Below are 72,089 nucleotides of genomic sequence, written 5' to 3'. Positions count from 1 at the left end.
ATTGGTCGCCTACAGGGACCTCCTCTGGCATCAACCAATTGGTTGATGCCAGAGAAAGACCCTGCAGGTGACCAATAGGCTCACTCGCACGGTCTTTGTAGCCCCTGACAGCGAACCTATGGATTTCCGCTCCCGTTAACCCCTTCGATGCTGCGTTATCTAACACAGCATCGAAGGGGTTAACGGGAGCGGAAATCCATAGGTTAAAGGGCCGTGCAAGCGACCAATAGGCTCACTTGCACGGCCCCTTAACCCTTTAAAAAAAAGTTAACCCCTAACTAATTCAACAGGGGGGGAGACCAGTGGCATCGGCAGTGCCGATGCCACTGGTCTCCCTCCCTGTTCAATTAGTTAAATGTCCGTACGAGCGACTTTATTGGTCGCTCGTACGGACATTTAACCCGGCACAGACTAACTAATTGAACAGGGAGGGAGACCAGTGGCATCGGTCTCCCTCCCTGTTTAATTAGTTAAAGACCAGTGGCATCGGCAGGGCAAGTTGCAGCATTGGGGTTTTAAAACCCCAATGCTGCAACTTACCCTGCCGATGCCACTGGTCTCCCTCCCTGTACAGATTTAAATGTCCGTACGAGCGACTTTATTGGTCGCTCGTACGGACATTTAACCCCGCACGGACTAATTGAACAGGGAGGGAGACCAGTGGCATCGGTCTCCCTCCCTGTTCAATTAGTTAAAGACCAGTGGCATCGGCAGGGCAAGTTGCAGCATTGGGGTTTTAAAACCCCAATGCTGCAACTTACCCTGCCGATGCCACTGGTCTCCCTCCCTGTACAGATTTAAATGTCCGTACGAGCGACTTTATTGGTCGCTCGTACGGACATTTAACCCCGCACGGACTAATTGAACAGGGAGGGAGACCAGTGGCATCGGTCTCCCTCCCTGTTCAATTAGTTAAAGACCAGTGGCATCGGCAGGGCAAGTTGCAGCATTGGGGTTTTAAAACCCCAATGCTGCAACTTACCCTGCCGATGCCACTGGTCTCCCTCCCTGTACAGATTTAAATGTCCGTACGAGCGACTTTATTGGTCGCTCGTACGGACATTTAACCCCGCACGGACTAACTAATTGAACAGGAAGGGAGACCAGTGGCATCGGTCTCCCTCCCTGTTCAATTAGTTAAAGACCAGTGGCATCGGCAGGGCAAGTTGCAGCATTGGGGTTTTAAAACCCTAATGCTGCAACTTACCCTGCCGATGCCACTGGTCTCCCTCCCTGTACAGATTTAAATGTCCGTACGAGCGACTTTATTGGTCGCTCGTACGGACATTTAACCCCGCACGGACTAACTAATTGAACAGGGAGGGAGACCAGTGGCATCGGTCTCCCTCCCTGTTCAATTAGTTAAAGACCAGTGGCATCGGCAGGGCAAGTTGCAGCATTGGGGTTTTAAAACCCCAATGCTGCAACTTACCCTGCCAATGCCACTGGTCTCCCTCCCTGTTCAGATAGTTAAATGTCCGTACGGGCGACTTTATTGTTCGCTCGTACGGACATTTAATTAATTGAACAGGGAGGGAGACCAGTGGGATGTGCCGGGTAAGTTGTAGCATTGGGGTTTTAAAAGTCTGCACGAGCGACCAACAGAGTCGCTCGTGCAGACTTTTAAAATCCCAATGCTGCAACTTACCCAGCAGATCCCGCTGGTCTCCCTGTTCTATCAGTTAATAAATGATAGAACAGGGAGACCAGCGGGATCTGCTGGACAATTACGGCACCAGGAGTATAACAGTCTGTACGAGCGACCCTATTGGTCACCAGCAGGGGGCTCGTCTGCCATCAACCAATGGCAGACGAGCCCCCTGCTGACGACCAATAGAGTTGCTCATACGGACATTTAAACTCCTTGCGCCAGAGCGGCTTTAACCCCGTTTTAACCCCTTAACCGGAGAAAACGAAGAAAACCCGAGCACGAAGAATGTCCGCGAATATTCGCCCGAAGAGAAGACAGGACCAGGCGAATATTCGCGGAATACGAAGTTTTTTTTTTGCCGAAGACGAGCACGAAGACGAACACGAAGAGCCCCCTGGTGCCCAAGTCTAGTTAAGATCATGTATAGAAGGTGAGTGGTGAAAACTTTGTAGAAGAGGGTTTTATCATCCAGGTAAGCAAAAAATATGGTCCAGTCAACAAGACCATTAGTTGACCCAAAATCCTATTTTTTATATCTGACCCTTGTAGGGTATGGTGCCAATGTGGGATGTATTTTGCCCTATAGGGTGTATGATGCAGTGAGTCTTTTATTTTTCTTGTAGAGGATAATAAATGTTAACATTTTTATCATGTAAGCAAGGGGAACAGCATCTTTAACTAGCGCTAAATCCTTATTTAAACAAATCAGTTTGCTTCATTAAATTGTGTTCTGTAACATGCAGATAGGTTTAATGTGTGTGTCTGTGCTGGCTATTCCTGTGTTGCGTTTAGGGAAAACATTAAGTTGAGTTTGTGTCCAACTTATTACAAAGTAAAGCAATTCATTACCCCACAATAGCTGGAATTAATTACCAGCAATTGGCTAGTTTGACTCTGCCGAATTATATTTGATCAAACCTTATTTTCTTAAGTATTTTCAATTTATGTAGCTGTTTCACACCCGGACAAATTACAAGATTTCAAAACCACACCAATCTTGTTGATTCTATGGGGCAATGCGCTGTTTTAAAATCCATATTGGCCCTTAAGCAGCTTTACCGTGTGATATTTGCTTTAGTGGAACCAGGAATCAGGACAGGCTGACTATAATGAAAACCATTATTAAATGGCTAATACAAACTATAATATTCGTATTGTTAAATATGATAAATGACAATGTTAGACGTGTGTATCTGAAATATGAGTAAAAACAAGACATGGTTGAATTGGATTTGTAGTTTGGTTAGCACATATCTTTGAAATTTCTGCAATTAATATTTGAGCTAAAGAAAAGTTTTGTAAAATAGTGGTTGTTTGCCATTTGGACATTTCGGTTGTCACAATAAAAATAAATGTACATAGAGTTTAATGCATACACAACAGTGGTGTTGTGAGTTATTTTTTTTTTAATAAATGTATTTAATTAAACGATTGCATTGCTCATCCCTGTTGTATAAATGCCTAGTTATTATTCCTGATGTTTTATAGTATTGCATAAAAGATGTTCTTGATTTGGTTTGCGTGTTAGTCCCTGTCTGGTAGGGTCCTATAAAGCAGTGGCTCTCTCTGAATGTGTGTTATTTGTATTGTGTACAAACAAAGCACGTTTGTCCCTTGCTGGAATACTTACCTAAACCACTAGTGAAAAAGAAAGTACCGTGCACCCAAAGTACTGAAAAACAAAGCATAAACGTATGGGTGCCCTTATGTTGTCATCCAAAGCAGTCTTGCTTATATTCAAAGTTGCTCAATACATAAACAAAATAAAACATAAGAAACAAAATGTAATATAGTATGTCTTACTATGCAGACTTGATCCAAAAATGTAAAGAATGACAAAATGAAGGGACATCAACTTGCCCATATGTAGATTAGTAATCGGACCCATGGCAAAATTCAAGGTATCCTCCCATATAAGTAGGTCTCCGCTTTCCAATGATGTCAAGGTGCACAACGTGTTTCGCTTTTCACGTTTACATCATTGGAATGAGGAGACGTTTACACAGAAGTTCACTAAGAGTACTGGACACGGAAGTTTGCAGCAGCGCGTCCATGTTCCAGGCAGTCGGTGATCATACCACATCTGCAAGACACTATGTAAGATTGGATATTTGTTTTGAATAGTAGAGAGTTGGATATGTTTACTTACCTTCCTTTTCTGCCTTCTGATTTCCAGTTGAGCAACTGAAGCTTCTACTTGTGTGTTATATTGGAGGATACCCTGAGTTTTGCAAGGGGTCCAATTACTGATCTAAATATGGGCAAGTTGATGCCCTTCGTATTGTAAGGGTCTCTCTTTACATTTTTTCGCTCATATCTGTGTATTAAGATATACTACACTACATTTTGTTTCTTATGTTTTATTTTGTTTATATATATGAACAACTGAATATCAGCAAGACTGCTTTGGATGACAACATAAGGGTACGCATATACATTTATTCTTTGTTTTTCACTACCTTGGGTGTATGATATGATACTTTCTTTTTGGGACTACTGTGGAGTTTGCCTTTTGTGTACCAGCAGCTAAACTAATATAGCGCTTCACCCAGTGGGTATTGGATTTATTTGTGAAAATTAAATAAATATAAAGAATTACTGGAGAAGTATAGGGTCTTGTTTTACAATACTTGAGCGTTTTAATATTCGGATAAGGCTATGTTAAAGAACTTTGGAGAGGAGATAATGTAAGCAGGATGGGTAAATTAACCCTTATTGTACTTTTTTTGCTTTAATAATCTGTAATTAAATTAAATCCATATGCTCACTAGAAAACATCTGAGGCATTATTAATTTTCCTTCATAAATCAGACTGTATGCTCCTCATGCTCTAGACATAGTAATTAAAGAGCCACTGGCATGATCTCCAGTACTATTGTCACAAACTTATTAATGATTATCTCTGTGTATTAGTGCGATTCAGCATTAAGTCTCTGGTGGTAATGTCCATCAAAGACATGCCCTCATCTAACTCTTGTTCCAAAATCAATTGAAAGTGACATTATGATAAAGTACCTTAATAAAAAGAGTATAGTAAGCACTAATTAGCATGACTTCAGAGCATATAGATCAGCATGTAAAAGAATCAGAATGCGGCTGCCAGCTTTTGAGATCATTTGGCAGAAGTAGCATTAACAGAGTAAGCTTTATAGTTTAATCTGTGAAATTGTGTCTGAACTAATTGTGTCTAGCATGCTTCTCTGCTATGTCGAAGTCAAAATATTGTCCAGAAACAAGCCTGGAGACCCAAGGAAGACTTTTAAAAATTGTTAGGTGCCATTCCAGAGATGAAGCGGTCAGTGTATGTATCCAGCATGAATACAGTCGTAGCTGACTTCAAAACAAGCAGCCCTGGTTTCATATAAAGTCTCTCAAACAAAAAGATTGGTCGTGTTGAAGAGGCTAAGAACTAAGGTTCTAGCTCCAAGGCTTAGATAACCTTGAAGTTTGCCCACCCATGGTGTTTTGGCAACAGTAAATCTATACATAGATTGGTACATCTATTCTTTTAGGAAAAGAAGCATGCAGATACAGTTTTGCATCTCACCTTGTAGCATACTAAAGGCAAACAGAGACTGTCTTGTCTAAATGTGCCATACACAAACCAGTTTAAGTACCGAAGTGTATTTCATGGTGTCTGGTCAAAGATAAACTCCAGGCTCTCTGGTTGCAAAGCCCCGAATACTTCTGAATCGCCACAAGAGACTTTGGCTTTCGATTATCCGATTTCTGGCATCCTGACCTTGGCTTTGGAATTAATTTATCAGATTTCACCTAACCTGACTTTTTGGTTTGAGGAGGCACTTGAGGTTCTTGGTGTATTATCAGTAAGTCCCACAGCTGTTCAAACCCAAGGGCTCAACCTGAGTGGGAATCACTTTGTTCAAAAACTCCACTTTGGTTCTAAGGGTGTCTCTTCTTTTTGGTAAACATCAGTCTCTGCTCAAGGGTTCTTTTTTGATATGCTGATTCTAAGCATGCTATTCAGTAGCAATGCTTACTAGAATCAATGATAATTGTGCTTCATATTGTCACATGGACATATTTATATTTATAAGTTACAGAAAAAAATGAAAGGGACAGAAAAGATTTTTTGCTTCTTTTATAGATTAATTTTAAGGTAGCTTGCACTTTTAAAGTTCAAGGATGCTTCAAGTCACGAAGCAAGGCAGTTTACAACCAGTTGGACAGAACGATGAATAGAACATAACATAAACCAAACCAGCCTGTAGATGCACCTCTGCACAATAGGATGGTTCCCCACAGGACTAGGAGTTAATCTTGAAGACCATGAGCCAGAAATGAAGGCCACATCTCACACCAGTTCTGGTTCATGTTACTTGCATAACACCAAGCCAGTGTGTCCAGCCCAAGTTTACACCAGACCATCAGACAACTACCATAACACTGCTGCTGAGAAACTTTGATGAAAAGGTTGTAAGGTAGTTGGAATGAAAAGAAGCATTTCACATTGTATAAGTGATGAGAGAATACCTTGGTGATCCTGGTCTTTGCTGATCTGCTGGAAGCATTTCTTGTATTGTATCTCCAGCTGAATTACAGTGGAAAGCAATATATCTAAGAAAAATTGCAATCTTTTAAAGAACTAGAAAGTTCAAAAACACTGTTAAAGGGACAGTTTTATACCTCGGGTACCTATTCTTAAGAGTAATTCAAATTTACCTACTTTGCTGCAGCAGGTACTTAGGTAACGCTGCCTTGAGGACTTTTATTTGCAGAGGCACAAATAATCCCTGCAAATAATCTGTCAAACTATATGGTGCGTGTTCACTGACCCAAAGGCTGAATTATAAAAAGAAAAGTTGTTTTAATGAATAGTTTAATTAATCAAAAACCAAACTGTGCAGAGCAATCCAATGCTCCTGGGTACATGCACAAGAACGAGCGTTCTCAGCCAAAATACATGTAAACCTGAAACTACTATATCAACATGGACTGTGAGAATGGCACAACGACAACCACCAATCACACAAAAGGAAAGATACAAAAACACATTGTTTACAGCATCTGGCTTATCTCCAAGAATTGTTATAGGAACTTTGCCAGCTTAAAAGTGACTTATAATCAGCCAGTTAAAGAGTTTGCTAAGTTCCCATACTTGTTCTGCCAATTGTCTTTCCTTTCGTTCTCACAGTACATGTTGCTAAACTGATTTTTGCTTGACTGCGCGTGTGCTGTGTTTTTTATGGTTTCTTGCACGGTGTCTACATTAAGTTTAGTCTGGTCAAGTGTTTTGCGTAGCGCTGTACAATGATTGGAAAGTAGCATTTCGTACCGTTAAATGTACCGTCCTTGTTTGTGGTTTAGTCAGGTAGTTGAATCGATAACTGCTGTGGTTTTATGACTATTATTAGAGATTTCACTTTAGTCAGGACATTGAATTTGCCGCTATTGACTACAAGGTAAACAATAACACATCAGTGCAGGATTCACAAACAGGGCATAATAATACACTGTTTCTGAACACACTTTTTATGAATCTACGTTGCCAAAACAACTTTTTCATACAATATGGTACAGAAAATCTGTAATTACCGTATTTGCTCGATTATAAGACGAGGTTTTTTCCAGAGCAAATGCTCTGAAAAATACCCCTCGTCTTATAATCGGGGTCGTCTTCTAATCAGACCCCAAAAAAATGGCTGGGGCCATGCTGCTTACCGGTCGCGAGCAGCGTCTCTTCCGTTAGAAGCAGGAGGACAGGAAGCTTGTAGCTTCCTCACAGAACTCTATCTCCCCCTCCCTCCTCTGGGGGCGGGGCCAGAGAAGTTGCTGGTACAGCCGTTCCCCTGCAGAAGTCTTCGAGTGAGAGATCTGCAGTTCAGGTAAGGGGGTGGGGGAGGGTTTTTGGGTAAGTATGTGTGATTAATGTGTGAAGTATGTGTGATTAATGGAATGAATGAGTATTTAAATGTTTGTGAATGTGTGTGTGTGATAGCATGGATGTGTAAGGGGGGTGGGGGTTGTAGCATGGCATAGGGAGGCTGTAATCCCACTACTATCATCCCCAGGTTCCAGCATGTACTGGCTGCCTTGGCTTGATAGGAGTGTGATTGCTCTTAGCAGCAATCACACTCCTATCAAGCCAAGGCAGCCAGTACATGCTGGGTTAAAAGGCATATCATGGGGCTGAGTGGCATATAGGGGGTTAAAATGCATTTCTGGACCTCCAGAAATGCATTTTAACCCCCTATATGCCACTCAGCCCCATGATATCCATATATACCTCCAGAAATGCATTTTAACCCCCTATATGCCACTCAGCCCCATGATATGCCTTTTAACCCCCTATATGCCAGAGTGGCATATAGGGGTATAAGGCATATCATGGGGCAGAGTGGCAAATAGGGGGGGTATAAAGCATTTCTGGGGGCAGAGTGGCATAACTGGGGGGGGCAGGTTGGCAAATAAAAGGAAATTTAAAAAATATATTTACATGAATTAATATTTACTGGTAAAACTTTTTTTCCTATAGGGTCGTCTTATATTCAGGCTTTTTGTTTTTTTCCTAAATTAATATTTTGATTTTGGGGGGTCGTCTTATAATCGGGGTCATCTTATAATCGAGCAAATACGGTAAGTTTTCCTTTACTGAGAAAACTATATGCAATATCAAACGCTTAAATGGAGGTGTGCATTAAACAGTATATCTGCAAAATAATGAATCATAGCTAATTGGTGATGTGCTAATTTGCTGCTGCTGCTGATGTGAACGATGAAGAGTCATCATGTGAATTAAGTCACTTAGTATAAGTTTAGTTTTATGCGACAAATTGTTCTAAACTAAATTACACTAAAAGATTTGAATCTACGTGTTATTTAAAAAAAGGCTTTTGAAAGCCGGACTGCAATGGCACAACAGTGTTAAATCCTGTAAAGTACTTATGCTTAACAAGGCTAACAAAGTAAAACAAACTCTGCCTTAAAGCGTGTGAATTAAAAGCAAACCTTACCAAATGTGTTTACAGAGTAGAGGAAATATCACTGCCAATTTTCTGTTGTTGTGTTTCCACGTACTCAGCACAATTTCTGCTTTATATCGTAGCGAGCTCCTGGCACAAACACCCTGCGCTCTCATAGTTTTCCTGTCCAACTGCATTTTTCTGTATGATCTTAACAACAACCTCTTAGCTAGATTCTGGGCAAGACGCAGCTTTTAAATTGGGGGTAGTTGGAATATTTAGGGTAACGATAACAGTACTATATAGCAAAAAAACTAAAATAAAACTTAAGGATTCCGTACTGTTCTAAGAGACAATATTTCCATAGGCAAGCTTTTTTCAGAAAGCAAATCTGAATCGTTAGCATCGTGCTCCTGTTTGGTTCCTAGTCTTGTAATCGTTGGACTGTAGGTTTTCCAATGATGCAGCGGACACCATTCCCACTCCCAATTGCCCCAGTGACCTCAGGCTCAATTCAGTGACCCATCTATAATCCAGACTTTAACTGAAAATGAAAACATTGTGCTGAAATCATAGCAAAGTAAAAGTAATGTAACGCCAAAGACACTATTTCTAAAAAGATCTGTTCAATTACAAACCAGCATAATCACAGCCCAGCATGCGCTCATTCCACGTCTAAAACCCGCTGTACCTCTGATTCCAGGAAAACTTTACTTTGCAGGTTGTTACCACAGCAGCTCATCACAACTAATGCAGTAAAGTAATCTGAGTAATTTTATGACGGTTTTCTGATACAGTATAAATTAGTGTAGGACTAGAGCTATGACTTTTGTTTACGATATCATCCAATGTTGTCATTACAAGGTATACTTTTATTTGTCCATCTGGGCATGTACACAGTATTGTTTTAGCTTTCAATGGTTCTAAACAACATTGTCATGGCCTCCAATGTGCGGTTAAACACGTATCCATTTAATGTGTAAATAGTATGCAGACATCCATGAATTATTTAGTAATTTCCTACTTCACTGTAGTCTTTTTTTTAGGATTCACAACTGAATTTGAGGGTTTAATCAGCTGATTGAAGCATAAATCATGCATTTTCAACCACTGTCAACACCAACTTAAGTTGAAATAAATTGATTCCCTCATGCTCTGTTGTACACTCAGGAATGTTTAGGAGCAGTATGTGAAAATATTGGGGGTATCTGTAAGACAAGCAAATTCATAAACTAAGAAAAAATAAAAAATGTGAACTTTTTATTTCAAATATATAATTAAAGTGATAGGCCATTAAAAAAAGAAATCTTTCACCTGGACATAGGTTTCTATTCACTGTTCGCTTAAGGGGTCATATCTTAGTAACTTAGTAACTTAGTAAGGGATGCTTCAAGTGGTCATAGGTCACCTACAGGCAAGCTACATTAGCAGGCTGTTTGCCTTATTGGTCAAGATCAAGTGTGAGAAATGGAAACACTGACCAGAGCGGTGAGGCATGAAAACACCCCTAGAAAGGTGCATAACTCATGATATTGAGAGTGGTGCCTTCTGGCTTAGGGTTGGCGATATTCAGTACTACCAGGCCCAGTTCATCATATGGGGCAATCATGTGTCCAGGAGCTGAAGACGTCGGTTGGAGAGATCATAGATCACCTTTGTAATTGGGCCGTTTGCTCTACGGAGGTCAGTGCCTAGCTGGCACCGCCTCTATAGCCCTTTTCCCATACGCAACATCCCACCCAGAACCGAGGACGCATGACTTGAGGTATGACCTGGGGGTTCCACGTAGGAGCCACTAGATCTGAATTTGGGACATTTAGTCCTGAAGGAAAAATGTTCCATAAAATGATCTAAATATTCAATTACTGTAAATTATTCTCCACACAGATTGTCTGCAGAATGAAGTGTTCCAAGTTTAGTGGGGCTTTGCAACATATGCTCAAGTACAATCTTTAAATGTCAGAGACTAATACCTTAAAGGCACCACTAAATCTGCGCAGTGTGGATTCAAAAGATATGTCAAATAAACATAAGGACATAGTTTATTGCATAAAAAGCTCTAAGCTTTACCATAATTAATGACCTGGTACCGCATGTGTGATACAAAGAGGTTAGTACTAATCATTAAGGGATTACGACCAGAACATTGCACTTTGTGTCACGGTAATAGCATGTTTCCTTCAAAATAAAATCTTACTAAAACTGCCTTCATAATGTCATTTGATAAAGCTGTAAAGATACAGGGAACATATTTTTCATGGTGTATCTAGATACGTGTATATTTAAAGGATTATTTCCCTACTACTTGCTCTAAAATTAAGCATTTAAAAAAAAAGCTTGAGCAAACATAGAAGAATAAGTATAGTGCAAATATAGAAACATAATACTATGTAATAATATACACCTGGACTTAAAAATATGTCCATATATGATATAGACTATTAAGGTACAACATAGCATTTATGTGTAAATGTTTGGACATCTCCCTATGTGGTAAGTGTGAAATATATTGACAGTTGTCACTTCGACCCATCAGAGTTCTGTCTAGGTTACCATTTTTTGTTGCTTTTTGGCTTTTTAATTGTTATTATCGGAGCTGTTACTAGGGGTTTTGCCAGTGGCAAGGTTGGAGATCCCGCCGTCACATCCACTTCTGGAAGCTCCTAGGCATTGCCTCTGGACATGCCCCTCACATTGGAACACCTGGGGCAGCTTCCCCTGCTCGCCTCATGGAAGTTACAGTCCTGATTATTAATATTATTATTACTATTACTGTTAGTAGTAGTAGTATCATGTATCTGATACCTGCCAAAGCAACCCCTTCATAAACATTTATTTATAATAAACGTATCACTATAAAAACCAACGGTCTTTGGACCACTACATTTTATCTATGGTGATAAGAAGGCTTGCACCAAAACACTTAAATCTAGATTCTACCACTGTAATGATTGTAAAGTTAGGCCTTACATTCAACATGGCTAAGTGCATTAAATAACATTTTTACCTTTCAATATAGCTGATCATTAGCGCTGAAGTTTTTTTTATATACTTGTGATGCCATGTGATGATGTAATTTGTCATACTGAGTGCTGTGTCAGTTGGCAAAGCATTAAGAACATAGTTATAAAAAAAAAAAAATAAGTATATATGTGTATGCACGTATAGGTTTGGAGATTAGTTCACGGTTTTGATCCCGAACATATCAAACATAAATCCTACTTTAAATCAGAGGAGACAATGATTTGGTTAATAAAATGGGTTACCAGTGGTCTCTACTTGCTTTTACTTGCTGTTGTGTCTTTTATATGCATGCCTGCGCTGAACAGCAGGAAAAAGTAATCCCCTTCCTTGTTCCCTTTACTATGAGCGCTGGAGATGTTACAATGGCTTTCCATTCCCTGGTTTAAATATACTGCGACTGTCTCTTGTGTGAACAAAAAAGTTCCAGAATTCTAGAAAGGAAATAAAGTAATCCTAGCGAGCAGCCAATGGCCTACCAATGTACTGTATTTATGTATGTATTCATGTATGTATGTATGTATGTGTGTATGTGTGTATGTATATGTACTGTATATACATGAAGATTGTGTAACTGTTTTGTTTAATGCCTTTTTTGGACACATTTTAAAAAGCAGTTTATGATTAATTCTTAACTAGTATTGGTGTTAACGTCATTGTGAATATATTTTATTTCACATTGGCTCTGTTACTTTAACATTTCTGCTGCACAATGAAATAAATTAGATTTTCCCATTTAAGCCCCCTGGTTTATTAAATTAATCTGAATTACACTTGAGAACCAATTTGATAACTCCCAGACTACCAGTGGATATGACCCTGTGGCTGAAAGATATATTAGTTTCTGTAGAAAAAAGGATCGGAAGACTCATTTCCTCAGTTGATAGAAATAGGATGCATTATACAGAGATCCTTCATTTGGCACAGGTCACATAGTAATTGTAATTGTGACAGACTCATCTCTGTTCTGGAAGGGTTATCTTTAAATCCAAATGTGCTATAGATATGCTTGATAACTGAAATTGTCAGACCCTACTACAGAGGGTACCTGCCACTCTTAACTGTGCAAACCATCTCATAATAGATATTTGTCATGAAGAAAGAGCTTCAACTTCATATGTATGGAGATCAACACTGTGATTTATTAAAACAAAATACACAGTTAAATTTAAGACATCACAATATGATATGTCGAAACATGCTCCATCGTCCTACTGTTTAGAACCCCAGACCATTTGCCTAAAAGCCTAAATATTGCCTTTTGTCTTAATGACAAGAGAGTTGAGTATAAAATGTGATTTTATAACAAAGTTTGAAAAGTAGTCACCTTCCCGTAGCTACTAATTCAATAATGCTGCTAATTAGACCATTCCACTGTTTGGTCATAAAACCTAGATACTGATTGTCAGCAGGGTCACAATAAAGTACCAACTGTTGCAGGTGGAAGGATGTTTGTCTTTCCCTGCAGCCCAGCTGGAGACTTGTGTACCTCACAGGATGAACAATAGAAATCACACTAAACACGCAAAGAAAAAATTGTCAAAATTAGAGGGGTGTGTGAGATGGCAAATATCACAAAATGTAAGTATGTACGCTGATATGCAAAAAAAATATAGCAAAAGAAAGCCAACATTCTTTTCAAACCTTTTACAAAAGGTAGTTCTTTTTGCATATGAGTATGCACAATAATATATTTTTCTTTTTTTGCATGTTTCACTGGAAACCAAACCTTGCACAACTTCAAGTGTAATACTTTGTAGTCAGCTAGTATACTGTATGTTAAACAATCACCCTGGCACTTACCAAACTTCATTTTTATACATCCATGGATGCTCTGTGTTTGAATACTATGCTTCATTGCAGGGGCATGATTAGAAACCACAGGGTCCCATGGCAATTGTCACCCCCAACTTCACCAGGTAACATGTGCCACAGTGCCATCTTTGCCCCCCCAAACACTCTGCCTGTGCCATATTTGTCCCCTAACAGCTGGCCTGTGTTATCATTGCCCTCAAGTAGCTTGTCTGTGCCATCATTGCCCACAAACAGCTTGTCTGTGCCTTCTTTGCCCCTTGGAACATACACTATGGCACACATACATAAATACACTTACACAAACTTACATATGCTAACACACATACACTTACTCATACTCTCTAATACATGTGCACACACTCATTCTAACACACACACACTCCCTCTCACACCACTTATATATATGCATTCATGCTCACATGCAAACACAACACATACACATCCACCCATTTGCTATCACAAACACAAACACTCATGCTAACACACACTCCATCTCACACCACTTACACATGCATTCACACAAACACTTACACATACACACTATGCTAACACACATGCATGCTTGTACATACAAAAACACTTTCACATACAGATTCATGTTAACACACACTTATACATAATGCTCGTATACACTTATACATAACTCTGTTGCGTTCCTATCTCCCATTGCTGTTTCAAAATTGCTTGGTCCAGGTTGGAAAAGCCCTTTCTGAACAATTTTGAATTGGCACGAGGAGACGGAATGCAGGGGCATATTTAGAGTATTTGGCACCTGGGGCAGATCCTGTATGGGGCACCCCCATACACACAAAATGAATGTTGTCAGGAATATTGGTTTCACAAATTTGTAAACCCTATGTCAACTGGAAAAACTAGAATTCTGAAAAAATAAATAATTAATTTATAAATAAATTGAATATGTTTAAATAACATTTACTGAACAGATATGGTACAGCATAACTTCTATCACTATACACACTGAGCCAGACACTGATGGTAGTGCAGCATAACCCCTATTACTATACACTATGCCAGACATTGATGTGGTAGGCCTCTGCCTCTAAAACAGCCTACCTGTGCCACCTCTGCTCCTGAAACACCCTGTCTGTGCCACCTCTGCCCCTTTAGCAGCCTGTCTGTGCCCCCTCTCCCCTTTAGAAACCTGCCTGTGTAATTTTTCCATTATTTTAATTTAAAAATCTTATTTCAAAAGAAGGCTACTAATACTCGTCCTGAAAAAATAAATTGTGGGGTGCACTAAATGAATAAAGACATAAAAGCAAAAATAAAAAAACTGATCCAGTCCTGTATCGTATACATCATAAAATACTCCCTACTCCGTCATGAGGGGGTTAAAGAACTATTGAAGAAGAAAAATGAGTATTGGGTCTAAAATAAAATTGCTTGAATGTCAATTCATTATACCAATCAACAGCTCTTAGGATATCATCCAGTCTACACCTATGACCATCAGGGCATGGCCTCTCTTACTGAATAGGCTTTAAATCAATCATTCTCCAATCAAGCTAGTCACATAATCCAAAAACCTGTCACTGCAGCCTCCGTGCCATGGACTCCTGGAGGGGCCTGAGGGCCACACTCCCTTCTACAGAATATGGGTCCTGGCCTTGGAAAGGGTTCTGTTTTTGGGGATGTGGGTACAGGGGGTCCATTGGGACAACTTCTAACCCCTGGTACAGAGTGCCACGTGCCAAGTACCAGAGACTCTAGAGATCGGATGCAGATTTGGGGCACCTCCATTTTGTGGGGGGTTTATGTGTGGTGTTACTCTCCATCAGGCGAGGATTTACAGGACATGGCTACTACTTGAACCAGGATCTGATATCCAGCAGGTTTCGGCCAGAAATGTTTACATCCTTCCCACAGACTACAATCGAGACCCCCTACTGGGATGAGGTGGGCCGAGTGCAAATACTGAGCCGTGTGCAAAGAAGGGCCTGATGTGGTTTGCTGTGTCTATTGTATGTAAATTACAGCCTTGTTCTGTTTAAATACTGGTGTGTTTTCAATAAAACTGAGTCCTGTTTACACCTCAACATTGGTGCTGTCTGATGCTGAGAGTGGGCTGCTGTAATAACTCACTCTCCTTTTCAGGACAGTACATGAGTTGAGTGGCACTGAAGGGGTTAAACTCTGGTGTCCTGGCAGGAGGTAGCGTAGTTTGGCTGGAGTACAGGGCGTCCCGTCACACAACCCACCTGCTAAGGGAGAAAGAAATTGATAATTGATAGCTAGAAGGAAATCTAAAAGTAGAAGTCCTATGTTTATATGATCAGAAACAGTTAACTACATACAACTAATGATTATCTGGGAAATTAGGACAAAAAACAGAATGAGTGAAAGCTTACACCATCTGGCCCAAAAGATTTTTTAATAACATCCAAAGTGCGTATGCCAGAAACACGTTTTCATGAAATGAAACCTAGTATGTGTTGCTGAAAATTGTTCAAAGGATCGAGAATCTTTAACAGGCTATTCAGAAAAGAATTGAAGAAGGTAGCGTCCATCGTCTGAAGATATTGGAGGTCGGCTTATGCAAATTTATTTCATAGTTTGTTGGGTTAAAACACGCTGAGCAACTGGTGCATCTTCAATGAAGGCATGATTAGCTGAATTTAACATTAAAAGTTCTATATGCTTTTGCTACATGCAAGGAATGTGAGAGGACATTTGAGTCTGCATGAATGGGATCCAGATTTTGTTCCATTCACCAAATAGTCCATAATCTCCACGTCAGTCTGTAATTAGTCTTTAGAGAACCTTATAGATTTCGATACAGACTGGTCCAAATAATATTCACTGGAGTCTGTTGATGAAAAAAATGTTTGTGACTTTTACGATTGGATCGCTGAAAAATTTCTTCCTCACTGTGTGAGGGTCTTTTGTGTGGCTGAGAAGTGCCTATATCATTTCTGCCCGCCTTTGGCAGTAGGCCACAATATTCTTGGTCATGGTTTAGTTGAAAATATTGTTCTCTGCCATATTAATAATGACCATCATGATGTTTCCTTTTACAGGAAGCTTTACCAGATTTAAATCCATCCTTTATACTGTCTCCCCAAATCAGAGGAATAGGTGCCTTAGGAGTACTTATGTGATCACACCTTTCCAAAAGCTTGGGATCATTAGCTAAAGCGATAGATAATGATTTTGAAATGTAATCTGACATAGCTGTTATGAGTGAATGGCCTGAATATGAATAAATATGTGTGAATGAGCATGTGTGAATAAGTGAATGCATGAGTATGTGTGAATGATTATGTATTAATTTATGTACCGTGTTTATGTATAAGTGTATGGTAGCATAGATGTGAATGTGTTTGGGGCAAAGATGGCACACGCAGGCTAGTGGGTGCAAAGATGGCACAGACATGCTGTTTGGGGCAAAAAGGGCACAGATAAGCTGGTTGGGTACAGAGATTGCACAGACATGCTGTTTGAGGACAAAGATGGAAAGTCATATGCATCCAACCTGGGTGCTGGGTAGGTCCTGTGGATGCAATCTTGTGGAAAGCCTTCATATTAATGTCTACTTATTTAGAATGGGATGTCATAAAAGTCATTATTGGTGTAATGGTCAGGTGCAGTGGGGGAACTACCGGGGTCGCAGGGGTCGCAACTGCGACCGGGCCCTGGAGTTCTGCCAGTCAGGGGGGCCCAAGGGGTGCCGAGCGGTTGCTGAAAACGACCGCTCGGCAACTTTTGGGCCCCCCTGACTGACAGAAATCCAGGATGCCTCCGCTCCCCGCCGCTGCTGCCGCCGTCACCGCCTGCCTCAGCGCTGCCCAGAGTGCAGTGTTGGGAGCGTGAGGTGTTTGTCTCGGGTGCCGACGCTTCCCGCTGAGCGCCGGCACCCGAGACAAACGCCTCACGCTCCCAACACAGCACTCTGGGCAGCACTGAGGCAGGCGGCAGGCGGCAGTGGCGGCGGCAGCGGCAGCAGCGGCGACGGTAAGTGACCTACAAAGTGGGTAGATTGTGAGAAGTGAGGGTAGGGAGGGAGTGGGTAGATCGTGAGAAGGGGGGGTAGGGAAGGAGTGGGTAGATCGTGAGAAGGGGGGTAGGGAGGGAGTGGGTAGATCGTGAGAAGGGAGAGGGTAGATCGTGAGAAGGGGGGGTAGGGAGGGAGTGGGTAGATCGTGAGAAGGGGGGGTAGGGAGGGAGTGGGTAGATCGTGAGAAGGGGGGGTAGGGAGGGAGTGGGTAGATCGTGAGAAGGGAGTGGGTAGGGAGGGAGTGGGTGGATCATGAGAAGGGGGGGTGGGGAGGGAGTGGGTAGATCGTGAGAAGGGGGTAGGGAGGGAGTGGGTAGATTGTGAGAAGGGGGGTAGGGAGGGAGTGGGTAGACCGTGAAAAGGGGGGGAGGGAGAGGGTAGATCGTGAGAAAAGATAGATGGGTTGGGGGGGGCCCTTGATTCTCGCACCGGGGCCCTGAGGTTTCTAGTTACGCCCCTGGTCAGGTGCATACCTGGGAACTCTCCAGGTTTGACCTGGAGATCTCCAGGAGAAGCACCACCTCCAGTTCTCAGGGTCAACACCCGAATCCTCGGGTTCGCAAAAGCGGGGTCTTCACATGCCCAACTCTCCTCCCATTCCCCCTTTAAACGGGGGTGTTTCCCATAATGTCAGCGGGAACAGCCACTGACATCAGCGTGCAGTCATAGCTGCGTCCTGTAAGTGTAGGCTCCGGGTAGCCAGAGCCCAGAAGTTCCCAGGTATGGTCAGGTGTCCCAATACTTTTGTCCATATCGTGTATTTCCAGATGCGTAGTGTCCCCAGGACCCTAGATTAACTGCTCTGTGTACTCTGCCATTAATCAAGCCCTGTCTACAAGCTTTTGCTTTGCTTCTGGGAGTTACCAATAATAGGACCCTACTGTATGTAAAAAAATCACAATTTGGAGTAAATAAAAATAAAAAAATAAACATTTTTAGTCTGATTTTGTGCAGATTTACTATTCATACAAGTAGCAACTGCTCTTTATGAAAACAGCTAAGACTAACATTATAGATGACTCGCTGCCAATTATCAAGGCGATACACGCCAAGGTGTAGATACAAAGATTTCTCTAGGAAAGGAATCCAGCAAAAGCAATCTCATTACAGTAAAACAAATGGATTACAGACAAATCACATTTAAGTAAGTTCTTATAAATAAAATAAATTACTAATTACAAACAGGAATGTCCTGATCAATAAAATACTAATTATAAACGTGTCTCAAAATTAATTAACGCAAAATTAAAAATTGGCTGAGATATCTGTAAAATCTGTTACAAGGACGATTAACTATACACCCACACACACAGAGGAAAATGTATGAAAAGCATCTTCTAATACTGCGTTTGCTTAAGCGATCTTCACACATCCATGTGAGCCAGCTTGTGAAGGAGAATGTTCAGCTTCAAAACTTAAAAAAAAAAAAGACTATTCTCATTGCCCTGTCCGTATCCCTATTTCTCCAGTTGTGGATAAGTGTCCCCTCTCCCTGCAAACATTACCCAGCCTGCTGGCCGGGTGGGGGCCGCTACCTTCACCTGACCGGAGGACAGCAGAATTTTCCTGGAACTCTCGGGTGGATCGCAAATCTGTTTGCGATCCGCTAAAACTCCAACTTAAAAGCTAACAACATATTGTATGAAGACCGACATTAAAAATAATCAATTGGTCAAGGAACACGATAGCAGTTGTTTTGCCATTTTTTCCAGTATTCATTGTGAATAATGTATACTGAACAGGAAGTCAAAACCCCAAGTTAATTGCAAATTCTCTCTTCACTGAACAGACCTGGAAATAACATATGGAGTTGCACCATGTATATTCAGCTGAATGCAATAAGATTGAACAGAAACTCCTGGAAGGCCATAAAATGTGTCAAGCCATGACAAAAAAAATAACAAAGACTATATATAAGGTACAAACTGCATAAATAATATGGTTGCAGATCTGCTGGAAAAAAAAGATAATTAAAATTAGCAACTAAATCGTTATATAATAAAGAAAAGTGCATAAAATTGTATAAGGATTTTTAATCAAAATTTCCGAAAGTATACGGAAAATAAAGCCTAAAATATAGTACTGTAATACCATCATGAATATTTGATGCATTTATTTTGCAAATGTATAATCCACTATTATTATAGTCATTAATCGTATTATTATAGCACCAGTGCATGTATGTTAAATGTTTAAATATCTTCAGTAAACTATTTCTATATATGTGAATGCAATATCTCAGTATAACTACAAGGCCTGGGGTTGTTTAAAATAAGTGGAGCTTTAAATCTTTGGAATATGCGTTTGTGTTAGAAATTCTTTGTAACTAAATAAATCAGAAATACATGGTAAATGGAGCAGAAAGCCATAAAAACCAGACATTTTATTTCTTTCCCTTGTATAATTTCATTGAAATAGTTCACCAAAAATCATAACAAAAATAGTATATAACAAGTTCACTTACCTAATTTGAAAGCAACATATAAGATGATCCTGTAAATTCAAACTATTGTAAACATAAAAAGGTGACTTTTATGGCATAATATGCGGGGAAAAAACAGTAATAATGACCCCTTTAAATGCCGGTGGTCTCTCCCAGTGGAAGGCATATTATTCCATTCCTTATGTTCCTCTATTTTTGTATATTACATTAAACTATCTGAAGGTCGTTGGAGTTGGCATATCTATTACATGTTTGTATCCCTGTTTATTATGGAGAAAGGGCTTTGGCAGGTGGGGGAGACCTGTCACATCAAAGTGTTGACCCCTGTTTGTAAGCAGGTATCAGACCAATGTCTATGCATGCTAACAAGCTAATCTAACACAATAGAACCGATGCCAGTATACAGACACCTTTATCGATAAAGAGCTGCCAGGTCCATGCACAAAGTCCTGCAGATAGGCAAGGATCAGGTCGTTTTTGTCATCTTCTCCACATATGAGATACCTAGTTGGTAACCGAGGCAGGGATATGCAGGAACATGGTTCATGGCTTACAGTTTGAAAACCACTTAATTTAAAACAATGCTGAAAATATTTCACCTAGGATAAACATGTTAGAATTAAGCATTCTATTCCTTTTGGGCCCAAAACAGATCTAGTAATGGGTCAAACTAAACACATACACACTTGTCCTTACACATTCCACGCCCTTACACACAAACATCCCAGCACATTTGCCTTCAGATCAAACACTTTCAAAATACACACTCTCTTTTTCTCTCCCCCTATTCCTTTCCCCCACTTCTTCCATTTCACCCATCTCTTCTCCTTTCCCCCATATCTCCCTATCTTCACTCCAAATTCCTCCGTTTTGCATATTTGTTCTATTTTAGCCTATTATGTCTCACCTTTCTAATTATTTCCCCCCTCACTCTATCATATCCGCCCCTGGGTCCCCACAGCTCCGGTCCCGTTTGCCGGAGTGCTAGCTATGGGTACCCCAAGGACCATTGTATTGATGTCCCTGTTATTCCTTTTCCATCATGCTGCTGGTTCATGGCAGAGAATCATTTTCTCCTGGGTCTTGGGTTGCCAGTGTGTAGTACTCAGCAAAGATTTAAACACTTGCCCTATATTTTTAAAGGGGAACACATAATTGCTGGGTGAGCACTTCCTTTCTCTTATGAAAAATCATGTGTAAGAGAAATTTGTTTAAAAGCTAACAATATAAAATGAATATAACATGATATATCATAAAGAGCATATGCTATAGCTTCTGGATTGAAGTATGGTCATTTATGTACTATCAATGATGATCATTTGCATTGTATGAAGACCGATATTAAAATAATCAATTGGTTAAGGAAGACAATCTTCTGGGGAGTCTACCTACTACTTTTCATGATAGCAGGTTTATTGCCATTTGCCATTGTTTTCACCATTAGGGACTGACATGCCACTGGGGCCACGATGACAAGATTTAGGTGCTCGGGGGCCAATATGCCACCATTTAGGTGTTTGGAGAGCACTGTTTAGGGATCAACATGACACTGTTTAGCTGCTTTGGTCCTGTTTGGGAACCTAGGTGGCACTGTTTATCTGTTTGGATGTAAAGATGGCACTGTTTGGGTGTAATAATGGCACTGTTTAGCTGTGTGCTTGTAAAGATGGCACTGTTTAGCTGTTTCGGGAGCAACATGGCACCTTTTAGCTGTTTGGGGAGTAAGATGGTACTATTTAGTTGTTTTAGTCCTGTTTTGGGGACCCATATGGTACTGTATAGCTGTGTGGATGTAAATAAGGCACTGATAAGCTGTTTGTAGACAACAATGGCACTGACAAATCTTTTACTGCATTGACTTTTTGAGCCAACAAAAAGCGAGTATGACTGCTAAAGTGGTTGATTGATATTTACTGCTAATATTCTCTGTAGCAGTCATTTATTTATATCACATTACTCAAATATTTGTCCAAGTGTGATGCAACTCAGATGTACCAAGGGGGATCTTCAGCACAGTTGTAAGTTCTCGTTCACTTTTAGGAGAGAAATCAGGGGTTATGTACTAACGCAGCTCTGGTGCAAAATGATAAAACCAATTTAATGTACCTATGAATTACCTAATCCAATAATTTGTAAAAACGTGTTAGATTTGATTCAATCTGCATGATGGAAGCATGTCTTTCCATAACTAAGTTTCTCAATACAACATTGGAGGTAACCAACCAGTAGCTATGGACAAGAAGACCCATTTGGGTTTCAAGAAATAATGTAATGCTGACATATTTTCTATTATTTAACACCACTCCGCTCATATCCTTCAGTTTAGTTCGGATGTAATCATTTTTAATACAGTTGTATAGCTCATTGTGTTAATGCCCTATTCAATCATTTCCCTCTTTCAGAAAAGTAATACAATTCATAATTGTCATTTGATTGCAGCAGTCACAATTGTGCTTAAGTGCAGGCAGATTGAATTTTATTTAAATTAAAAAGGATACATTAAATGAATTCTATCACTCTATGTATCCGCTTTATGTTTTTTAGCTTATAGAAAACATTTTCTATACATCAAAATAATAAAGAAAGTATCAATGAAAAAAATATTTTTGTCTATATTTTCACAGCGTGATATTTCCTGTATCACAACTGAAATCTAGATGTAGCTTTCTGTTGCTAGGCAACACATAATTTTTAACTTTTCTAAAGCTTTTCAACCTATGGTTTCTTTCATATAAAAAGTCAAGGGTGCCTCATGTAACACATATAAAAACACAAGAAGCATTTGATCCTGAATCAGCCAGCATCCAGTACTGGTCACCCACGCACAGCAACGTTATTTTGCTATTCTTAACAGTAAATGGAAGGTGAGGTTAAATGTGTCAATTATTCCTCTTGCAGAGAAGTATAAAGGATTAAAACATAAGAATGTTACAGTAAATCTACCTAGTGCCAGGTTAATTGTTTGTATTGAACGTGCCCCCCAAAAAGCTAATGCTGCCTTGTAAATTAGGATAAATAGATAGATAGATAGATATTTCTAGGCTGTCTGCATCTCTCCTTTATTCACTAGTGTCTAGTGCAAATGCTTATTTTAAAATGGTGTTTCGAATCACCAGTCTTTTACAGACAAAAGTACATACATCTTTAGCTTTTATTTTTAAGTGTAATCCTTAAAGGATCTTTATAAAGAGTGAACAAAAGATTAGGGTAAGGTAATTTTAAATCTTACCATTTACCATTTACCCTCTAGCATTGCTACCTCTGCTTCAGTACTGAAAGGTAATTTCAAACTATTCTGCACAAAAGAAGCAATTCTACACATCTGATAACAAAAATTGTACAGATCACAAACCTGGCATTTTATGAATATCTGTTGTAGGCACCAGGCCCGGACTGGGACAAAAAATAGGCCCGGGCATTTAAGCCTGAGCAGCCCATATTTATTTATTTATTTATTGTTAAAGCCCACCCTTCATGTACCATCTTTGCATTTAATCATTCACACAAATCATTAACACATTCATTAATGCAGTCTCACAAATCATTCACACAATTCATCCTCACATGAATTCATTAATTGTCATACGCATTCACACAATTCATCCACACATTTATTCATTCATTCTCATACGAATTCACACTACCTCCTCTCTTCATCTTATCTGCCCCTTCTCACTATGTTCCCCCTTTTCACTATGTAACCCCCTTCCCCACTTCTCAATATGTACCGGCTCTATCTATCCCCTCTCCCCCTTTCTCACTATCTAACCCCCCTCTGCCTCTTCTCACTGCACCCCCCTCCCTCACCCTACTTACCTTGTTGCCGAAGCAAGCAGCAACTGCGACCGCGCCTGTGGCAGGGCAGGATTGACTTAGGGGCTGATGGAGCTGCAGCTCCAGGCCCCCACCTTAAAATAAAATAAAATAAATGGTCCTATATGGCCGCATTAACGCAGAGCCCCTTAAGACCGCCGCAACTACCCCCTCCTAACTATCTACCCTCTCCCTCTTTGAAGTTCACTTACCTTTCAGGAGTCCTGCGGTGGGGGTGCAAGGCCTCTGCCTCCCAGCTCTGCCACTGTATGGAACAGTATAGAGTGATGGGAGTTATGATGTACTTTTAGAGCATAATTAGATCATGAAAAAGACATTGGAAATGGTACAGCATAACACCCATCACTCTCACACACTTACCAATCCACACACATATACCAATCCACACACATATACCAATCCACACACATATACACCAATCCACACACATATACACCAATCCACACACATATACACCAATCCACACGTATACATACCAATCCACACGTATACATACCAATCCACACGTATACATACCAATCCACACATATATACCAATCCACACATATATACCAATCCACACATATTTACTAAGACACACATATACCGATCCACTCTCACTGAATGTTTTCCTACCTTTCCTTTTTTCTCCTTTCAGCTCCTTTTCCTCCTCTTCGCTCCTCTTCTTCAGTTCTTCTGTCTTCTCTGTCTTCTTCCGGGTCAGAGTGCACGGACAGCGGTGGGCGCGGCTTCAGTGTTGTGCGCCGAGATCTGACAACAAATCCCGGCGCACAGCAGCTGTTGCCGCGCGGATCACAAGGCAGGGCCGGCTTAAAATCCGGCTTAAAATCACTCAAGGGAACCGGAGGTCTGTTAAAGACCTCCGATACCGCTCCCTTGCGAGTCTGCTCCTCCAGCGGCGGACATTACTGTCCGTCTCTGGAGGGGTGCCGGGTGCCGCAAGTTGGCACCCCCTGATGAGCGGCACCCGGTGCGGACCGCCCCCCGCCGCCGCCCCCTGGAGTGTGGCGCCCTGTGCGGTCGCACACCCCAAAGGCCGGCCCTGCTCTAAGGGGCCGGGAAGCCCCCACCATGGCCGGCCTTAGGGTTCTGCGGCCGCAAAGGGTTTAAATTAAAACATCGGGTTTTTGCGGCGGTTAATGCGGCCGTAGGTAGGGTAGGGGCCTGGAGCTGCAGCTCCATCAGCCCCTAAGTCAATGCGGCCCTGCCGTGGCCCGGCCCACCGGGCCTGGTAGGCACACAAAAGCATGATAACAAGAATGTAAAAATAAATATTTTTATAAATAAATATTAAACATATTTTACTTCATAACAACTGCTTGTAAAGAAGATATAAACATGATATGATTATAGATTGTTTTTACTGTAAAATGACATTCTATAATAATGGTTACTATATCTCTATTTTTATCATTGAAGAGGCATAGATGCTCAATCAGAATTTCCTATCTAAAAATGTCTTGTGGAAGGTGATGCCTGATACAAAACATTCACCTTCTGCCCTGTGATCTCACATTGAAATTCAGGGACCAACTTACTGTAGGTCCTGATGATGCTACATGCTACTCATTGGGGATTAGATCATAGTACATGTAGTATGAAATTTAGAATACTATGTATGAAATTTAAAGCAATTGCATTAATGCACAATGCCCCAAAAGCAATAACTGTTTGTCTTCTTGCTCTGTATTTTCTTGTCAGTTTCTATATTCTTATTCATAAACTACCATCCACATCCTAGAACATGTATGAAATATTAGTAGACAATAAGACACAGTGTGATTTCGGCTAAAAATAAACATCTAATTTTAATAGGGCAAGATTCACTTTATCCTTTTATTATATGAAACTAGGCATGTGCAAATGGGCCAAAAATTATTTGGACAAATATTTTGGCCCATTCATTTTGAGGTAACGAAATTCATTCCCTGCTCGTTCAGATCGGCCAAAAATTATGAGGCATTTTCGATTCGGGAACGGAATTTGTTGCCAAACGTTGCCCACATTCACTCCAACTCTTACTCTCATACTCTCTCTTAATGTTTCCCTACCTTCTCTACCGACCTCTTCGGCCGACCCCTTCTGCATCTTTAACTTCTATCTTCGTCCACATCTCTGCGAACATAACCTGGCGGGAACTTTAACCAAAATGGCGGTGCCTGTGGTGATGTACTGTGCCCAATTTTTCATTCAGGGCAGAGGACATCACACAACTCGGGGCAATGTGTGGCGATGTCCGCTCCCCGAAGACTGGCTTATGAACACACACAATAACACAACAGGTGAAGCCTAGCACATTGCTCAAACTTATCAAATTTATCAGCATAATATCACCTTAGAGAAGCAGCAGGTGTTTTCCACAAAATATTCTAAATGTTGAAGAAGACAAAATTCCCCTCTATTAAAATAAAAATATACCATTATATTTACTACCTCTTGTTGCTGGTGTCCAGATGGTCCTTGATATAAAGACCGGTTGACATCAATCGAGGTTTAATGAAAAAACAGTTTTCTTAACATTTGGCAACTGCCATAAAATAATGCTTATCCAGGACGAGATAGTAAACATAAAGATAATATACATAGCAAATATGAAGTAATTAAAGTAGTAATAATACCCCCCCACAACTATGCGTACACCTCTATTTGTCTTGGACATAAACTTTTAAAGACAAGGTTTATTACTATAATATCCTCCTAAGATTTTGGTTACTATAGTTAGAATTGAATAGACCATTTCCAAAAATGTGTTTCCATTATATACCGCCAATGGGTGCTCTGATTTAAGGAATAAAATGAATTAATAACCACAAGGGATTTATCCTTGAGAAGAACAGTATATCTCTAAAAATGAATATAATAGGAAAATCAAAGATTATAACTTGCTTTATTATACAATACGTACTCAGTTATTAATCAGTTTCAGTTCTCTAGCAATATAGTAAGTCTGTGGGAATCACATTTTTGCCATCCGTCAAGATGAAAATTTCTACTTCTTAAACTTTCTCATCGATTATTACTGCTGGGGCTTAAAATGAACATAGACATATTTGATAAAACAGCTGGTTTCCTCCAAACTTTCTTGTTTTCAGCATGTGATCAAGAAAAATATAAAAATAAAAAATTGTTTTTAAGGAAAACAAGATGGCTCTGACTCTGAGTATAATATGCATGTGTAACGGGTTTTTGGGTAGACCCACCAATATCTCTGTGGTCATTTACCCCAGTTACCTCTTTGTGCTCTGCAGGCCAATCCTGAGCCTCCGCTACCTGGGAGTTGGGGTACATAACTGTGGCAGTGCCTCCACCCAACGGAGCATCCAGGGTATGGATATGAGCTCCCGCTGGGAACATAGCCGAGTGATTAATAAAACTGACACAGGGCTAACTTAAAATTAACTTTGTATTGCACAGCAAAACACTATGCATAAATGCAACAGAAAAACATGAAATATATTAGAATAAAATATACAGAAATGAAATATACAATACAAGGTTCACCCACCCACAACAATCACTGCGGCCCACCCTAATCTTCGCCCTAGTGGCCGCTGGGTACCTTTAGTTGGTGCACATAACACAGTTGGGGCCCATGAGTAACTTACTCCACAGTATGAGTTGAATTGTATTGGAACTTCAGTATGTCAGTGGGACTGGAGATCAAAAGCTTTTGTTGGTGTGTGGCTAAATTCAGGGTGCCCTGTTGTGGAGACAGGGGGAGAGGTTTTAGGCTTACCACTCTACCACCTGCAATCCGGGCAGTTCAGCCTTTAACTTCTTCACTGCCAACTCTGCTGCAAACAGCTCTGTATCTCTGTCTGCTGGAAGATTCTGCCAGGATGCTGCAACTCTCGCCTGAGCATGGATTTCAAGCAGGCCTCTGGTCTTAGGCCTCTCTCACTCTCCTTCTCTCTCAGCAAGGGTCCTTCACCTCTGGCATCCAACTCTCAACTCCTGTCTCCAAACTCCAATGGCCCCTTTTTCACCTCATCCATGTGCTTTGCAGTTCGCCATCTGCTGGTCACTCCATAAGAACTTCAGGTGAGTCAGTGACACAGCAGCAGTCACTAAAATCCCTTGAGGGGTTACACATGGATATAAATATATATGTTTTCCAGCCTAAAATAGCAGACGGAAAACTGTTGTTGGTCTTTTCTCTTAGCTATACTCTTTCGTACCAATGCCACCTCTTTTCAAGTCCTGCCATGGTGTTCTTACTACTGCCAAAACACGCCTGGATTGTATTGGGTTGACTTCAGCGACAGATAGTGTGGGGAGAGGGGGTAGATAGTGTGAGAAGGGGGTAGATAGTGTGAGAAGAGAGGGTAGATAGTATGAGAAGGGGGGAGAGGGGGTAGATAGTGTGAGAAAAAAAATCATGTTTTTAGGGGAGGGATATGCCCCCCAGATATGCCTTATACCCCCTATATGCCATACTGCCCTCTGCTATACCTTATAGCTTAGTATTAGTATTTATTTGCGGTTTATTTGAGGTTGGATAATAACCCTATAGAAAAAACCATCCTCTTATATTTGATAAAATCGATTCAACTAATCAATAATGAAATTTGTTGGCAACGATTTTTATTATCAATTATTATCGATTAGTTGTTGCAGCCCTAGTTGACAGCACATTGGATGAGTATATTAAAGGGACGGTTTAATGTCCTAGAGAGGCATGAGCAAGCGGGACAACAAATATATTTGAAGGGACTACTCCATTTATCATATGCATTAATGTTCCCATGTTAACTGGATAATGTCTAAATCCTGTACTGATATCACATAGAAGTGGTGCTGTTATCATCATGGCTCCGTCTATTAGTGATTACATATTCTGAATATTACAACAAGCCTGACAATTTCAGTGTTTTTTTATTTTATTTTATAGACAGATAACAATAAATACATAAATAACAATAAAAGCAGAAAATATGCTATTGAGTCTTAGGAGCAGTGTTTACATCACCGTCACGGTAAACACAGCAGTTGCTATTTGACATCACAAGCATTAGAACACTCGGAGTAGGGATCAGAGAGATGCGTGTAAACATCTTCCTTGTAGTGTAGAGGTGACCGTATCGAGAGGAGTGAATTGCAGCCATGTCCATTCGGGCACTGTGCAGTATTTGTCGCGTCACTTTTAATAACACCTGCAATGTGACAGCCCTTTCCTGCGGACACCTTTTCCATCAGGAGTGCGTGCAGCAATGGTTTTACGCGGCTGCAAGAAAAACTTGTCCTCAGTGCCGAACCGTGGTAGGCAGCAGCCGAGATATAGTCCAAAAATTATTTTTTGAACTAGTTGAAGAGGATCCAGAAGAGTTGAGGAATGAAGCGGACAGAGTGTATGCCCGCCTTCTCTCAAAAGAGAGGGAGCTGACCGGATGGTTCAAAGCGGCATGCTCACTATATGAGGAGGTGAATGAGAAAAAAGCTGAGTTACAAGCTTTAGAGAAGAAGTTTAGAGACATGACAAACTCATACTCGGGGCTGGAGGAACAACTAAGGCTTCTGTATGAGGAGCAAGCAGAAACCAAAGCAGTCATGGAGAGAGCCATCAGTCCTGCGATATTTGAGAGACCGGCTCCCACGGGATATCAGCGGCCGAAACTCCGTCGCCCTGGTGAATTCCTGCAGAAAACCTTTAGTTTCCCTGCAGAGTCTGTGGAAGCCACCGGTCCTCCTGTATTTGGGATGTCCTCTCCAATTGGAGTCCAGAGGCCCAAGCTTCGCCCTCCTCATCACGTGGGACGCGCTCTTGCTTGAGTTCAACGTCCTCAATAAAACAACTCAACCACTTCTAAATGTTAGGTGGTTTGGACCCTTGTAGTTCACAATAAATTAACTCGTTAGGATCTTATAATTTGTTGTGTTCTTAATTTTGTATTTCTCTGGTCCAAAGCAAATCAAAGCTGCTTGGTATAGACATAGCTATATTTAGCATTTTTCTAAATTATGATATATATGTATAATATTCAGTGAACATATGATGGAGGAACGTCACCTTAGAAAGGAGAAGGGAGATACTCAACTACAGAAAATGATTGGTAAAAAAAATGTAAAATGTCTTAAATTTTTGGAATGACTCCTAGATGCAAACCAAATTTATCAAGCCGTGCATATATCCTATACAGACGCACTCATTTATATCACTCAACTTACGCATGTCATGGGATCTCTTGACTGCGTGTTCAAACGAATAGCATGATTTTTCTATGTCATATAGTTCTTTTCACCTATTCTTTCTATGTAAAGGCTTGGGTGAGAAAAGCTACTTTCAAGAGTAATAATTAATATGCCAGTTCTGACAGCTTTGGTCACATAATGTAGACTAATATCTTCAAAATAAATTACAATGATTACAAAACAAGAAGTACGAGTTAGAATTTTAATAAATCGGTTCAGAGAGGCTGAAATATGGTATGAAAATGAAAAGCTGCATTTACATGACTTTAATCACTTAATATATTATTTGTTACACTATTTTAAATACTGTTCTCTATTGCAATTTTTGACAAAATTAAAATCTATTTGATGGCGGCTCTTTATTCATAAAGACAATCTGTTTAAAAAGCTGAAGGGGGGAGAGGGGTAGATAGTGTGAGAAGGGGGGTAGATAGTGTGAGAAGGGGGCAGAAGGGGTAGATAGTGTGAGAAGGGGGCAGAAGGGGTAGATAGTATGAGAAGGGGTAGATAGTGTGAAAAGAGGGGGTAGATAATATGAGGAGGGGTAGATACTATGAGAAGGGGGGAGAGGGGGTAGATAGTTTGAGAAAAAAAATCATGTTTTTTAGGGGGGGTTGGGGGGGTCCTTAACAGATTCTCGCACTGGGGCCCTGAGGCTTCTAGTTACGCCCCTGGTTGACTTGGTCTATAACATGATGGTTAGACAATAAATATTAAAATGTTACGTTATTAATAAAACTGTGTTGCCTGCACTGTGTATGAATATTCAATTCCTTATTTACACTGTGTAAAACACAATTCTCTGTTGGTACAGATTTTTTGCTTAAGTTGAAGGTTACAAATGAGTTTTAATTTTTGGAATCTCAGTGATCTATTCCAACCTGAAATGCGCAATCTCGAATAATGAAACAAATGTGCAGATATATATGTTTATTTGTTATACATTATGAGGCAGAGACATCACCTAGCTATTCCTAGTACATCAAGACAAAATTGCTTTTATTGTTAGTATATAGTATTAAAGTATTTGTGTACCAATCCACCCCTAATTTTATTGTATATTATTGTAATGTCATTTATATGATTGTGATATATTTTTTTCACCAATACAACTAAAAGCTTAAGAGGAGATGAACGATTTCTCCCAGTGTAACATTTTTAAAGAATTGAGTGTACATTTGCATTTGCATGAATAACACAAATAAAGGGTTCCATTAAGTGTCTGAAATAATTTATAGTTTGAGGGGTTTTTGTGTTTTCAAAGGCTGATGTAATTATAGGATTGTTATCTCAGTTGAAACCATTTCATGCAGAAAAAAATGCACCCATTCCATTCCTGGTTATAAAATAGCAGACACCCAGTATAACATACTAATAAGTCTACATTTACACTGTGCTGAATATATTCCTTGCTAATTTTGCTTTAATCTTTTTTTAACCATTTTTTTCATACATTCCAGGTTTGGACTCAGTATTTCACATACCACTTATTAAGAACATCTGATATAGGCCTTTCCATTCTTATATTATCTCTTGCCTCATCAGACACCAGAGTCTGTGTTAATTAGCCAGGTAATTATAGATTGCAACTTCCTTCTTCTTAATGCTCAATAAACATTTTGTTCTTAGCCATCCAACTCTATTTTGAGAAAACCGAAAATAATTCCATATTATATATATTTTCCTGTACACAATACTAACAAACAATAGTGCTTTGTTATCAGTAGTAGTAAGGTTTGAATTTTGCATTGGGCACACTTTAAAAAGCATATTTCAGTTTTATTTATAAAATATATCTATAATATGGTATAGGCTATAAAATGTTGAATTCTTACAAAATGAGAACAAGAAATAATAGAGATATATTAATATGTCAACTACATTATTGAAGCCAGGGCTCTCAAAACTCACAAAGGACTTTTTTGATTTTTTTTGTTTGTTTGGTTGGTTGGTTGGTTAGGAGCTAACACCGCAATTGTATCTGTAATTGGCCCCTTATTTTAAAATAATTGCCCCAAATCCAGCTCAGCTGGCAGCAGAAGCTTAGAGGCTGGGGTCTTGTGTCGCAAGGGAACAGGGAGACCATTGGGTAATATAGCTGTCAAATTTCCTAGGTATGGTTTTGCCATAGAAACGGAGAAAGCCTCTCAACCCCTTCAGGTCCATGGTTTCTCAAGACCAGTATATATTTATTTATTATATATTTTACTATATATTTATTAAACCACATTTCCCCTTTTTTCTATATTTGATCTATTCATACAAGTCAGACAAGTAGGTCTTTCTTTTAAAACCTCTAAATGTAATCAACATTGTTAATATGTAAAACATACTAAAATAAAAGACACAATAAAAGTTCATCAGTAAGCCTTGGGTGCCCATGACCCTGATGCTGGTTCACCGCTTTTCCTTCCTTGGACCACTTTTTATAGGTACTGACCACTACAGACTGGGAACCCAGTCATCTAGCCATCACACTTTATCCCACCCAATGAAAGGTGCCATGATAACAAGATTATCAGTGTTATTCACTTCGCCTCTCAGCAGTCATAATTTTATGCCTGATGGGTATATATATAATATTATTATTATTATGGTTGCCACCTTGTTGTCCCACATAAACATAACATGTTTTATTCATATGTTGCTCCCAGGATCACATTAATGGGTACATGCCCAGGGTTCACAGCCCACTAGAGCCCGTCCATTATAGTATATTCCAAAATACTCTTTAAAGTCCCTTAAAGTGGATAGTCCTTAAAGGACTCCTCAAATCCCAAGAAATATAGCCAGTAAAAAACAGAATATCTCAACAAAAATAGCTCTCTTGGTAAAGCCGGACTGGATGATCCCCTTAGGGACACGGGTGGACATATGCAAGAAAGGACAAACAGGACAAAAATAGTGTAATACTGTCACTTTAAAAAATCTCAGTACATAATTTATTTTTAACACACAAACAAACATTCACTGAGGACCAGCTCAAGTGCATTGATAAAATTAGGGTTACTGGACACCTCCGTAAGATAAAGTGCTCTTCTGGAAGTACTGCAGAATCAGGTGCTTTCTGTGAAGTGCTCAGGCATTCCCCTCTGTTCCAGAGTGTGGTAAGTCACTATTTTTTGAGACTCCTGGTAACTCAGTTAGCATAAATTAATAATAAACTAATATTCAATATATGCAGTGGTGTAGTTTCTGCCCTACGCATTTCGTTAAAACTTAACTTCCTCAGGGGCTCTGTGGAACAACACCATACAATCCATTATAACAAAATTTAGCACATACATTGTGCAAATAGTTTCTGCTTTTTTGGAACATATATTCTCTCTCTTCCATTACTACCCTTCACACACAACAGTAAGTAAAGTCTAACTTATATAACATGTGAAAATCATTAAACAATAGAGATTGGTATGTCAATACATTTGCATTACTGCTATGGGCTTATGCTTCATTTGTTGGAAAGCTAGACAACTCCTCTGCTCCAGCCCTTTTCAATGAGTTACTCCCGACTCTTTATGCATCACATATCTCAAATTTTATATTTATCTTCTTTGAAGTAATTTTTGCTATATATGTTTATCTCTTATCATCCATTGTATGTGTTTTACCAGTGTATACAATTTACAATTTTAATCAAATGGTAAAGTCAAGTATTTGTGACAAGCGTGGGGGGAGTAAACGACAGCATGAACGGGGTGAATTACAATGAATTTCATTTGTGCAAAAAGCCCTCCCAACTTTATTCAAATCGAATGGGAAGGGGAAAAAAATGTTTCTCTTAAAACGAATAAACCAAAAACAAATCATTGGGATTGTTTTCGGTCCATTTGCATAGGTCTAATAGACAATGATTTTACATCAAGATGAACAATGTGAGAGAAAGGAACTGAAGATGCAGCGTCTAAATTATTTCAACATCCAGTCGGCAAAATCTACAAAGCCCCAGCAGAAGGTAATTTTAAAATGGCCCCTTAATGGCAATAAACTAGACTTGTGCATTCGTCTTCGGGCGAACATGGAAATGAACACGAAGAGTGCGTTTTCGTGTTCGTTCCGAAGACACGCCGAAGAGAAGACGGCGGCGGTAAAACGTAGGCGAAGACGAAGACACACACCACGAAGATCTTCGTGATTGTCTTCGTCTTCGTCTACCATTCATCCCCCCCTCTTCTAACTTACCTTGTCTTCGCGGCTTCGCGGCAGTTCCCGGAAGTTCGCCGTCACGGGTTACAGGGCAGTGCGAATGAGCCTATTGGTCGCCTACAGGGACCTCCTCCGGCATCAACCAATTGGTTGATGCCAGAGGAAGACCCTGCAGGTGACCAATAGGCTCACTCGCACGGTCTTTGTAACCCCTGACAGCGAACCTATGGATTTCCGCTCCCGTTAACCCCTTCGATGCTGCGTTATCTAACACAGCATCGAAGGGGTTAACGGGAGCGGAAATCCATAGGTTAAAGGGCCGTGCAAGCGACCAATAGGCTCACTTGCACGGCCCCTTAACCCTTTAAAAAAAAAGTTAACCCCTAACTAATTGAACAGGGAGGGAGACCAGTGGCATAGTTAAATGTCCGTACAAGCGACTTTATTGGTCGCTCGTACGGACATTTAACCCGACACAGACTAACTAATTGAACAGGGAGGGAGACCAGTGGCATCGGTCTCCCTCCCTGTTCAATTAGTTAAAGACCAGTGGCATCGGCAGGGCAAGTTGCAGCATTGGGGTTTTAAAACCCCAATGCTGCAACTTACCCTGCCAATGCCACTGGTCTCCCTCCCTGTTCAATTAGTTAAATGTCCATACGAGCGACTATTGTTTAACCCGGCACAGACTAACTAATTGAACAGGGAGGGAGACCAGTGGCATCGGTCTCCCTGTCTCCCTCCCTGTTCAATTAGTTAAAGACCAGTGGCATCGGCAGGGCAAGTTGCAGCATTGGGGTTTTAAAACTGCTGCAACTTACCCTGCCGATGCCACTGGTCTCCCTCCCTGTTCAATTAGTTACATGTCCATACGAGCGACTATTGTTCGCTCGTACGGACAATTAATTAATTGAACAGGGAGGGAGACCAGTGGGATGTGCCGGGTAAGTTGTAGCATTGGGGTTTTAAAAGTCTGCACGAGCGACCAACAGAGTCGCTCGTGCAGACTTTTAAAACCCCAATGCTGCAACTTACCCGGCAGATCCCACTGGTCTCCCTGTTCTATCAGTTAATAAATGATAGAACAGGGAGACCAGCGGGATCTGCCGAACAATTACGGCACCAGGAGTATAACAGTCTGTACGAGCGACCCTATTGGTCGCCAGCAAGGGGCTCGTCTGCCATCAACCAATGGCAGACGAGCCCCCTGCTGACGACCAATAGAGTTGCTCATACGGACATTTAAACTCCTGGCGCCAGAGCGGCTTTAACCCCGTTTTAACCCCTTAACCGGGGAAAACGAAGAAAACCCGAACACGAAGAATGTCCGCGAATATTCGCCCGAAGAGAAGACAGGACCAGGCGAATATTCGCGGAATACAGTTTTTTTTTTTTGCCGAAGACGAGCACGAAGACGAACACGAAGAGCCCCCTGGTGCCCAAGTCTACAATAAACACCATTAACACTCATTGAATCTAGCCCACAAGGTATTTTTTGTGGATACCAGCTACTACATTGCAACCTGCAGATGATGTTACAGTTAATATTAAGTCATACATTATTTCATCTGCTATTTGAAAATTATTGAGCATAAGTTTATTTAAGATGTTTTATTGGATCTGTTTTTGGGCTTATCAGTATGGGTACAGTAGCATTCTCCAGTGCCATTAACATCAACTAGAAATGGGTCCAATGGCGCCCTCATGTGTCGATGAAGCTAAGTCTTTAGCCAAGAAAAGAGAATAAAATGTACTTTTGTTGTCATAGGGACAGTATTGGATCTTCGGGTTTACTTATATTATTTTTAATTTTATATATGGATATGTTTGTCTATTTTTTTTATGCTGTTGTATTCAGAAATTCTGTGCTCTCTGTCACATTCCTGACATAAAATGCCACATCTAGTTCTTTTCCGTTAAAATGCAAAAATGATAGAATCCGATACAAAACATTTGCTATCCATACACCTGATTGATGTGATTATCATGTCTTTGAAGTCTTTAGAGCTGCTTCCTTGCTCCAACAAAGGAGAGGAGTGACCTGGAGACACATGGAGGCCACTGCCACTATCTGCCCAATTCCTCTCCTATTCCTGTTCCATTCTCTGCTATCTGGGTCTACCCCTTGTCTTTTTCAGAGGCTTCTCTAAGCCACCAGATGTTCCCCAGTAAGGCGATTATCAAAGAGGGCTTTAGTAACATAACGTCAATGCTGATCAGTTTATCTATTCTTCATTTTGATGCTGCATTTCAGTTGATCATTACATAAATTAGTCATAAATCCTGACATTTAAAACTGACAAAAAAAATGGAAACACTTTTGCTGGATGTGACTTTTGATCTCTGTTCTCCTCATATGGGCCTTTTATACTTTAAAAAACTGCGCTTGCAGGAACCACCAGCCTTTACTTCTCAAGTCCTGCACATCCTTCCTATGCAGAGCACTACCATATGACACCGTACACGTTCAAACTTTCCTAAATGATGCATTACATAACTTGTAGTTAGACATCCGGACTATATGAACAAAAGTATTGGGACACCTGTTTTGGGGTAGAGTGGCAGCATATCTCGGGAGGGGGGGGGGGCACAGAGTGGCACCATATCTCAGGGGGGGCACAGAGTGGCAGCATATCTCGGGGGGGCACAGAGTGGCAGCATCTCTCGGGGGGGACACAGAGTAGCAGCATATCTCAGGGGGGGGACACCCAGAGTGGCAGCATATCTCAGGGGGGGACACACAGAGTGGCAGCATATCTCGGGGGGGGGCACACAGAGTGGCAGCATATCTCAGGGGGGGACAAAGAGTGGCAGCATATCTCAGGGGGGGCACAGAGTGGCAGCATATCTCAGGGGGGGGCACAGAGTGGCAGCATATCTCGGGGGGGGGGACACAGAGTGGCAGCATATCTATTACACTCCTTGGAATGCCCTGGGGTGTCTAGTTTTAAAAAATATTGTGCTGAATACATATTAACCCCTTCAGTCCCCAAAAAACGCATTTCCAAGAAACCCCCCTATGGACGTACCGGTACATCCTGCCCTTTTTGCAGCAGCAGGGACACATTCCTGCCATTGCACGGGAGATCAGGCTGTCCTGCAGGGATACCCGGTCACTCCGATGTGGCACAGACACTGTGATCACAGCGTGATCGGTGCAGGGGGATCGCAGGGACGAGAGCGAGAAACCATGTTTCTCACCCTCCTCCCATGCTGAAAAACGAAACGGAGAAAAAAGGTTATTTAAAAAAATAAAAAAAAATAAAAAAAACACAATAAATAATAATAAAAAAAAGTGAGCTAAGTGATGTCATTGTGACATTATTCGCATTAATAATATGTTCAAGAGGTCCCTAAGAGAACCTCTAACCATTTAAAAAAAAAAAAAAAAAAATACAAAATATATATATGTATATAAAAAAAAAATAAGAAAAAACCCATCCCATTGCCCTATCACAACATCCCTCCTGCCCCCATTCACAAATCCGTTAAGCCATAAGTATAAAAATTCTACGAATAATGTACACCTAATAGTATGTTCCCTATAAGTGCTGGAAAAGTATGGAAAATCTATATAAATTAGGTATTTCTGAAATCAGGACACCTGAATTGATAAATTTGGAGGGGATTTTCCATCACTTTCCTAATTTTGTGAGGATTCAGAGAGAAAATTTATAAAAAAATTAGGTTTTTGTTTTTTTCATTTCTGCTAGTTTTTACTAAATTTCTCATTCTAAATTTTCAGCTAATCATCTAACTATGGTATCAAAAGAAAGCTCTATCTCTCCTTGAAAAAACAATATATAGTTTACATGGGTACACTATTCACAGGAAAAGAGAATAATCGCTGAACCAACATACCGCAAAAATGGTAAAATTGCTCTGTGACTTGAAGTACCAAAACCCCTGGAATTGAAGAGGTTAAAGTGTTTGACAGTGACACATGCCCGGAGCGGTAAATTCATACATAAAGTAGAATGTGTTTTAAAATACCAGCATTTGAGAAGCCCTGGGGTGTCTATTTTTCAAGAATGGTTTGGGTTTCATGGGGTAATTTAAATTAGCCAGGTTCAAAGATCTCACAAACAGGAGGTGAGGCACAATTTTCAACATGTCAAAAAGTGGCCTTTTACCCCCCCCCATGCATGGGTGGGATTACTGTACTCTGGAGATGTTGCTAAACATATATCGGGGTGTTTGGAAGAGACATTTAGCAGGAGCTATAAATAAATTACATTGTTATACAAATATATTGTGTTATAAATATATAACTTCTGTGTGGGGGGGGGCTACAGCATGAAGGGCACAAAAAATAAAATCAGCAATTGTCACAAAGGGGTTAAAGCTATTTAATAAGCATCCTTATTTGGCGTGGCTGTCTGTTACATTAAACTATCCTTTGAAGTAACAGTTTTAGTGCCAGACAAGGAGCATAAAACAGGGATAGACAACTCCAGCCCTGAAACAATTGATCCACAGCAATAAGTAACATTTCTTTCACATTAGCTACAGAATCCTGTAACAAATACTGGCCTTTATTTATGGACACTTAAGATACTAGTGTATCATTATACTGGTGATACATCTAATAGCATACTTATTATAAAAGTTTTTTCTTTTTAAAAATAAAAGCGACACAGGGGAGCTGTTATCCAGTCCAGAAAAAGATACCACTCTCAAAAATGCATTGTTTTATTAACATTAAAACATAATAAAAAGGCAGGAGATTCGGTAGAGCTATTTAAATAGAGGAGAATATGCAACATTAAAAACACCAAAATAAAAAAAATTAATAAGACAAACGTACATAAATCTTACTGGTACAAGGGAAGATGGCCCTGCCCACGCAAAGTTACAATCTATTGGTATATGCTATAGTGAAAGTGATACTAGCATTCACCTGTATCTAGCTGACACTAACAAGCCTGATAAAGTACCGGTAATAGTATATCACAGCTACTTCCTTCCTGTGTGCAATTGCAACTTCCCGTGCTACAGTACAGTTACATGACCACGCCGCACGAACAGTTCAGCTGTAAATCCCTAACCGAAGGAAATTTCCCTCTTCATTTCCCGCGCTTTTAGACAGCCAGGATTTATATGACGTTAAAAATGCCCCCTATTTGGATTATCATAATGCTATATACCAGAGAGCCGATAACCCCGTAACCATAATGTCTAATTTTTGGTCACTATAGAGGCGCCTATCATGTAGCCAGTCTTTGGCAGATTTCTGTATTCAAATGGCTACCTAACGCTTTGCCGAATTACGCTATTACACCCGAGTCAATACTGGCAACAAGTGTCAGTGATACGGTTTTTCTCTAGTGTCTAGAGCTGTGCGCTTCCTCTACTGACGTCAGCCGCTACCCGGCATTCGGAATCGCGCTCGTAGGGTGAACCTGTCAGCCTCGGCTCAGGCAACCAATCAGGCCGCTCTCTTCGGCTTTCCGTCAGCGACCACTCGCTGGTCACTGTGACACTGGTGTAGCTTCTTTCCTTCGTCCCTGCTCCTTAACCAATGGAGAGGCCGCAGGCCTGTGGCGCGCGGGGTGTGTGAGGTCAGAGCGCGCGCCAGCGAGAAGCCCTCCCCAGCCACTCCCCTCCGAGGCTGCTCTCCGGCCCGCGCTCAGCTCTCGCCCTCTCTCTCTTTCCCCGTGTGTGGAGCGGCAGCAATGGCGGCGGAGCAGCAGCAGTTTTACCTGCTTTTGGGCAATCTACTCAGCCCGGACAACGGCACGAGGAAGCAGGCCGAGGTGAGCGGCTGACAGGGGAAGGTTAGGGACCTGGCAGCGCTCGTGGTAGTGAGGCGTGAGTCAGGCTGCTGTTGCTTAGTGCGGCCCACGTGTTAGCACAGAGCGGTACTCAGCGGTCCCCCTCCTGACTGACTGCATCCTCCCGGCCCCGAGCCATCACTTCGTCCCCCAGTTTGGGGACGCACACGCCTCTCATATATCCTATGTGGTAACCTAGTCTTTCCTGCTCACATCTATGGAGCCGGCACTTCCTTTATAACTTTATACCCTCTCCCGGGCTGGGCGCTCCTTGAGAGGCACACGGTCCCATACAGCCACTCCCGGGCCCTACACCTCTCCCCCTTTAAAGAATTTTCACTCTAAAAAATGACACGTGTCTGTATTTCTCCGCATCACACACACACTGTTGCTATAATGTCTCATCAGCTGTATGTAGGGAGGTTAACGCCTTGGGATGATAGGCCACGCCTCCTTCTGTAGGTATCGCCTCCTTGACATCCTTGTGATGATCTTATACCTAAACACCTCTTCAGTTAGCTTGCTTTTAGTATTGTTTTAGCTGTTTGCTGTGAGCGCTTATAAGTGTGTGTGTATAATATATATATATATATATATGTATGTGTGTGTGTTTCGTGGGACATAGATGTAAATATTAGTTGTTGCTGTGTCAGCTGATCAGTTCTTGGCTCATAGACTTTATTTTGACTTCCACCATATACTCCAGTAATGTTCACTTTGGACGAGCCTTTTTCTGACGGCTGTGTACGTACTCCTGCCCTTGAACTCTTGCGCTATGTAGCTTAATGCGTACGTGCCAATGATTTGTACTAAAACATGTTTCAGAGATTTATCATCACCTGCTCGCTGGTGTTTCCTTTAGCGTTTTAGGATGTATTTTAAGAAACTGTTGTAACGGATTTATTTAGTTGTAATATAGACAGTCGCCATCTGAAATTTCTGCACTCTGCTACATGTCTGGATTATTATTTGTTTTTAGTTTTTATTTTTTTTTTTTACACAATAGCGGTGGGTTAGCCAGCTTTTTGCACTTTCACTATTCTCAGTTAAACTTTTCAGTCGTTTAAAACAACTTAATCCTTTCTCAGTGGTAGGTATTGTATAGGATAGAAGGGAATCCCTTTTGAATGGTGTTGAATTCCTGTGTCTGTCTCCCTGGGCAGGCTCATTCACTCGCTCTTTCATTACTGACCTCCTCACACAGCATAGTTCAGCACATTCTTTCTTGATACAATTGGACACAAATCCTTTTTTTCTTCTTCCTCCAACCGCTTGTCTCGCTCAGTGACTTTATCTGAATACTATGTGTGCTTGTTAACCGATCGAAACAAAACGTAATCATTTATTTCCTGCCTAAAAGATATTTAATGTAAGTAACAAAATAGTCTCGAGTTCCAAAAGGATAGGGTGTTATATATAATGTATACATTATTCATATGATAGGTGCTGCAGCATTCCTAAAATAGTTTTAATATGGTATCCTGATTTATTACAACATACTAAGCTTTATGTCTATATGTTTATGAAATTATAAATTACTAGCAGTTTTAGGATTTAAAACATTAAAAGTGTTCTCCGCTCAATAGGCCTAGTCACGCTCAGATAAAATGTGCCCTTTCACTAGTCAAGTTATCAGTCAAAGGGATATTGGGCATATGATAGTGGGTACTTTAACTATGTAAGCCTTTTTTGTTATGCTATATGCGTTATATAGATCTTATGTACTTGGCTTTTGCTTAACTTTTGATGGTGATGGCAAATTATATAATTTCAAAGGCTGTCAAACTGTAAAATAATTAATTTTAGAATACTCACACGTGTGAATTATTGGCATGTGCGCGGTAAGTACAACGCAGAAATATAGAGTCGGCAGATGAGTGAAAATTATTTATTACATACATCAATTCAAGTCAATTCAAATCAAGTAAAGTATGAAAATACCAGCCTTTTGACTGAACTTGACTTAGTTTGCCTCTTTCTTTCACGCTCGTTGTTTAGAGGAAGAATATTATGTTAATGTTTAAGATGAGTGTGTTAGTAGCATTCTTATTTGTATTTGGGTGCATCCTAATCCAGAACATGTGAGCCGTGTAAACAACTTCCAGGCGGTTGAATAAACCTGTTTCTCTTTGGCATCTGTTTGCGCCTCTGACAGCCACGCTGAGTTCCTGTTAATCTCGGCAAAGCTAGAATGTGAACATGACATTGTCCTCACTTCTAGCACTATAAGCTTTAAGTGTCATGGCGTGCGTTTATGTCGCTGGGAAAACGCTCTTGTGGGGGTGTGGAGTGCCGTTCATGGAAAGTTATCCATTAGTATGGATAGGAAAAATAGCTTCAAACTGTCCAGGGCCACTGTTGACCATTTATTTCCCCTTAACATGTTTTTCTGGAGGATTGCTTGGCAAAATTGTAAATATCTGCGTTGCCACATGGAAAGCCCATGTTAATGAACACAATGTTGGGTATAGCATTGGTTAAATAAGGTGTTTTATATGGCTTTAACAACAATGTGTAAGTTATGAGCTCACAATCTTAGGTTGTCAGAAGACCTAGTGATTCTCAGTGTTAATTGCAGAAGTTGTGTGTTTTTGGGTATATATTGCTTGTGTACGTTCATTCTTATACTCTAAAACTAGCCCTGTATTACATGTTACATTTTACATGAATACGCCTATGTAACATTATACCTAGGCCTGGATGTTATTTGGGAGGCGGTTGTCCTAGATTTAACCTTTTCTTTTCAATTTGTTGATAATAAAAAAACACAAACCTGAATATTCTGCGTTTTCAGATATTGCAGAGAGTTAAGGTTTGTATGATTCACGTTAACGCATAACTTTCACTTTTTCAGGAAACTTATGACAGTATCCCTGGTCCATCCAAGATCACTTTCCTATTGCACTCCATCAGAAATGCAGGTGCTGCTGAGGAGGTATGTTCTTGTAGAAACATATGTTTCTGCATTGCTTTTGTCTCTCAAAATGCAGTATTAGTCACCCGACTGTGTCCTATAACATGCTTAAGCATAATGCCTGTTTTATTGGTGAATATTTAATGTACCATATGAATGTTTCCTGTCTGTAGAAAATGTTAATTATGTATACGCCTTTAAAATGCAGTATTGTCTGCTTACACCAGAATAAGAATTGTCCTCAAGTCAAGTTGACTTGGACCCTGACCCTATAAAATAATTTAAAAAAAAAAATGAATAGAAACAGTGTTGGCATGTCAGACCCATGACCCACCAATCGGACAATTCTGTTACATGCCTCCTCGTTTTTATTTTTAAGGTTATAAAAAAATGCTGTTGTCAGCATCTGCCCCAATACTGTCTTTGTTAGACAATTACTTTGATAATGTAATATCCTTGTTTACATAAAGTGGGGCATATTGGGCGAGTGTTTGCTTTTATATAGTAGATTTTCTTTTCCAGGCAAGACAAATGGCAGCTGTTCTTTTGCGGCGGCTGTTATCTTCCTCCTTTGAAGAAGTCTATCCGTCACTCCCTGCCGAGGTCCAGGATGCAATCAAAAGTGAACTGCTGCTTGTCATTCAGTTGGAAGCTCAGTCTAACATGAGAAAAAAGATCTGCGACATCGTTGCAGAGTTGGCTAGAAATTTAATTGGTAAGTGTCCAGATTATATATATGTATCACTGTCAAATCACAAAAAACACTTTGGCCAATCGCAAAATGCTCTGTAGGGAGATGCATCAGGACTGCCTTGGGCCTGACCCCGGGCAGTGTCCCATTCGCCGTCATCCACTATGGATATGGCATATTATGTCCTATCTTGGTCTGCTGCATGAGAGGCACGTAGTAGTAGTAGTAGTAGTAGTAGTAGTAGTAGTAGTAGGTACTGATTAGGTACAGTCCTCAGTCTATATAAGTTGATTCAAAGTGGAGTGTCTGATCTCCCCATGGAGCCGTGGCAATGTGCCCCCAATGTGCTACAGATGTGCTGCCACCCAAGCCAGACTTTGCAATTTTGGATTATCTATACCATTTTCAGAGTTTTCACTCTGCTTTTATTTGTATTTTTTACATGTTTAAAAGTCATCCCAAATAAGTTTGTAGAGCGGTGCCTTTATATATATACTTTTCCACAACAATTTATTTTTTTACTAAAGTATTTTATGCTCCCTAAACTTAGTTCATGTGATGCAGGGACATGGGTTATTGCAAAGGGAAGATGGAGTCTTTAGTTGTAGATGATATATTATTGGGTCAATGTAAAAAAATTCTCATGTATTTAGTTTATTCTAGTAGACTTTATTATCCCAACTTCTGCTAATTGGTTTTGAGTTCCTCTAAAATAAACAAGAATTCAAACTAGTTTGGGTTATTTGTTCTGGAACTCTTCTCAACTTGGCATATCGAGTTGGAGTTTAGTTAAATTTCAGCTCTATTTTCAGAGGAATAGAAAATATCTATGGATTTTCAGATTTTTTTTTTCTAAATATAATTTTTGTATAAATTGGTAATGCTTTTGTGGTTGGATCATAGTGTTGTAAGTATTCAGTTCAATTTTAACAGACTTCATTTGCTACTTTGTACTGGATAAGCCGGTGTACAGTTGATGAGCCACCTATTGAAAGACGTCCTTTCCTTGCAGCTTTTATATTAAAACTATACCAAGCGATCAACTGGGAAATTCCTGGGATTAATGTTTCCGTTAAGAGCCGTATCACGGTTAGCTATCGGATAACTGGACGCATAGGGTGTGCAAGGGTCAATGACAAGCTGATTAAGATGTAGATGTAAAAATGAGTTTAACTTGTGTGTGTGTGTGTGTATATATATATATATACACACACACTCTTTTGAAATGCAATGTAACTATAACTACAAGCCAAGATGCCTTTGCTGGATTTGAATTCTTAGTGTTGCTCAAAAGCCAAGGATTCCCACATTTATTTATTTTTTCCCTTTTGTTAAACAGATGATGATGGCAATAACCAGTGGCCTGAAGCTTTAAAGTTCCTGTTTGATTCTGTGAGCTCTCAAGATGTTGGACTTCGTGAAGCTGCCCTTCACATTTTCTGGTACTGTGAATAACAATTGTATTCCTGTAAGCTCCTACACAGTCCTTAAACATTTAGAACAATGTTTCAAAATGCAACATGAAATTTCAGCAGATAGACGTTAAAGTGGCTTTGTACCTATCTATCCAACATCTATATATATATCCAACATATATATTTATAATCTGTTTCAGGAATTTTCCAGGAATATTTGGAAATCAGCAACAACATTACCTAGATGTCATCAAAAGAATGCTTGTGCAGTGCATGCAAGACCAGAATACCCCTGTGGTAATTACTTTTTATTTCAGTATGTTGCATTTTCAAATGTCCTCAGAACTTAGTCATGTGACAACCTGATTTGTAGGAGGAAAAACATAATGATCCCATTTTCCCCCGTATTTGTATTTTTAATGAAAAAGCTCAGACTGATATGTTCTAACTCACCAAGGATACCTAGGGCCAATTGTGAGGTGTTTTTACGGAAGCAGCAGTAAAGTGATGCAACTAATATAGACAAATTAGGACCTGGCATAGACCACATGAACAATAAAAAAGGTGTTATCTGTCCACAAATTATAGTTATTCTGCATATTTGTAAAAGTCTGTGATTCTGTGCATTCAGTTGTGTTTCTTCCCCAAAGTGCTTTGGTCAGGGGCAGGTAAAACAGCCTTCTATTGGGTTTTCTAATGTCACCACCGCAACTCCCCCCCCCCTTAGAAGGTTTACAAGATGCATTCTGAATAATAAGTATAAAGCTATAGTTCACAGAACAAAGAAATCAACTCGAGCAAAAATGTTCTATTTGTTTGTACCTTGAACACTTGACTTTTCCTTACAGATCAGGACCTTGTCTGCCAGGGCCGCTGGCGCATTTATACTAGCCAATGAACACAACGTCCCTCTGTTGAAACATTTTGCAGACTTGTTACCTGGAATCTTACAGGTAAGAGCTTGTAAAGAAAACCCGATCAGTCATTTTAGATCACTCTAACTTTATTTCTGGGAACCTTTTAATAATTACACAGATTTAAGTGCTGTCTTTCTCTCAGGAACGTTTTCAATACTTTCAGTTTGTGGTTTCTTGTTCAGATAACAATTGCATTAACATGTTAAATGGTAACACTTGTATGTATTTTTCAAATTCTATTCCCACGTTGGCCGTTTACAGTTGTTTTATTTAGTTTTCTTCCCTTTTTTATTATAATAGGCTGTTAACGAGTCCTGTTATCAGAATGACGACTCTGTCCTGAAATCGTTGGTTGAAATTGCAGACACTGTTCCAAAGTTTTTGAGACCACATTTGGAGGCAACCTTGCAGCTGAGCTTAAAGGTAGTGTAATGTTTCACAAAAGAAAAAGGATAAAAAAAATGCTAAAGGGACACTTCAGCAGTCATATGCACTTTTTGTGGTGTTCTTTTGCAAATGCATGGAGGATACTGCAGTTTCCTCCACACCCTTGCTATTTTACATACGGGATATGTTTGGCCAAGCACATCTCGCATGTGAAATACTTACACTCCATTGAACCCCAAACCTGGCTTGGTGACCATGGTGGATGTCTATTCAGGCATGAGCATGCTCGGCACTTTACTGCCATAGATTGGCTTCTTCAAGCTGCCAATCGGTGGCAAGAAATGGGCCAGGGAGGAGTAGGGTAGCTACAGTCACAAAACTTAAACTTCTAGGTCAGGAAAGTGTTTATTTCATTTTGAAGTACTCACAAAGTACTTTAATATGCATTATTCTTTTACACCCTAATCATGCTATTTTAGTGAATAAGCAGCCGAGAATCCAATTGATAAAATGCTCACCCTAGCCTTTCTTTGCCTCTCTCTGCCTCGCAATCCGTGTGAAGCAGAGAGAGGCAGCAATCAATCAATGTATCACCTAGCAATGTGGCCACGTGCGTGTTGACTCCTTTGCTGCTAATCGCAGCCGCAATCTGCAGCCATACAATCTGTGATAGTAGCGAGTGATTGGTATTACGCTGGGGCGTAATATGACTTCTGTCCTTAAGGAGTCAATGGGATTGTTGGGATATTAAGCTGCCACTTTAAAACATGATTTCTGATGACTAATTTCTCGTTTGCAGCTTTGTGCAGACAGCAGTTTGAACAATATGCAGAGACAACTGGCCCTTGAAGTTATTGTGACCCTTTCTGAAACAGCAGCGGCAATGCTGAGAAAACATACCAACATTGTTGCACAGGCCAGTAAGTATCAAATTTAAAGTAACAACAATATTGGTGGTATATATTCTTTCAGGTTCTACACGCCAATATTGTGTTATTAGCCCCCTCTTGCTGTGAATGTTTTACTATTGTGAGGACATTCTGTAAATGGAAATTTGAGTTTAAATCAAGTTTAGGTGAAAGATTAGTAAATGAAGGGGAGATGTGATGTTTCTTCTCGTGGTACAGTGCTGTACAAATAAGCAAATCTGTGCTGCATGAACATTGTTTAAATGATGCCTGTTTTCCTAGATAGGCTAGTTTTGAGTATTATTTTATAGTTCCACAGATGTTGGCGATGATGGTGGATTTAGAAGAAGATGATGACTGGCCAAATGCAGATGAATTGGAAGATGATGATTTTGACAGGTACCAGTGATTTATCATGTGTTTGTTTGAAATCCACAGTCTTTGAGACTCTATCATTTCCATAGTTTACTTTCCCAGAAACTCATTTCAGGTGGCATCTCTTCACCTCAAGTGCATTAAGTTGCTTTTATTTCAGTGTATGACTGCGTTCAGAACTGAACCTGGTGCCAAGATAATCTGATGTGCCTATGCTTGGAAGTAAGATGGGCCAAGCAACTCTGTAAAATGTTTCAAATGGAAATGAATGCTTAAGGGAAGATAATACAACTATAACTTCAAACAAACTGGATGTGTCAGCATCTGCATGTCTGTTTTCATAAAACTATCGACTAACTTTGTGTCGTGTATGTGTTATGTGTGTGTGCGCGCCTCTTGTGGACACCTGGACCTCAGTTATTCTTTTTCACCTGCCTCGTTTTTCAATACCTGACCTCTCGTAGAAGGTCAAGCCTCATGTAAAAATTAAAATACCCATCTATTTCCAGCAATGCAGTAGCTGGTGAAAGTGCTTTGGACAGAATGGCCTGCGGTCTGGGTGGAAAAATTGTTCTTCCCATGATTAAGGAACACATAATGCAAATGCTTCAAAACCGTAAGTGCACACAGTGTAAACTGTTGAATTGTGCTTTGCTTACACATTAGAGGTGTTTGTATGGAGTTAGCATTTGTGACAATTTATCTTTACATGTTAAAATTACTCATGACTTTCTATAAGAATGTGGCAATTGCCCACAAGCTCGAAGTAGAAAAATAAATGGTGTGAATTGCATTTTATAAATGGTAATTTTCTAATTGTAACCTTATTTCCTTGTGTTCATTGCAGCTGACTGGAAGTATAGGCATGCTGGTCTCATGGCATTATCTGCCATTGGTGAAGGTTGTCACCAACAAATGGAGGGTATCCTTAATGAGATGGTCAACTTTGTGTTACTTTTCCTACAAGACCCTGTAAGTCCGTTTTTTGTTTTGTGGTGTGATTGATGGATAGAGTTCTGTGCTTGCACTCAGCCCTTGTGCACCTATGTAAAACATCTGCCCCTGTGCAGTCTACTTAAATTCTCAAGTGTCTTACAATGTATAATTTTATTTAAAGGTGCCTAACTTTATATACATGGTAAAGAGGCTGCGTATGGAAGAACATTGTTTTGTGACTTTATTTTTAATTTTGTGTTTCAGCATCCAAGAGTGCGTTATGCTGCCTGTAATGCTATTGGGCAGATGGCAACTGACTTTGCACCAGCTTTCCAGAAGAAGTTTCATGAGAAGGCAAGAAACCACTGTGTGCCCATTCGTACAGCCCCGTAGTAGCAAATGTTCATGTTTTATTAGCACCTAGAATTCTATTAGCGGTAGAGCCATTTTGGTATAAATGGTATTCCAGTTCAGATGTTTCATCCTTAATCACTTTGCAAAAAGCTTTGTTGACATGAATTGTAATTATTACAGGTCATTGCAAGCCTGCTGCAGACCATGGAGGACCAAGCCAACCCACGTGTCCAGGCTCATGCAGCGGCTGCTCTTATCAACTTTACTGAAGATTGTCCAAAGTCACTTCTCATTCCTTATCTGGATAACCTAGTTAAGCATTTACACACGACCATGGTGGTCAAACTGCAAGAAGTAAGTTCTAAAAATGAAGATTACTGTGAAATCTAGGATCTTGGCTTATTTGTTTTCCTGTTACCATTCATTTCTTCTGCTGAAAATGGGTATATGTGCTAATCACCAACAATGGGACATGTGCTTACTGCGGCAGGTGTCTTACCTGCATCCTCTGTACAGTGTATTTGTTTTCTTTCCCAAACACAAATATTTAGTCATATGCTGCTTTTCTAAGTCAAGATTTTTTTTTAACATTTACTATTCTTGTTTGAATGCTTTTTCACATGTTTTATTTCTAGTGCACAATATGCGTTGTTTTCGTTTGTGTAAACATCTGTGTTTCTTTGTTCCAGCTGATACAGAAGGGCACCAAACTGGTCCTGGAGCAGGTTGTGACCTCCATAGCCTCTGTAGCAGACACAGCAGAGGAGAAATTTGTACCCTACTATGACTTGTTCATGCCCTCTCTAAAACACATAGTGGAAAACGCTGTGCAGAAGGAGCTCCGACTTCTGAGAGGAAAAACCATAGAGTGCATTAGTCTGATTGGTCTTGCTGTTGGGAAGGAAAAGGTAGGAGCAATACCTTAAAAAATGCATGTTAATATGGCATGCTGCTATTGTACATACTGAATAAACGACTAAGGGAAAGAAATGAGAATATTGCCATTGCCACTTCATAATTCACAGCCTTATGCATGTCCTCCTTTCCTAATCTTGGTTTGACTTTTTGAGACGCATTTGTTAAGTGCTTCTTTGAACAAGACCCAATGTTCTTATATCAATATGAGATGGGAAAGCTTTGTAATAAGTCTAGTCACTATAGTGTTTACCTTTGGGGTGACCAGTAAAGATGTCTAATATCAATATTGCCCTTTATTATTGTACGACTTGATATTAGGTGCATTTCAACCATTTATTCTCTTTCAGTTCATGCAAGACGCATCAGATGTTATGCAACTGCTGCTAAAGACACAAACCGACTTCAGTGACTTGGAAGATGATGATCCGCAGGTAAGTTCTTTATTTTAAGAGTAACTTGAACCTGTATTGTGTTTTGTTTTTTTTGTTTTTTTTATTTATTTTTTTTCTGTTTACACTACAAAAACAGAATATATAATCTGTTATAAGCTATAGCAGAATCAAATGTCTGTTCAAAAGGTTTATTTAACTGTGATTAATATTAGCTCCCTGAAGTTGGTACCCTTTGAAGCCACTTTATTTAGGATTATAATAAGGAAAAGGCCAGGGTTACAAATAAGAATCCTTTCTTTAAACATTGTTTATATTCAGTTTTTTTCTTCTTCTTCTAGATATCATATATGATCTCAGCATGGGCACGAATGTGCAAGATTCTGGGCAAGGAGTTCCAGCAGTACCTTCCTGTGGTTATGGGGCCTTTAATGAAAACCGCATCTATTAAACCTGAAGTGGCTCTTCTTGACAGTGAGTTATCCCTCCTCCAAAGGCATGATTCCCCCAAATTCCCTAAAGTGTACTAGGCCTGGTCCCTGCCCTCAAGAGCTGGGATACTGCACTGAACCCTGTACTGAGTGCAAGCTGCTGTGGAATCGGGCAACAACAGTAGTTTATTTGCATGTGTATATGTGTACTTATGTATACGTATGGTGCTAGAAAAGGGAATTCTTCATTAAATGGATTATCATTTATATTTTCCAAATGTTTAATCTACTGAACAAAACTTTGCAATCCTGTTAATGACCTTTATAATGGGACATATATAATATTAAGGGAACCGTAGATGGTGGAGCATTTACCTAGAAGGTAGAGGGTGGAATGACCGAAACACTAAATATATTGAACATGACTGGGGGAAATAAAAACTGGCTCCTAAATCCAAACCGTATTTTTACCCTTGTCATACACTATTGCATTAGTGTGTGTAGATTTTACTATTTTGTAAATGTACACTCTAGTTGTTTTGTGCTCTGTTTCTGTGCCTGTCCAGTTTTGTTTTATTTTTCATATAAATTGACCCATTAAAATAAGTATTCATTTTTGTTAGCGCAAGATATGGAGAGTATGAGTGAGGATGATGGCTGGGAATTTGTCAACCTTGGTGACCAGCAAAGTTTTGGCATTAAGACTGCTGGACTTGAAGAAAAAGCCACAGCCTGTCAGATGTTGGTAAGTATCCAACAATACAAACAGCCGATGGTGCCTGAATGCCCAATGACACAGAGACTCTCCTACATAATGTTTACATTTTTGGAGCACGCTTTCCTAATCAGTTCTGCTTACTATTTGCCCGTTTAAAATATGTTCCTCAGGATATCTGAATCGGTACATATCACCAGCTATTTACCAAGTAACCCATTACCTCCTCCCCTTTTACCTACCGTGAATTGTAAAGCACTTACGATTGATTTATTTTTCTTAGGTTTGTTATGCCAAGGAACTGAAAGAGGGATTTGCCGATTACACAGAACAAGTTGTGAAGCTTATGGTCCCGTTGCTTAAATTCTATTTCCATGATGATATCCTTTATAATACTATATCAACATAGTATGAGTGCTCCTTCAGGGTCAGGTGGTTTAAAGAGATTTTTTTTTGTCAATTTTACCATATGTTGATTCAACCACGTCTGCCCTTTTCAATGAATAGTGTACCCACACAAACTATATATTGTTGTTTAGATGGACAGATGGGGCTTTTCATCTGGTTCTCATTATTTGTGTAGTCCAACATTTTAGTATGATTTACTTATTAAAAAAAAAAAATAGAGAAAATGATATACAGATATTTCTATATAGCCCGACAACTTTTCTGTTAAATGTATATTATATATTTAACGTGAAGGAAAAGCCCATTGGGTTGGCCCTTAACAGCCCATTGTGTAGTGAAATTTGTGCACCGAATCTAATGAACATTTAACTTTATGAGGACCTATTTGGAAGCAGTGATGTTATTACTAGTAATCTTATCAAATCACTTTCCCGTTTTTTGATCGTGATTTTCCACGCTTCTCTAACATTGTTTGTTGGGTGCCCCGATGCTTTCATTGCCCTTAACCATCATTATACGTGTTCGGGTTGCTGCTGCTGAGTCGATGCCTCTGCTTTTGGAGTGTGCCAGGGTGCGTGGCCCAGAGTATTTGACACAGATGTGGCATTTTATGTGTGATGCTCTGATTAAGGGGATCGGGACAGAGCCGGATTCAGATGTGCTGTCAGAAATAATGCATTCTTTTGCCAAGGTAAGTACATGTATTTAATGTAATCTTTCTTCATTTGAAATAAAGCTATGTTAAATGAAAGCGTTTTGAGTGATAACATTCCCTTGAATGTGCTTTTACTGTGGCCTCATAATGCTAGGTGTCTTAAGTTACTGATTCTTGTGTTCGCTTTAAAAGAACGGTCTTTGTAAGTACACCACACTAGGAACTTCCATAGGGCTGTTACAGTTAAGGCAATTAACATTTTTAAAGACACAGAGAGGGAGGCCCTTCTTACATGAGCTTAGAATATACTACTAAATATGCATTCCTAACCCATTAAACACCAAATATAAATAATGCAGCTTCAGAGCTAAGACCCCTTGTTTTAACCCCTTGGAACTCTTAGCAGGTATGAATGCATGCGTGCTACTGAGGGGATGCATTCAGCCAAACGTGTCGCCTGCGTTACACATAGTTGAGGGTCGGAAAAGAGCAAATACACAGTGGAAATTCGTTTTGTTTTGTTCCCACTGATGCCAGTGCAGTATGGGTTGAGATCCCTTTAGTGACCTCTCATACATTTTTTTTCTATGCCAGTGTTGTCATGGTGACATCACTGGGTTTTAAGGATGTGGAGAGTTGTGTCCTAAGGGGACTGAAAGGGTTTAATGGCTGGTTTGTCCTTTTAAGTCAGTTCTTATTAATATATTAATCCTGTGTCTTAATGTTGCCAGTGCATTGAAGTAATGGGAGATGGATGCTTAAACAACGAACACTTTGAGGAACTTGGGGGTATACTTAAAGGCAAGCTAGAAGAGCACTTTAAAAATCAAGAGCTTCGGCAAGGTATGGTGTTTACGGCTAAATGTTTACGCGATTTCAATATTTTTTCAACTTTTTCCGGCTTCTTAAAATTGTAATTACCTTTTTCTTAGTGAAAAGACAAGACGAAGACTATGACGAAGAAGTTGAGGAGTCCTTACAAGATGAAGTACGTTTTGTGTTCTGCAATTTGTCAATCTTGTGTTTTTTGTCCTCAGTAAATGTATGTTAGTATTTTTGCAGTTCAGATTTCCCTGGGATTTGCTATCCTTTTGTTGAACTCTTGTACAAATGCTTTGTTTTACCCAAAGTATTTTCTATATATTAAAAATGGTATTTCTCCTTTATTTAAAATATATATTTGTGTGTGCATATATAATATATATACATACACATGTCTCAGAAATGCATTTCTGTGCATAATACTATCAATATTTAAGTGTTAAGTTTAATGTGTAGAATGCCAGATTCTGTAGCACTATCTGGTAAAATATGAACCTGACTATAGCATGAAAATGCATTGTCATTCTTCTGGCTGTAAAGGAGATGATGGCTCTGCTCTTCTTATCTTTGATTCTATAAACGGAGTTTGTTTTTTCTGTAGAATTGCAATTAGTAGCGGTTATAATCTTCAAACACTGTACCATTTTTGTATCCATGTGTATTATAATGTAACACATGAATCATAAATTCTGCTTTTATTTCTTGCAGGATGATAATGATGTTTACATCTTGACTAAAGTGTCAGACATTTTGCACTCAATATTCAGTAGCTACAAGGAAAAAGTTTTACCATGGTTTGAGCAGTTGTTGCCATTGATTGTAAATTTAATTGTGAGTATTCATTTAAAGACTTCATCTTGTTAAATCTGGTTGGGTTGTGTCTTAAGGAAAGGGGGATTTTTCCTTGTTTAAGAAAATGCGTGATTTAATTTACTTTCTGGCTTTAAGGTTAATCTGTTTCTTGATAGAGCGATTGGCTCCCTAAATTAGTATTTATTTCCATTACTTTTCATGTCCTGTTATCACCAGTTCTTCTAAAATGTTCTGTTAATGTGATTTTGATTATTTTCTCTTCCAGTGCCCTCATAGACCTTGGCCGGATAGGCAGTGGGGTCTCTGCATCTTTGATGATGTAATTGAACATTGTAGTCCTTCTTCCTTTAAATATGCTGAGTACTTCCTGAGGCCCCTGTTGCAGTCTATCTGTGATAACAGCCCCGAGGTTCGACAAGCAGCTGCTTATGGAGTTGGTGTGATGGCACAGTTTGGAGGTGACAACTATCGTCCTTTCTGTACAGGTATGTCGACCTAAAGAGGTACAGGATATATAGAAAGTATGGCTGCTAATAAGTGTAAACTAGTAAGCCAGCATGTTTGTGTTTCATTCATTATATGGATTTGTTATTTGCAGACATTATTGTATTTTATTTATTTTATCTATTTTTTTGTGATTTTAGAAGCTCTTCCTCTTCTTGTTGGGGTTATCCAGGCTGCTGACTCAAAAACCAAAGAAAACGTAAATGCAACAGAAAACTGCATCTCCGCAGTCGGAAAATTCATGAAGTTCCGATCTGATTGTATTAATGTCGAGGAGGTGCTACCCCATTGGCTGTCATGGCTGCCCCTTCATGAGGACAAAGAAGAAGCTGTTCACACATTTAACTTCCTGTGTGACCTAATTGAAAGGTAAAATAAAATTATAGAAAAGATTCTGCTACTTTGTCATAAAATTAGGCAAGTGTTTGAACTCTTTCAAATACAAGCTTGTGAATTTCTTGACACATTATTATTTCTTATTGTCTTTTATATAGCGCCATCAAATTCTGTAGGGCTGTACAATGGGTAGACAGGACATAAGTAGTATTTAACATAACAATTCGACTTACAGAAACAACAGGTGAGGAGGACCTTGCACAAAGATCTTACAATCCAAAGTTTAGTTATATTTAGGGCTATCAGATGTTCCCTCAAATTGTAGCAGCAGTCACTAACCCCATGCTACAGTGGCTTATTTTTTGGTTGCTAAGGCAAATCTGGATAATTATCGTCTTTCTTTTGTTACCATTTGCTGCAGTTTATTTGAATATGTATATATATTTTTTAACTTTTATTTTGCTTTTCTTCACAGTAACAATCCAATTGTACTAGGACCCAACAATTCAAACTTGCCTAAAATATTTAGTATTATAGCAGATGGCGTGGTCCATGAATCTATTAAGAAAGAAGACATATGTGGCAAACGGCTTGTTAATGTAGTTCGACAAGTTCAGGTGAGTACAAAGCTGTTTAGATTACATATATATATATATTCTGGTTTAAATGGTGTGATATCTGTAGATGGTTAGAATCTAATTGTCTGGTTTACATGGATGCCATTGCATTTTAGTGGAGCATTTATTGTTCATTGGAGTTAGAAATTTAATCCATATGCATTTAACTTGAAAATAAGGTGGAACATAAACTACACAAGAATAACAGTGTGGGTTACATTTATATTCAACACAGATGTATGTGCATATATAACGTTAAAAGAATGTCCAGATATTTTATTTGCACTGAACTTCATTTATACATCATCCATGCAAATATATATATATATATTAGCATCTTTCTCACCATCTACATGGAAATTGACTAGATTTGGAAAATGCAGGTCATGATCAAGCGACAGATTCCTGAAATGTTCTAGTAAGAGTTGCATATCCATATTAACTGATCTGTTCTATGTTGTGAACCTCAGCATCTTTCCATTACAGCTCTGACCTATTTATGAACACATGCCCAGCTGAATTTGTACTTACTGGTTTCTGGATACTTTCTTGCAGGCTTCAGGAGGACTGTTTACAGAATGTGTATCACAACTGAATGCGGCCCAGCAGAAAGCATTGCAGGACCTGCTTAGCACTGTGTGAAGGCCTCTTGCTACCATGAATTAGGACAACTTAACATCAAATAAACGTACCTCTTCTGTTTAGGTTTCTTTGTTTTGTTTTGAGAGCAGTAGTGCTTTATAGGCCATTTTTTCTGCAGGCCATATAACGGGGCTGGGAGAAAAGCACTGTATCCCAGACGGAGAGATGTTAAATGGATACTTCCCAACAAGAATGACGATTCCTGCAGATCTACAAACTCAGAAAGAATTATTTTTTTCTATCCTATGTCTACTCTCCTTTCACTTCTGTGACTAGGACGAAGAGGCTTTAAATTGTCTCAAATGCCATTGAATTAGGCGTCTGTGTGCTATAGGAAGGTCTTTATACAAATGGACCTTTAATCCCACACAATGAAGGGCCAATAAGGGATACCACTCACCCCGTTCTGGAGACAGTTGTTTGAGAAGCTTATTAGTTGCACAATACGATGTTATAATCGTCAAGACAGATTTTATCTTCAACAGAGTGTTAACCCAACTCTGCACTAAGTGCAGGATAGAAAGAAAATGTTATGCCCTATGAAATCCAAACCCAAAGGCTTTAGAAAAAGGAAGCTTCCATGAAGTCCATTTTGACATCAATATATTTTGAGTTTTTTGTGTTTTTATTCCACCCCTCTGACACAGAAGATGTATGGATTGATACAGGAAAATCATTTAGTTTCAGACCCTTGAATGTGAAATGTCTTTTGGCATGTCTGGCAATACCACCTTCACTCTTCAATAAACAATATTGAAATAACCACCAGCCTTTGCATACATTCTATGCTGTCTGACGTTATTCTCATTTGATTGTTATCCCAATTGCTCTCACGGGGAACTCGTAACTATCTTTTTTTTTTTTTTTTTTTAAATAAAATTCTGTATGTTAAACAGATGTAAATGCAGTAGAGTGACCTCTACTAATGGAGAACGAATATTTATTTTTGCTAGCTATTCTTAGGTCTTGTGATTCCTGCTATATAACGACTTGCCTGGTACAGGCTACTAATGATAACGGCCTTTAGGCTCACTAATGTAACAAAAGGTAATATAAAAAATGAATTCTGCTTTAATGTGCATTTTCAAATATCAGTATAGTTAAACAATGATTTGTTTAGAACTTGAGTTTGTTTCCATAACTCTAGTGTATTAACTCTAGTGCATTATTCTTGCAATTTATACATATCAACCAAATATATGCATTTATTTTGCATACAAAGAAAAAAAAACGAATACTTAAAAATAAAGTATGCTTTTAAATTGGCTTAACTACTTTTCCTTACAATTTTGTTGACTTGTGCTTGGCAAGAATGTGTATTAAGTTTCTGTGTTTCATATATGTTTAAAAAAAAAAAGCAAAGCTGTCCTATTTTGATACTGGTGGTGAATGTCGTGAAGCGTATTGTCATGTTTGCATCAGTAAGGTTTTGCTGCAATATAGTCTAAATGCAGAATATATCATCATTAGCTCACCAAACGGCTCCCAGAATTTGAACCCAATAGAAATCAGAATGATCTATTTAACACCCTGCACGTGGACAGTTCATATGGAGTTTGAGTAAAGATAATAAATACTCTTGATCAAAGAAAAAAACATTTTCAGCATGCAAATCAGACATTCTACATAATTGGCTCAAATAAAATAAAGAAAAAATAGAACCATGTAGGTAAATTTATATAAGCAGCTATTTTATGCGACTGGTACAAGAACGTATGCCTGATCAGCTATCGCCTCCTAAGCTTCGATGGTGTCGCTGAAATGCCTCAAACACCCACCCTATGATGCGATGTGACCACAACCGCCACTGCAAGAGATGTTCCCACACACAAGATGGGGGTGCGTCCTTTAAGAAAATAACCAAGGTTCCAAGAGGGTCTCTCAAGACCCTCCAGAGAATGCTGGCTCCCCTTGGAGGTTGAATACAGCATTCAACCATGCAAGTCAGTGGAGCCCAGCTTTCTAATCACAATGTGATTAGTAAAATTTTACAATCTAAAAAATGGCGCTGTATTTTCCCAAAATTCCTGACAGGGAAAGAGTTAAATAAAAGCAGCTCAAATACCCAAGGAGTTTGATGTGTTATATTGCATTGGCCAGCTTCAAAGATACCCAAAATAGCACATGGGGCAGATTTGGGGGAAAAATGGTTTTAAAATAGCAAAACGCTACCTGTATTTATTGCCCAATAACTTGCGGAAAAAAGCAAAAAAACATTGGGTATTTCTAAACTAAATAAAAGTCAGAAAAAGTGTTTTTCGATTTTCAACGTTTTTTTTATAGGAAAAAAGATAAGATCAAAAATAGTATCTGAAGAAATCCCTTTAGAGACGAGGGAATGGAGAAATGGTAGGGGTGAATGTGCACAAGAAGGAGAAATTGGCTTCTTCAGTTGTCTCCACCATCCTCCTCAGGGGACACCAACTAGAGCCCTGCGTGGGACGGCTTTTTTAATCCTGCCTGCTCCTGCTGATTTTTTGCCCGCTCCCCCAATGTGGGTGTTCTACTCCCGCCACATTTGTGGCCAATCACGCCCCCACCTCCTTACCTGAACTGCAGATTTCCCACGCAGTCCCGCAAGGCTGCCCTCGAGTTGCTCCCTCACAGCGTCTCTTCTCTTGCTCCTCCATGGAACAAGGCAGAGTCACAGGAAGTGACATCACATCACGTGACTCTGTTTTGTTCCTTGGCGGAGAAAGACAGGAGACACTGTAAGGGAGCAGCGAGAAGGCAGCCTTGCGGGACTGAGCGGGATTTCCGGGACCCGCAGGTACAGTGCCTGACCGCTCGCTCCCGCCCGCAGCACCAGCAAAACCGCCCGTGCCTGCAAGTTTTTTGGTGGGTCCTGCGGGACCCGCCTCCCAATGCAGTCCTCTAACACCAACACACCTGAGAACTTGTGGGCTCCAGCTACATGTAGCCTACTCTTGCGGGACGGGGCCAGGACTGCCGTTGCTGCTCATGTAGTGCCTGGCTAGGCATATCTAGCCGGTGGTCCACACTGCAGCACACATTCTGACTGGGTCAACAGACTGGGTGAGTATGGAGCGATGTTGGCCAGATGGCCAGTCTAGACCATGGAAGGAGAGGTACAGTAAAGAGACAGGGAGACATTCTGGGGGGGAAATGAGAGAGAGAATGAAAGTGTGAGAGAGTGTACATGAATGAGTGGGTGAGTGTATGAGAGAACCAACAAAATTTCCCTTACGAAAAATTACTGCAGTTTTTTCTGAAGTAATACTGCAGTTTGTTTGTAGAAAACTGCAGTTTTCTGGACATGAAAAAACTGCAATACTTTTTTGTAAAGAGTTGGAGCTCTTTGCTTTGTTTTCATTTGTTTTATTGGGGGTCCCTCCTCGTTTTCAGGTATTCGTACGAATTGCTGAAATATACTACATTTGTTTAAATTGCAATGCAGATGAATCTGTACGTACACGTCTAGCATTTAGCTTTTCTTTATGTTTATTTTCTTTTTGGTTTAAATTATCTTTTGGAGACCTCATCTGATAGGAGGGCTTTAAATAATATTTATTATTTGTTCTTTTTTTCTTTATTTATTGTATGTATTGGACATCTACTTATTTGTATGTATGTATGTATGTAGGTATGTTTTATCCCTTGTTCATATGATAAATGCCCTGCTGGTTTCTAAATATAATATATGCATTCTCCTACTACTTTGTCTACAGTCTAAAACTAAACACAGCAAAGGTCCAGTTGATGAAACTTCAGCTTTAATATTTAGGGGTACAGATATCCATAACTGGGAGACTGTGGGTGAAGCGCTGCTCCGCCGGGTCACTAAGGGGGGAATTTCTGAATCCCACTTCACCTCAAAAATAGGAAATTGGGACACCGAGGGCCAGAGCTTGGGAGGTAAGCAATACTGTGCATGCCTACAATTCTACACATGCCTATTATGTATGCTCAGGTGTCCTATCCTAGACACCGGATAATTAAATTGGGGCTGTGCGATTGCAGCTTCCAATCCTGCATTCCTGCCAAGCTCTACATCTGTCCTGAAAAGCATAAAAACACAGAAAATGACCCAATCCTGTTGACAAGTGCTGAAGAGGACCTGCTGGATAAGTACACAGCTTTTAGGGGTGAACTTCTGTATCACGAAAGGTGAATTGATGAATGAATGAATAAGTAACACAGTTGTCCTGGTAGCAATGATTATAAAAGCAAATCCTAGACATACAAATAATTTGTGCTTGGTTTTCTCTTCCAGATTTAACCAAAGTATATTGCCAGATCATGCTTTCGGCAAATACGTGTTTTCCAATGTCTTTCCCACAATTTGTCTCCACTCAGATCTAGAGGCACAGTGGATAAGAAAATATAAACTAAGACATGCTGTTGGAGAAGAGGGAAAAAAATGGCTAGGGGAAGATGAGCAGAAGGAAGCAAGTGGTAAAAAAGACTATAAGCACCTTCAGAAATCAGTTAAAGAATTAGAACTGCAAGGATCGTTTGTACCTATGGACAAATGTTTTAACTCCTGAAGAAATGATGGCTTGGTGTCTACCTGTTGGACTAGATAAAATTGGATTGGGTTGGAATGGGTTAATAGTGGACTAAAAAGAAATATTTTAGACACCGTGCTGGTAGCCACACGTTCTGGTCTGGGTGTTACTATAGATATTGCCAGTATATCCAGGACTCTTCAGTTAGGCATACTAAATACTAAAGCTATACATAAACAAAGAATTACTTGTCTGTATCAAAACATCCTCTCTTCCTGTTGGTGGGACAACTGAAACTCATTTGGAATTCATGTCGGAAAAATAAGTCAACGTGTTTAAATGTTAAAGAGGGACAATTGTGGAATAGTGGGTATTAGGATCTATTAGTGTGCAGGTATTGGGATCTATTGTGTATGCGATAGTATTTATTGTGTATGTGTTGAGGATTTGTCGTGTATGTAGTAGTTACGATTTATTGTGTATTTGTATATTTTTATATCATGGAGCACCCCGTGTCGCTTGATTGTGGGCCGTCCCGCTGACCCACACCATTGTTGGATAAGTAGGCAGAGAGTAGGGAGTGCTGCAACATTGCTCCTGTGATCTGGACTTTTCCCGTCCAAGAGAAGCAACGCTTCCTCCAGAGTCTCCAGGTAGAGAGTGCCGGGTTACGTTAATAAGGCAAGCGGGCTTCAAAAACATTGTTGAATGGAATAGACAGAAAAAATTCACCATCCAAGTGGGCAAGACCTGGGCATAAGAAAGAAATCAAGGAGATTTTAGCTAGTTAGTTAGGAAGAACAATCTAAGCTCAAAAGAGAGAGCAGACATTGTTGTATAAGCACTACGGGAGGAGGTATCTGAGAAACCATCCATATTAGAGGCTTTAAACATAGGCCATTAACACATTGTACTCAGGACTGATGGAACAACTGAGGCTGCTATGTCAGGAGCAGGTAGGGGCCACATCTGCCATGGAGGAAGCCACCAGTACTGCTATATTTGAGAGGCCTGCTTCCGTTGGATTCCAGTAATCCAAACTCTCTCTCCCTGGAGAATTCCTGAAAATACTTCAGCCATACTGAAGCCATATTCTGATGTGTGCTCCCACTGGAATCCAGTGGCCAAAGCCCATGTCACAGAGGACTATATTTTCCTTGACTTCACTTTCCTCGCTAAAGCAACTGAACCAGTTCTGGGTTTTGGGTGGTTTGAAGCCTTAAAATTACTAACAGATAAATAAGTTAATATCTTGTAGTATTTTTGTGTGTTTTTCTGTTTACATTTCCCTGGTCCAAATAAAACTGTTATAAATAAAATCCTAAAGCCTTAATTCTGGTTGTGAAGTGGTTTGCTCCTCTGATTTTATGTTTAAGCTGATGCGTTTAGGATTTGGCCTTTTCTTCCTCAGGGATTTTTGTATTCAATTCTGGGTTATGGATGCCAGGAGGGATGAAATTACATAGACGGGTGGGGAAAGACACTATTATCGGGTCATAGATATGCGCAACTGACCACTGAGAGAGTATAAAAGCGTAACGTATGGCTGCGTGTATCCAGTCAGAGGCTGTAGGGTCTCAGCGACGCTTTTCACCCCCAGTCCAGCCCTGTTGAAGTCCATCACATCTTTTTGAACTGCTATTTATTAGACCTTGTGGTGTTCTCACCTGGTCTGTAAAGGTGACACCTTTATTGGCAGCGTGAGTAGGCGGAAGAGTGCAAGCTTTCAGGTCAACAAGGTCAAAGCATGATCTGAACTATTTACACATATCAGACAAATGAGCGTGATTTTTATGGGAATGGATTCTATTACTGCTATTCTTTTTAATTCATGCGAACACGAGCATGGTCTGTTTATGGAAGATCATGCATCTGTTTCTCCACAGGATATCACATCTCCTATCGGATCGGCCGTAATGTTCAGTGAGAGCATGAATTGGATATTATTGTCATTGTGACATGCGCTTTCACTTGGATCTATTCCCTAAGAGAAAGTTATGGTTTCTGCTTCTGGACAATATCCATTATTAAGGGCCACTCCGAGTGAGCGTGTGCTCTGAGCTTACCTGTCCCTGAATAATGCATTGTAATGTAAGTGAGTCCTCACCCAGAGGCGTAACTAGGGTATAGCAGCCATAGGCGCCATTTGAAAGGGGGCGCCAATGAGTGGCTTTTAAACGCCGTCTTTTTTTTTTCTGTTTCGGGGGAGAGAGAGGGGTGCCTAGCAACGGCTCGGCGCCCCTCATTCTCCTCCACGAGCCCTCTACCTCCGTCCCGGCATTTCATGCTGAGCGCCGTAATATGACGTTATATTTTGGCGCTCAGCAGTGGGCACCAGCGAGCGGCTTTTAAACACTCTTTTTTTTTTTGATGCGGAGGAGAGAGAGGGACGCCTAGCAACGGCTCGGCGCCCCTCGTTCTCCCCCGCATCAAAAAAAAAGACAGTGTTTAAAAGCCGCACGCTGGTGCCCGCTGCTTCACTGCTGAGCGCCGAAATATGACGTCATATTACAGTAGTGCAGAAAGACAGAAGACTCCCGTCGCTGGACCTCAAGGTGAGAGAACTACAAAGGGGGAGAGGAAGAGGGTAGTAGGGAAAGGGGAGGGAAAGGGGTTAGAAAGTGACAAGGGAGAGAGAGGGGGTAGTAAAGAGTGTGAATTAATGTGTGGAAGTTTGGACAGGGGCGCAATTTCAGTGCTTGCCATAGACGCTATTTTCACTAGATACGACTCTGTCCTCACCTATTAGGTTATACATGATACAGGGCCAGCTTGACCCTTCATGCTGTTGGAGCCTGCCACTGTTTGTCCTTGAAAATGAACAGTGAGGCCAAAGAGTTGATACCTCAGCTCTTCTGCAAACTCTCCCAATAGCTCTCCCTTTAGTGAATAGTGCAGTATACGTGGTAAAGCAGCAATACAGGCGAGCGGGCACTGGGTGGCGCTGTGGTCTAGGTTGTGGCTCAGCTCCTGGCTCTTGTCACCCGGCACACGGTCTCTCTCCACCCAGCGGCCGTGGAGGGGAGGGAATGAGGAGACGGCTGGTAGGATGTGCGGGAGGAGGGGAAACCGGCTGTTGCTCGGCTCGTCTTCCCGCTCCCTGGTCACAAGGAGGCAGCAGTGCGCGTCTCCGCCGCCTTCCTCCTCCTCCTCCACGGACACCAGTCTCCCGCAAATCCTGTTTGCAAAAGGCAGAGCCGCATCCACAATGGCGACCCTGAATAATACCCCCTTCTCCTGCTCTCCTGCCCAGTAATGGCAGCGAGTCCCCAGGAGCGGCAGCAATAATAGAGCAGAGCCGTGAAGCTACCCGGGCGGGGAACACAGCGAGCAGAGCGCCGCACTAGAGACCCGGGGACCCTGCACGGAGAGGTAAGGGAGGCCCCCACAAAGGGGACCGGCTGCCGGTGTACTGCGCTTCTGCTGCTGGGGCGCCATCCCTGCCGGCCAGTGACGGGATTAGTGAGGTGAGGGGAGGGAGCAGATCCTGGGGCAGATTGAATGGAAAGGGCAGCGGCAGTAAAGGCAGGAGGTGATTGGGAATTCCCCGATCTCAGTGAAAGTATCCGGGGAGAAAAGCACAAAGATTTCCAGAGCTAATGACTTAAAAAACCTGAACAGCCTTAAGAAGAAGTCATGCATTGAGAGGCTGAAGTCAGAGATGATGGCTGACAAAGGCAGTACAGTATGAGACATACCTGTGCCAGACAAAGGCTGCTTACGGCTGCAACATAAGTAAGGGGATCCTTTCAGGCTGGGGTATAGAAGCACATCTTATGTAAAGACAGTGCACCCTATAATTTGCATACAGGGACAGACTTGTGTGAAAGCGGTTATTCTGGTGGGATCAGACTCGGTTCTTCAATGTTCTATAATCCCCAGCATGGCTCATCCTCACCCCATATGGTTAAAGTTATTCTGATCTTTGCTCTTCTCTACTAAATAAACCTTGATTCATTTTAATCTGATTATTCCACGTTCCGGGCACTTGATGGGGGCGTTTCTCCCACATGATGACGTAACCCATTAGTGTATAGTTTTATTGGTGATCATGTCAAAAGTAAGTGTGTAACAACTGGAGTTGGGTTATAGCCAGCTAATAGGCAGCGGATTTCATGGAATGATTTCTTTAAGGTTATGAAGCTCGTGCGTCCCTTGTGCCGTTCTTGTCTTGGTTGAGGAGATGCACCTGTGGTATTGCCGGTGAGGTGTGTCCGGTGATCTTCCTAAGAGGCGATGATTTTGGAACTGAGATCCCAGTGTTGTCACGTTGTCGGTGATCTCATTCACGCCGGTTTCGTATTGTTCCGGATCATTTTCTTGTTAGAAGCGCTTGGGCGAGTGTATTTTCTTCCGGGCTAATTTTACTATATTTCGCCGAGGATTACTAAATAATAATCCGTCTGTGTGTCGTGTTGCTGGTTGTTTTCCACCTGAGGATTTGTTCTTCAGCAGTTTTTGAGAATAGCTGTTCTAATGTCAGCATGTCATGCATGGAGTCCAGTGGGATGAAACAAAGGTAATTGTCTAAAATGTAGGCGAAAGAAAAGTGGGTACCCAGCTCTCTTTTCCTACATTTGGTATATATTCTAGCTACGTTGCGAATTGTGTCCCTGCAGCACTCTTTAAAGAATGAATGTTTAATGTTAGAACATATTCTTCTCCTCGCGTTTCCGGATAGACGTTTTTTGTCCAGTTGTTAGAGGTAGCTTGTGGTTTCTGTTATTACTTTTGTAATATTGTGTAGTATTATAGTGATCTTTTAGGGGACATAACTATATACATATATGACCTCCTATAGTTCTTTGTCTAAAAACAAAAAGATGCCCTGAAGACCAAAATTACCCAGTGATTATTAGCTTTAACAACCCCTTTATTTTCCAGACTTGGACATTCAATTAGGAAACAGTCCAATAAAAAAGAGAGATATTAAACTTGGGTTTTATTGCATGTACAATAACTACTTGTAATAAAGGCCTGAGCTGACCCTGCATAAAGGCTTAGCCACGTTATGAGATAACATCCGAGACATTATTCCAGTTACCCATACAGTGTACAGGACCAACTTGGCCCTATTTGCAGGAGAAACTCCAAGGCTTGGTTCTTCCTAAATTCTACAGAATAGGCATACAGAATATATCAGAATATATCGATCTCAACTTCCATGAGTTTTAATTAACCAACCCATTTATGTGCAATCGTTTTGTTTTTCCTATTGTTGCCTATTGACAAAGATCGCAGGGTGTTTGACTATTTGATTTGTCTGACAGTTTTAATTGAGGTGGCAATTAGAGCTGGGTTAGCCCAATTTGGCCTTCTTTGCTGCTGACGTATAGGTCATGAGTGTTGTGACATAAGCTCCATGTGATCACTCATGACGTGAAATCAGTGGACAGAAACTGAAAGCTTTTGCAATTGTCCTTACTTATACGAGAATTATCGTTGCCCAGCACTAGGAATTCTCTCCAACTTTCCTAAACACTCATCCATAGAATTTCACCTTAACTTCTGATCTGCACGATGACCGGCTAATAAGATTACCTTCGAGACAAGACAATAGTTATTCTATTACCCTGGCTGTTGGAGAAAGTTATATGGCCTAAGTTTATTCAGCACCGAGTTATAATGCAGTTATAATGAGTCAGTCTACACTATATGGAGTAAAGTATTGGGACGCCTGACCATAGCACCAACAGGGACTTTTATGGCATTGCATTCTAAATACATAGACATTATTATGTAGTTGGTCCCCCCTTTGCAGCTATAACAGATTCCGCTCTTCTGGAAAGGCTTTCGACAAGATTTTTGGAGTGTTTCTGTGGGAATTGTATCTATTCATCCAGTAGAGCATTTGTGAGGTCAGGCATAGATGTTTGACGAGAAGGCCTGGCTTGCAATCTACGTTCCACTTTCATCCTTAAAGGTGTTTGGGGTTGAGGTCGGGGGTCTGTGCGGGACAAGTTCTTTCACACCAAACTCATCCAACCATGTCTTTGTGGAGCTTGCTTTGTGCACTGGGGCACAGTCATGCTGGAACGGAAAAGGACCTTCCCAAAACACTGGAAGACTAACATTGTCCAAAATGTCTTGGTATGTCCCCTTCAGCAAATCAATAATAATAATAAATATATTTAAATTTCCTCATGTATTGTTCAATTCTAGGACTTGTGTGATTATACCTTTTAATTATTGATGCCCTCTAGGAACTAGTTCCTTTACCATGCTTTTATTAATATGTATCATAGACTATGATACATAGATTGCTATTTATGTTTAAAAGCCAAATTAAAATGATGGGAGTACTGTGCTAGACCTCTCATAGTTGCTTTGTTTGTTTGTAAACCTGCTCAAACAAAATATGCTTCTTTAAGAGGGAACAGTCTTCCCATCTCTTTAGGGCTGGACATGTTTTTCAAATAGTAAGAGCCAGCAAGTCTGACTATTGGAAATGGCTAGGATTTAAAATTTCCATCCCAGCCAAAGGTAAACACCTTTTAATTCAAAGCAAATAGAAATATAAAAATACACACTACAGGGACTTCAGCGGTACACTAGCATGCTGCGCTGTAGCTACACACTCTAACACATTACCTCTTCTTCAGTGGCCTAACCCCCCCTAGCAGACTTCTCTGTATACATGCAGGGTTTAATACTAATACACATACTACAGTCTTTCTCATCTCATGTCTCGCACACGCCCGCCCCTTCCTTTTTTACTTTTGCCTAGTACAAGTGTAGTCCTTTTCCTTGGTGATCCAGGGTGTGAAGCCATTTCCCCAGAACAGCCTCCTTGTTTAGTGTGAGAACGTGGAGTGTTGTGATGCGATGTCACCTCATCTCTGCCTCGAATGCCAAATGAGGGAGGACTCTGGTCTTTTAATGTTGCCGATATCACCGTATTGGTGCCCAGCCCGGCAATTTGTATCCAGTTTTCTGCAGTTTAATGGTTGTTCTTGCTTTCTAATGTGCTGCAGCTTGTAAATGAGAGAGCATTTTAGTAATAACGGAGCAGTAATATTCTGGAGTCTTTGTGTTCTTTGTCCTCTGTGCTAGGGGATGATTTTCACAAACCAGCCATGTTTCTTAAGGAAAGTGAGGAATTGCACAGCCCGTCATCTGCTAATATTTAGCAGGCTGCTGTTTTCCAAGCTGTTTAATTGTCTGTTGCTGGAAATCGTGTAAAGGGATCTAATTACACTACCCCTTTTCTAACTAGAAGTTATTGTTATTGTAAAAAACTGTTTAATGGCACATCGTAGTGTTTTGTGTAGTTCACTTATGTACAGGCTGCTCTCACATAAGTGAAATAGTATTATATCCAGTTGAAAAATTCCCTCTGGCTGATTCATATTCAGTAAGCATTGATTTATATAAATGTGTTTGATTTACCCTGTAAATATTCTAAGCTCAGAACGTGAACCCAGAGGAATCCTCTGCTAATAGTTTGGTGACTTTTAAATCAATAGTAGGTTGTTATGGATAGCTCTTATTTCAGTTGAGTAATCCTATACCTATTTCTATGGGTTCATATTACGTAGATGGCGAGTCTTTAAGAATTGTTTACACATGTTTCTGGGAATAATCTGTTTTAATTGGACAGGCCATTCTGCTTTAGTGTGGCTAATTTGGCAACCTTTTGTCTCAATGTAAACTATCCCTTCAAAGGCAACACCCCGAATCCAGTTCCTAAGTTCTTAGTATGATGTCTTCTAACGAGCCGTTATTTAAGTTTTCTTATTAATTGGTGTTTGTGCCTACATAATATCAGACTAATAGCTCCGGCTAAATTATAGCATAATAATGTAGGTTGACATATATATAGACCAGCCATTGCAGGGGGAGTCTCTTTGATGACTTCTGTAGGCTTCCGTGCCTACAGGAGTCATCAAAGGGCTTTGGGGGGCTAGTTTTTGCTGTTGCTGGTCTGGCTTCCAGTGCTAGCTCAGCCGTAAACTTGTCTCCATGTTGTCAGTGTCCTCCAGTGAGCCAGCTGCCAGCAGATTCCAAGTGGGCAACTTGCTCACATCAATACGCCTCCTGGTGCTTATTATTGGCACGTAAATGGATAATATGTGATACCTGTCTCTATTATACAGTTTATTTAAAGCAGAGACTTATAACTTGTATAGAAAGATCTAGGGATGTTAGCAGACTGCCTAGTGGCCTCTGATCGAAAGGGCCCGGGTAGACCTAAGGATAGCCATAGAGGATTTGTTTAAATTTCATAGTATTTACTAGTTATTTTAAAGATCCCAGTGGGAGAAGCGAGTCCTTTACTTCATCAAACCCTTGTGAGATCAGTAGAAACACGGTCTACAGCATCACCATTTGGCTCATTGTAAATATAGATTCATCACGCAGGCAGCTTGCCTCTCGGAGACGTATCATTTATATTAGCCATTGTCTTGTGTTATTCCATTTATGCTTCGATATCAAAATGGCATTGTTTAATGATATTGAAATCATATCTGTGCGTTAATGTTATCTCATTTTGTGGCCTGATTTCATAAATATTTTGTAGTTGACTGGCATGTTAATGTTTGAACTAAGATAATTATCAGAAAGTTACACACAAGCTTGGTAACACTTTATTTGCTACTCCTTTAAAAAAAAAAGTACCCATCAGGTTTGCTACAGGATGTCTTAACTCAAGATATGTAGATTTTTGCAACAGTGACCAATACAGCGAAGGAATTAAAACATGCATGGGATCGGCACGTGGCTATTCTGAGTCTAAGGCGAGACCAAGGAGTGAGTGAGGTCTGCGTCTTTACAGCCTGATCGATGGAAAGACCAGATGGGGCGAGTGGCTCTTCTCTGCCGTCTAAACATCTATATTGTTAAAAAGGAAAGATAAGGGGAAAGCTCATCCGCATGCTAAATGTTGGGTACCTTGTTAATTGGCCGCACCCTTAAATTTGGGCAAAAATCTGTTTAACTCTAAAGTTTCCTACATTTCTGATTACCGGTGATTATATAATTTATATGCGCTGGTCATGAAGTGCATTTTACAGCGGTACGATAACCAATACAGGACAAGAGTTTATTGGCTCGTGAAAACATATATGACTAATTTCCCCTTTTTACTGACATAGGGCTCGACTCAACATACCTAACTTCCTGTGTATTTTGAAACATGCTCGCAGTCGCGGCTCACACAGCCGCTAGATGCTATGTAATTGTGCACTCGTGAATGGAACCATACTTTTCATGATGGTGGGTTAGAAAAGGCCTGCTTGCTGTCTCAAATGCATTGAGATGGCAGTAGATCAGCTGTGAAAAGCCACTTGTTTATCTGAAAGGAGTGTGTCTGAAGAGGCATGACCGCCCTTAACAGGGCCACTCCAGCAATCATATGGATGGTAGCTGAGTGCCCCTTTTTTTTTTTTTTTTTTTTTTTTTGATTCCCCTTGAAAATTCAGCAAAAAAATCCACTTGCGTTATTTGTTCATGCAGGAGATCTGTTCCACCAGTCAGCTCCAGTGCTGATCAAGAGTGGGAGAACTTTACTGCCACTGATTGGCTGCTTCAAGCAACCAATTAATGGTCGGAACTATTAGACCAACAAGGGGGGAATTCTTCTGTAGTTCTGGAAATGCATCTTCTCCTAAAGTTAAATCTCATCCGATAAAGTGCTTACAAAATGCTTTACTGTGGGTTCCTTGTTGGGGGCTTGGAGATTGGAGCACCGCTTTAATATTAAAGCAAGATTTGAAAAAAGTTAATCTGCAAAATTCTAGGTAAGAAAAATGTTTTATTTACTAGTAATCACACTGACGCAAACATTTCTATATCTGCTTGGATTCAGAAAAATATTTGCTTCTGGTTTGAAGTTATGTTCAGCGGATTTTCACTTTCATGCGAGTGGTAGTTTTTTTGTATCTTTCTTTGGGCTTTTATATGTCATGTCTACGCTGGGAACGGCTTGACCTGTGTCTGTGCATAAAAAAGATTATTTCCTATTTTAGGTTAAGATTTATTAAAGTGCAGGCTGTTTGAAATGGCTCCAACCTTCACGTGCTTCCTCTTCCTTTTTAACAAACGTATTATCCTTCGGGATTGAATCATGTTATAAGTAAATCTTTGTGTTTGAATTCTGTATATGCAATAAAGTGGATCACAGTACATTTGGAAAATATGCTAATCATTTATCAGGTGCTAGGTTCTACATGAATCTGTAACGGAGATCTTTTGTTACAATTTGTCACCGCAAGTAGCTCCAATGTTATTCTCATGTAATATGATTATACCTGGTATTCCGGATTGACGTATGTGTTATATCAGGGCTATCTGCATTACTTTTTTACTGCTGTAATGTTGCTACTGCTTGCAAGACATTTGGCCATTCTTAAGTTCCAAAATTATTATTATATATAAATACTGTATGTATGTGTTACTTTGTCTAAGCAGTTGGCACCAGAATGGGAGTTCATAAAGCCGTTTGTGAGCCTCTCTGGATGATGTCATGTTGGAACAAATCTATTATTTTTTTTGTCCTGCCGTACAGTGTAATATGATTAGTTATTCTTGCAGGCAGAAGTGGTGTAGGAAGGAAAAGTAAATTCTTTATTATTGCAGATTGGTATCACTGTGTTTAAATTGCGTTTGTTTTTGTACAGCAGTAGGGAGTGAAATGTCGTTTGGTAAAGTGTTTTTGGAAATCTGATGAATCCTGTGTGTGATTGAATTTCTCCCTATGAACAACTCTATATGCATCATGAAGAATATCTGTAACTGTGTTGCACTGTGTTCTGTATAACCATCACCTCATAGTCCATATTTCTGTTGATCTTCTATAGCTTTTCCTGTAATGCAGAGGGGAGATACAGTCATATTTATAAAGAAGGGGTGCGCTTTAGGTATGTATACATTAGTATAGGACGTCCCTGCCTTGTAGTGCTCACAAGTAGGTAGGGGCAGATACACGGGTACAAAATCAGGGAAAGCATATGACTGTTCCCAAGCAAGAGAAATAGCATTTTTATATAACAATTACTGTGAAAAGTTGCTCTCATAGTTTGGCTTTAAGTTTGCGAAAGATGGAGGCTTGAAGAATGCGGAGAGGTAGGAAGTAACAGATGGACAGCTGCCTTTAGCTGAGGCAAAATAAATACGGTAGTGGTTCCTTGGCATCCATTTGTGCGTGGGGTGTAGAGGAGATGAGATCGGATGTGCAGAAGACCTGGAATGCCTTAAAGCTAACCTGGTTCATTTTCAAGCTAATTGTGATATTTTATATGAAGTCAAGATGGTGCTCAGTGATGGTGCTAGTAAGGAGACAACATCTAACATCTAAGGCTCTGTAGCCATCCTCCTATAAGCAATAATGTTCTTCTTGTTACAGAGATTAAAAAAAGTATTTGAAGAGAATCTCTGGTTTCTACTCAGCAGGTGTTAATGGTCTCATTACTGGTTAGAGTAATGTACGTTAAAGCTGCTGTTCCATCTATCTTGGTGAATTGGAAATGATGGGTTCCTTTGAGCCAGAATGTTATGTGGATGCAGCTGTGACTTGTCAAGGCACGTGACAGCTGTTATTACTGAAGAGTTATTACTGAAAACTAAAGCTATGAGAGCGGCTGCAGGAGACCCAGTCATTTCATATTTCTTGCCCCACTGGCATTTTTTCGATTTCTTTTTGTTGTTGTTCCATTTCCTCTTT

General features: G+C 40.2%; 2 protein-coding genes across 4 annotated transcripts in view; both read left to right on the top strand.

Annotated features, from left to right (window-relative positions):
* The first annotated feature begins 39,633 nt into the window (after positions 1 to 39,633).
* IPO5 (importin 5) lies at positions 39,634 to 56,720 on the top strand. The gene is made up of 26 exons (XM_053455351.1): positions 39,634 to 39,793; positions 42,666 to 42,746; positions 43,248 to 43,440; positions 44,756 to 44,858; positions 45,032 to 45,128; positions 45,680 to 45,784; positions 46,049 to 46,171; positions 46,935 to 47,055; positions 47,355 to 47,442; positions 47,928 to 48,034; positions 48,266 to 48,390; positions 48,619 to 48,708; positions 48,889 to 49,062; positions 49,398 to 49,616; positions 49,974 to 50,057; positions 50,357 to 50,489; positions 51,070 to 51,191; positions 51,445 to 51,541; positions 52,088 to 52,260; positions 52,956 to 53,067; positions 53,157 to 53,212; positions 53,755 to 53,877; positions 54,125 to 54,344; positions 54,504 to 54,732; positions 55,175 to 55,316; positions 55,872 to 56,720. The coding sequence occupies exons 1-26, from the start codon at positions 39,713 to 39,715 to the stop codon at positions 55,956 to 55,958; spliced, it is 3,285 nt and encodes a 1,094-aa protein (XP_053311326.1). The 5' UTR covers positions 39,634 to 39,712; the 3' UTR covers positions 55,959 to 56,720.
* A 6,816-nt stretch (positions 56,721 to 63,536) lies between these two features.
* Positions 63,537 to 72,089, top strand: part of FARP1 (FERM, ARH/RhoGEF and pleckstrin domain protein 1) — an 84,957-nt gene continuing 76,404 nt past the window's right edge. For all 3 annotated transcript variants that reach the window (XM_053455349.1, XM_053455350.1, XM_053455348.1), the window contains exon 1: positions 63,537 to 63,799. The gene's annotated coding sequence lies outside the window, so the exon portion shown is untranslated. The remainder of the gene's footprint in view (positions 63,800 to 72,089) is intronic.

Source organism: Spea bombifrons, chromosome 2, assembly GCF_027358695.1.
Source record: "Spea bombifrons isolate aSpeBom1 chromosome 2, aSpeBom1.2.pri, whole genome shotgun sequence".
In the NCBI taxonomy this organism is placed as follows: domain Eukaryota; kingdom Metazoa; phylum Chordata; class Amphibia; order Anura; family Pelobatidae; genus Spea; species Spea bombifrons.
The sequence above is the reverse complement of the archived record's forward strand: the minus strand, read 5'-3'. Positions and strand labels throughout refer to the sequence as shown.

What these genes read in the sequence shown, in the direction of transcription:
- IPO5 (XM_053455351.1), top strand. Translation starts at nt 39,713, where the DNA reads ATGGCGGCGGAGCAGCAGCAGTTTTACCTGCTTTTGGGCAATCTACTC. An exon ending in GCTGCCCTTCACATTTTCTG is followed by an intron (nt 44,859 to 45,031) that starts GTACTGTGAATA and finishes AATCTGTTTCAG; the next exon opens with GAATTTTCCAGGAATATTTG. An exon ending in CTATCGTCCTTTCTGTACAG is followed by an intron (nt 54,345 to 54,503) that starts GTATGTCGACCT and finishes TTGTGATTTTAG; the next exon opens with AAGCTCTTCCTCTTCTTGTT.